At 35.3% G+C, this 72089-nt stretch overlaps 1 pseudogene; it reads right to left on the bottom strand.

The window, feature by feature from the left end:
• Positions 1-53168: 53168 nt before the first annotated feature.
• LOC115854717 (small ribosomal subunit protein uS19 pseudogene) lies at positions 53169-53606 on the bottom strand (annotated as a pseudogene).
• Between the last annotated feature and the right edge of the window lie 18483 nt (positions 53607-72089).

The following is a 72089-nucleotide window of genomic DNA, read 5'->3' as shown; positions in this document are numbered from 1 at the left end:
AGTCAGGAAGAGAAAAATGTTAGTCATTGAAGTCCAAAATAAATAATGTAAAAAACTTGGAAATCTATATGGCATATACAGTAGGATTTAGAAGGCCTTCCTTATTAAAATTAATTTCAAGGTATTATACTTTATTCATGATTTATTTTCTGTAAGCTTACTACAAATGTCTAAGAATCTTAGATAGGATCAGAAATGCAAACTTTGAGAAAGGCAAACTGAACATATATCTATGATTTACCACTAAACCTAAATCTAAGTGTGATTTAGACTTTTTAAAATCAGTACTTTTAATTACAAATAAGTTTACATGCCTCCTAAAGTGTGATTGAGAGAGCAGTTTAACAGATAATTGTTTTTTTAATAGAGTAAGAAAAAATTTATACTTGCTTGAAAACAATGTCTGGAACAAATCATGGATAGTGATACAAGCAAATAGTTTGGTAATTTTCCCTTTAGCTATGTGAAGGCTACTTTCCAAGGCAACTTCCAACCAAGGATCTCTAGTTCTTTCATTTTTCTGTAAGAACATTAGCTGACGTTCTTCTGGTTCTCTAGCTAAAGTAACATCTGTTCCAACTCTCTGATCAAAGGTTAGCCTATGAAGGTAAGTAGGGGAAAGGCTCAATTAGAGACCACATTTCCATCATTTCTTGAAATTTCCTTTTAAATTTTGTAACCCTAAGTTATCTGTATCATGAATACCTGAAGGGCTTGTTAAAAATCCAATTTCCCAGGCTGCAACCCAGAAACTACAAAATCAGAATCTCCATGGTTGGATGCAGGAAATCAGCATGATAGAAGAAGCACACTGGATATTCTCCTGTGCCCTTAATTTTGAAAACAACTGCCTTTAGGTAAAATTATTCCATAACATAGAACTTCAGATGTTTAAACTTTTACAAAATACGTCTTTCTCCAGAATTCATTTCTGAGTAGGAAATTTTTTCTTCAGGAAAATAATGAGGCAAGATTCATTTATAAGTCCACATCAACTAGTTTAGGTCATTCGAATTAATCACCCTGGGAAAGCCTCTCCCGTCAATTGAACAACTTATTTAAGGAGCTTTGTCCGATACAATCCTCTTTACTTCATTTTGTCCCCTGTTGATACTGTCTTGCAGGGAATTGCCAACATGCTGAGACCTTGAGGGATCTAAACTGAGATTACAAAAGCAAACCACGAATGCATGCTCTTTAGAAGGTAGACTCCTATAGGCTATAATACCAAATGTTTAGAAGTGAGTCAAATAAGAGCGACACCACCTTGCAACTATTTCCCTTTTTGAGATGTTCTTAATTCTGAGCCTCAGGAAAAGATTCTTATGAACAGATTGCAAGTGTTCAGAAACTTGCTAGAGATCATAGCACAAAGCCAGGCTACGTCCACATTCTGCAGCCAAAATTCCAAGTCTGATTATAACCTAGGGATGAAATGATAATCAAATAGTATCTTCTCCCACCCTGACCTCCATCAGATAATTGTTTCACTTTACTTTTGCTAAGGATCTTTTGAGCAGCATCTAGATTCTATTTCTATAACTGCAGGGCAAGATAAATGTCCTAGCTCTTTTGCTGTTATGTATGGAGTTTAAGAATTGAACTAGAAACATTCGTTTTCTTGCAGTTTGAAAACTAAAGCCAACTAATAGCTGATAAATAAAGACTTTGTAATACAGCAGGCTGAGGAGTGTATTCTGTAAACTATCAAAAATGAGATGTAACTGAATTTTAAAATTCACCATTGCTCATTGCCTGCTTGTGAAGGAAACATGGTAAGCTCCATTGGAAACTATGTCAGTAACCAGACCTTTCTTCTCATTCTGTTACTGAGCTCAAATCTTAGTTAGGCTCTTATCCCTGCAAAATTTACATAGTCCCATCAAAACCACTCAGCCCATAGTACCTGGAGTAGTTCAGGCAGTCTCATGTCTAATTAGGAAAAATGTGCAGCAACCAAAACAAAACAAACGTGGAGGCCTTGATTCCTGCCAGTTTATAAATGAGAGTCCTCTCACCACCATGTCGTATGCAAGGCTTTCAATGTTTCACTCTGTTGAGTAGCCTTCAGAGAGCTCACAGACTCCAACTACTGTTGTTAAGCAGATTCAATATTCAATTAAATTTGGTGCTCTTTAAGACACTATGAAAGGCATAGCAGGCATAAAAATAATAAAAATATGTCCTCAAGAAACTTACTCTTAAAATTGTGTGAAGGGAGACAAAGTAATTATGAAGATAATATAATACCATATGTTAAGTGTCTCAAAAGAAGGGGAAAAGTATCATTGAGGTTCAAAGGCAGGTTATGAATCCCAAGTCTTCCGAAGTGATCCTGGCCCCCTCAAGGTAACCAGGAAACTACTGACTTGTAAAATAGTAAATACATGGGTGTTTAAATTTAAAGTAAAGAGGACTTTAACATATTGATTTGAACATATTGATACCAAGCAATAGTACATCAATTTTGAGACTATTCCATCTGTTTGAACTTGGGGAAACACTTAGCCTCTTAAAATATGGGGGCAGCAGAATTTAAGAGGATGTGAATTGGCATGACCCACAGTACTATACCAAGTTACCTAAGGTAATAACTGCATGACCTTGAGCTAGTTACTTTTCTTTGGACCCTCATTTTCCAAATCATTTAAAGGGTAGCACAAGGTATTGAGAGAGATGACTGAGTAAAGGCATAGTGATTTCTTAAGGCTTGTTTCAAATTCTCAACACACAAGTGCGTGCACATACACAGTCTTTAGAAAGCTTAGTTTGCTATCCTAAGTATTTGGTGGGCATCACTGTTCTGAATTTGTCATTAGGGAAAGCTGTTAATCTCAGAGCAAAGAAATATTGGAAAATGTCTCAGCAAGAGATAAGAACAAGAATACATTTTTCACCCTAGACTGGGTTACAAATTCAAATGCCTATCATATACTTGTAAGTAATGTACAAGAGTAAGATAGGCCACAACAAATAGGTTTATTCACATTTTTGTTGAAATCTGCAGTCTATGGGTCTGTCTTTTGTTTTTCCTCTTTTGACAGAGACGTAGGTACAGATACTATTTCTAAACTATAAGAAAAGCATCAGAATGAGGACAGTAAATACCAAGTGACACTCCACTGCAATGTCATGAGGGTGAAAAACAATGATGGAAACTGTTGATTTGGACAGTTTATGTCCCTTCTAAACAATAGCAGCCGCTATTCAGATCTTGACAGCTCTTGTCACGTGGAAATTCAGATCTGGTGTTAGTAGATTTTTCAAGAGAAATTGGAGATCTGGAATTTTTTTTAAATAAAATCTATTAGTTTAAATGTTGAGTAGAAACAAAACAGAACAAAAAATACCCATTCACATTCATTCTGCTGAACAAACATGTCTGTGAAATTGCCCATATAACCTCTGCCCTAATGTTCTATTTGATGTAACCACAATGTGTGTGTTAATCTCTTGTCTATGTTAAAACCAAAGGCAAAGGACAGTGGGTACGCTCTGAGACTTTTCTTACAGCTTAACTCCTGCCATTGTTTGCTCTCAGCATCCCAGGTAAAAATCAGAGGAGCAGTGTTTTCATACATTTGGCATCATTTCTGAAAAATTGGACATCATCTATAATTCAGCCTGATAATTCTAAACCCTAGCTCACTTTAAACCTACCCAAACTTTTTTTTTATTTAATTAGCTGCAAGTAGGTCCAAGGCATCATTGTTATTTTAAAGCTTTCTAGAAAATTCTAATATATAGACAGAGCTACCAATAACTGCCCTAGTTTGGACTTATCTTTTTACACACAAGGAAATTGAAGACATGAGGAAATAATATAGCTACAATAGCTATTGTATAGTACTAATTCCACATGATCCCTGACGTATGCTATGTGCTAATTTTAGTGTATGGCTGCTGAAGGGGTTCCTGTTAGTCTAGATCTTAGTTTCCAGACATCATGGATTTGTTTTCTACTTTAGGCCTTCTAGCTTGGCGCAAATTATATAACAGACCAAAACAAAGCAACTCTTGGAGTCAAGGACTTTATCTTCTGTTATCTTAGCACCAAAGTTTCAGCTAGTAAGTTCCATTTGAAACTACAACCAATAGGCTTATTCTGTCAAATGAAACACTAACATGCTGTATTACCGCAAAATACGTTTTCTCCTGGGTGACACCTATAGTGGTCCCATTGAATCATGTTCTTTTGTACTTAAAGTGCTTCACCTTTTTTTTTAATGTGGCAGGTAGTTGAAACTGTTAGTTTTCTTTTAAGCAGACTCATAAGAGGGAAAGAAAAAACATGATCTGAACAAAACGAAATACATAATATCAGGATATAATCCTCAAGAAACACAGATTTGCATAGGGACTTAGACTAGGGCCTCACACTGAATAACCGTTGTAATTACACATATTATTATCTCTAGGATTGTTTTCTCATACATAGGGAGTGTTTTAGAATAAGTTAATAGATATATTTTATTATTTAATAATGTTTTTTATGAGTTTGGAGCAGAGGTCAGCAAACCTTTTTTGTAAAGGGCCAGATAGGTAAATATTTTAGGTTTTGCAGGTCAGATGGTTTCTGTTGTAATGATTCAACTCCGCCATTGTGGGAAAGCAATCATAGACAAAATGTAAATAAATGGGCATGGCTGTATCCCAGTGAAACTTTTATTATAAAATCAGATTTCAGTCTGCAGGCTGGATTGGGCCAATGGACCATAATTTGCCAACCTCCGTTGTAGAGGATAGTTAATAAATGATTCCTGATTTCTGAATATTGTTCTAATTATAAATAGCTATACATCTCTAACAGCTGCAGAGATCCTCATGTAATTCAAAATGAAAATAAAACTAAGCAATATACACAATTAGTGAAGTAAAATGATTAAATCTGTTTAAAATATTTTGATGAGTTGCTAGGCTAGTGATAGAGAAACTAAAATTCTATAAGTTGCCCAAAGTTTCTTCTTTTCCTTGATAACTTATGTACTCTCTGTTTTCAAAAAGAAGGTCTAACCTATCATTTTTATTCTGATGATTGAAATTAGCTAAACAACAACAAAAAAGTCACAGACATATTATACTACAGTGGGTGCTTACTAAAATCATCTTATTTCTCATGGTCCCTACTACAGATATTAATTTGATCAATTTCTAATAAGATTTCACCGAGACTGGGGTTTACACTTAATCAATTTCTCAATTTTATGATGAGACATTAATCCATATGTAAATTCTACCATTTCTACCTTTTCTGGATAATAAAATGCCATAGCATGTACACCTGTCTACATAGTCCAGATGCAACAGCTGCTGGTAAACATTGCTTAGGACTTTGTTACTCAAACTGTGATTCATTGTCCAACAATGTTTATGCCATCTGGGATCTTTTCAGAAAATCAGAATACCAAATCAGAATCAAATGTGTATTAAAGTTCAAAAATACTGATTAGGACACATACACTGAGCTACTCAATGGAAATCTGAGATGACTTTATGATCTTATAATGTTTATTTTAATTAGGAATTTACCCTAAGGGTGCCCTAGTAGGGACTCAGGCTTTGGCTAAGACTTTGAAATGAATCTAACCTAATAGAGACTATGTTCTTTAGCTAAATAAATCAAATATATAATTGAAATTTTAACTTTTTTACTGATAGCTATTATATCATATTAAGGGAATCATTATGCTCATGCAGTTATTCTTATTTTGTGGTACATTTACCCAAGAGTGGTGGTGGTTGTTTTTTAGGCTAACGATTAAAATGTGTGTTATACAGGTGTAAGCTTACCAATGAGAGGATTGTTGACCATAGAATGAGAGCACTGGAATCGGGGATGGTGGCTACGTTTATAGGACACTAGAGAACCCACTGTATCCACCTTAACAGTCAATTCAACAACGCTGCCCTTCTAGAGGGTGAAGGAGAGTTAACTCTCCTTTTCGGAACCCTGATATCACTTTAGGATATTACTCCTCAGAGTAGACTACTTTGGTCCTGACCCAGGTTCCCTTTGAGTTACACCTTGACATTAGGAAACACATGTTTTTACTTTACACCAGGGTCTCCAGAGTAGGTGGTCATGCACTTCCCAGTAGGTGTGCAGGGTGATCCATAGGGAGCAGGATGACAGTATTATAATTTTATTTCTAATTATTCTATTTCAATATGCTTACTTCATTTCTCTTTCTATACTATTAATACAGAATTATGCATTAATAACTAAATCAATATTAAATAAATATTCGTGTATTAGAGATGTAGATTCATTTTTTTTAACTTAGAGGAGTAAATTCAAAATGTTTGATATTTTATTATTTCATTTGTAAATCTATGTTTTAGGAGAGCATAATTTTCTTATTTAATGTATGGAGAACCATAGGCATTATATTGTACAAGAAACTGGATTCATAACTTCTACAATAAAATATCAAAAAGGCCATTATTTCTAAAAGCAAGTGATATTGGTTGCAGCCAAGACAACATATAGATCTTAAGTAAATAAAGTATAGTCATTTTTCCACACATAGAAGACATATTTCAACTCATTTTGGCTTCTGTTATTCTCACTAGATGATTATATTTTTTATTGTATAATAACTCAACATAGTAATCTTCAATTTATTTTTCCTATGTCTCTATCCTAGCTGTCAGTTTCAGATATAAATTGAGTAGCTTTTAAAAAAAGTTTCATCTGCTAAACTGAAGTCAGTCATTGCCTTAAATCTTTACCTTCTGAATATTTAGCAGGATTCCATATCGTTAATGTTCGAATATAATGGAAATAAACACAAATGCTTTTAAGTGAAACAAAAAAGTGGAACTTTGTGCTTTAAAGTATATGACACTCCTGAAACATAATTCTGATCAGTTTAAACTGACTGCATCCTCATTGGTCTGTGTATAAGCATTAAAGGTAATTTTTTTCACACTTATTTATTATATTGAGATTGCTATAAAAGGATGAGGTTTATCAGTGGTTCTGTTTGATATTTCTACATCAGTCCCAGAGACACGTGCTTAACTCCACTTTCAAAACAGCAAGAGTATATTCCTCCCCATAATCCTATTCATAAAGACATCTGTAGTTTAAGAGAACATTAATTAGAGTTTTGAAATTTAAAAAGTCTATTAGGAGATAGTTTGACTAGGGTTAAACTAAATATAAATGACCTTTGACTGACTAATGCTACTTAAAGTTTAGGCAAAGATCCCCCTGAAATCCTAAAGACCAGGTTCATACTGGCTGTTAGCATGATTTTGAAAATTTTCATTATATTACAACAGAGTCATGATAAGCATATTAGTTTGAATTATTTTGGCTTCAATTTTCATATTTTCTTTATATCCCTTGTTGCATTTTAGACTCTTTGTTACCAATTTATCCATTATTATGAATTATAATCATGTAATAGAAGTTAGCACTGTGTTTAGATACCTCTATATGTATATATATTCATAAATATAGTTTTATAAAAATAAAACACTATAGATTTTAATGGATTTTTATAAGATAATTCTTAATTATTTCTAAAGTAACAACCTGGGAATTCGAAAATCTGAGTTTGAATCCACCACTAATTGAATGGTATAACTTTTGGTATGAATGTCAGTTAACTTTCTGGACTGTTTCATCATGTATAAAATAGAGACCAAACCAACTTTATAGATTTGTAGTAATTTCTGAATTATAAAGTAAATCATTTGAAATCTATAAAACTCTAATAAAATGTGGCTTGTTACTTGTAATTTCACAAAATAGAGCAGCGTTCAGGAATTAAGTCATTTGGGCTCAATGCCAACTTAATTTCTTGTATATGTGTGTATGTATGTAATGTATATAATTAAATTTTATATTTTTAAATTTTGAACTAAATTTTATCAATATTTTAATTTTTTCCAATGTAGGCTACAAATTCTAACAAGGTTTTTGTCAATGTCTCACTGTATCAAAGTGACACTCTTATTATATGTCTCCTATGAGTTAACAAAATTATTGTTCAATATGTAAGCATTCAGAGACTTCAAAAAAGTCTACTAAAAGTATATTTTTCTTTAATTCTTTATAATTTCCATTCATCAGTGCTTAACATGAATAATCTCTGCCTGAAAAAAAGAAAACTAGCAAGTAAAAATTCAGAAAACCTTAAAAATAACAGTTTTATAACATTAATGAAAGAATTGTTCCTGAAAAATGTCATTTCAAATATATTTTCTTACAGTTATATAGACAATACCTTTGCTCTCAATTGAAGATTTAACGAGGAAGTAATTCTTAGTAAAGCAGAAAAAAAAAATTTCCGAAAGAAAAAAATCTCTTAACATACTAATGATGTTCCATATTTGCTACACCATTTGCCTCTTTTCGTAGCCTTTAAATTTTAGTAAATCAATGAATAAGATGAGAAAATAAAAAGTAATAAAAGTGAGATTACATGTTTATTTGTTTAATAATGTAATAAATAATGTGGAATTTTCTTATTAAACTGAACTTGAAAACATCTGTAATTTGCCACCAGCCATTTATCATTGACGCGTACAGCAGCAGTATCCCTTCTTCAAAATGCTGTGTGATATGCATGATTCTTCAATATTGTTAATTGTAGAAATAATAATTATGATAATAATGATGTTTACTAGTGATAAAACCAACAGAATCCCCAAACAGTAGACTTACTTGAGCAGCTGCTGGTTTAACATTAGGTTAGAGGAGTAAATCTGTTTTTTATTTTAAATAGTTTAAAAATGTCCCAGCTATACTCAATTGGTAATGATTGCTAGGAAATAAACAGGTAGATTTATTGAAACTTGAAAAGTTATGATTGTTTTTGACCAAAACAGTGCCATTTTTAAATAATTATAAAAGTATAAGGTAAAAAGATGTAAATTGATGGTGTTCCGGATAATAACTATAAAACTATATGAACAATTTCTCATTTTTAACTATTGTCAGAATAACCAGTTTAGTACATTCATTTAAATAACTTGCTAGGGCTTCCCTGGTGGCGCAGTGGTTGAGAGTCCGCCTGCCGATGCAGGGGACACGGGTTCGTGCTCCAGTCCGCGAAGATCCCACATGCCGCGGAGCGGCTGGACGCGTGAGCCATGGCCGCTGGGCTTGCGCGTCCGGAGCCTGTGCTTCTCAACAGGAGAGGCCACAACAGTGAGAGGGCCACGTACCGCAAAGATAAATAAATAAATAAAAATAACTTGATGATTTTCACCAAAATATAGTCTTGCTTGATGGTTTATTAGCTGTTTATCTGAAGTGTCTACAAATAGCCATTAAAATGGTAGATGTTAAATGTGTTGTCATAGGCCTTTTACACATGTAGAGAGACAGGAAATGTAACTTAAATAAAAAACAAAGCTACACTTTGTATGAATTCCATGACAAATTGTGAACATAGATCTGTTTGTAATATAGATTATTTATAATACATTTTAAATAGTATTAGATTTAGTGCATACTTTTGCTCTTGTAATATCGTGTGTGTGCGTGCATGCACGAGTGAATGCATGTGTAAACAAGTCTTGAACTTTCAGAACTTTCAGGTTCTGGCAGAAACGATGGAGAACATTCTGATTCAGGTTTTCTTAAATTTGGAAATTTCCAGCAAGTACTACTTTTTGGCTTTGCAGAGACACTAGTAAGATATTAAATGGAATTTGTGAGAAGTCCTGGAGATTCATCAGTTGAGCACTTTTTTTACCTACACTAAACAAAGTTGTTTGAAGTTGTTCATGCTGAATTTGATTCATTCATTTTCAATTTCAAATTATCTTTATATTTTCTAAAGCTTATTATCTCTGCACAGAAATCTATTTAATGATTCAGACAGCTAAATTAGAGTTAAAAATCTAAGAAAATAAGTTCTAATAAACTAAAACTTTAAACTATATTATGGGAAGCTCTTAGAGTTTGTGTTCCTAACATGTCTAACTTACCGCAGTGGATTGGGTTGTAGTTATATGAACACAATTACTGTACCATGGCATGGTTTGTTTGGTGAGCTCAACCATCTTATCTGATTTGAATTACTCCACAGTCAGTCTAATCAATTCAGCTGTGATCAGTGGTTAATTATGGCTGGAAAAAAATCAACTATGAAGCAGTCAATTTAGAGACTGCCTAAAAATACAGACATACTGTGGGGAAAATAGATTCTAATGATAACAGAAAAATGGAATAAAACAGCTGAAAATAAGTTGAGATAAAGTAGAAAGTATTTTAGCACTTGAAATCCTCTAAATATTTTTTGGGGGTAAGGAGCAGTTTCTCGAGATGATATGAACCTTTCTGTAATCCAACTGTCACCTTCTTTCTTTGTGAATTTTTTTGTAGAAATAGAGGAATAAATCATAATTTATACAGTCATTTTCTCTAGAAATATCCTCTTTTTACACCACTTGTTCATTCTTCATTCAGAGAGTAATGAAAAGCTTAATCCTCTGCTAAGTTTGCTGTGGAAAATCCCATTGCATCTCAAAGCAGTAATCTTTCTAGTCAGAAGATAACATTTTTAAAGGTTGAATTGGACTCCTGTGTTTTTCTTAACTAGACACCTGAGAATTAAAAACACAACTGTCAAGATATCTCCTAGCTGGCATTACAGGAAACTTAATCCATTTACTCACTAGTGTGATGTTCTGCTAGCAGGAAGCCAGAATATACTAATAAAATGTTTCAATTCTTTATTTAAATGCCTATATTCCTTCCCCCCCAAAATAATCTCCAGTACAGTTTTAGGGTTTTTGAAATTAATGAGAAAGCTATTTTCTTAGACACTATGTAAATAAACAAACATTGCAAGTTATTGTAGTTACAAACAAAACAAAATAAAAAACAAACACCTTAGAACATGGTAAATGTGTATAAATTATTTTTTAAAAAAGAATATTTCAAGTAGATCCCACATGATTAACTGAATTTACTTAGAATCTAGGGACATACCAAACAACCAAAAAACCCCTAAAACCAAACAACAGATAAGTGACCAAATTTCAAAGAACTGAAGTAAAAAAAAGTTTATAAAGCATCAGACTAAGATTGGTATTATCATTACAGAACCTCCCTCCACTTTAAAAGCAGATAATATATATAAAGACTAATTAAAGGATGGTCATTAATTTTATAGAGAAGACAGCCTATTCCAATAAAGTACATGGAACTCTGAAGACTTAGCCAAACTTTCAAGATAAGTGTTTTTTTCCTTCTCATCAAAGCTAGCATCAGTGACTTTAGAATGAAAATCTATTCCATATGTATATAGGTCTATGTATACACTTGTTTGAACACACATATTAATATACATATTCATATGCATATATCTGGGTTAAAACTCTTGTACTAGTGCAGCGACCTGTTGTCATCAGTCTTCTCAAGTACTATTCAGAAATCTGCTTTGGTTTCTCAGAAATCAATGAAGAAATGAGAAATGCCTCTTAAATAGCAGGAGCTGACATAATGTTCTTTATTAAGCAGCACCTGACATAACTAGATAAAAAAGAACGATGAACTGATCTTGCGGTAAGAGCTATATCAACGGAAAAATATTTACCGTTCCTATTAAAAATGAATTAACCCAAACAGACAGCCTTTTAATTGAAATCTTTATCACGTTTCCTTCCTATTTAAATGCAAATGTAAAATCCTTTTATAAACTAATAGAAATCAGAAACTAAAAAGTGAATTACAACTTACATGATTCAGTAATCTAAAATAAGTTCAGGTCCAATATAACACGAAATACTGAAAGTATTAAAGTGACTTTTATAGAATTCAATATAATTTGGCTATTATTTTAAAAAATTCTCAAATGCTAATTTCTAGCATTGAGTTTTAATTTTTATGCCAGTTGATATTTCAAATACATATTTTTTGTTACTAACTTTCTTGGAATAGTAGAAAATCATATTTTTGTCTTTGATGAATTACTATTTTACATCACTAATGTACTACATTATAACACCTTTTTTCCTACATGAAGTATTAATAAATGCTTATATTTGAACACAACATTGCTTATTTAAACTTAAGCAGAACAATGTGTATGTACATTATGTACTGTGACCACTAGATATAACTTAAGCCACAGTCTAAAGGAGAAAGAAAATTTGAAAATTCCTTCGTGGCTCCTATTGCAAGGAAAGAGCCCAGGGTTTGCATGGAATTGACAAATTGGGAGTTATATTCTGAAGTAGCTGTAGTACCTGGCAGTGCATGAAAACCTTCATGTAATTTATTTAATCTTTACGGACTTGAATCTCTTAGTTATTCTAATAGTTTTTAAAAATATAATATTTTAAGGACCTACAAGAGCTGAAACTCTCATATGTATATGTTTCTTATGAACTCTCATGAAAGTGTATGTTTCTTACCTAGGGTAACTTGGCTCTGTAGGGGGCAAGCTGTCAGCTTCCTAACCTCAGGTCAGCCTGCAGAATTTGATGCAGTATACAGTTCTCAGATAGTTGATTTAGTGTTTAGCTGAATACGCGTGGTATATTGTACATCTCTTTTAATCTTTTGTCCACTGTTTAGCCTACAAATATCTGAAGCAAATGCTCTTACCAGTGAGAGAGAGAATATTTACAGTGCTGGATAAGCATGGATATGTTATTTATTAGAAAAGTATCATCTTAGTTATTCTCCTGTCTTTACTCCTGACACTCACTTAACAGTACCTAATGTGAAATATACTTTGAGACACTAAGAAGACATCTTTTTTTTTTCAAAATTATCCTCCCTTTACTGAGAAAGTGGGCACTGATAGACCTAAATCATTACTGATTGTAAGATCTTGAGTCTTACAATTAAAAAAGATATGTGCTTTTTACGCATTAGTTGGAAAAAACTTAGCATACAAATGTGTATATGTTTTGGTTGCCCAATATTTAAAAACTTCTTGAATTCCTTTTATGTCTTTTTTATCAATCTTGGTGGAAGGCTTTATCAGACTTCTTTGCAGCCAGTGTATAGGTGTGTAACCCATGCTTGGCCCATCAGTCACTCTCATTTTGAATTGAGGCTAATGACACAAGAACCAGGGCCTGGGCTGCATTGTGATACCAAGCACATCTTAAAACAGCAGGGTTAGTGAGGACAGCTAGTATCAGCACCAGCTATGCTGGAGGAAGACCTGGAGATGCTAGTGTCCAGTGGCCATTATAGCAGTGTCCTCTCTGGGAAAGATCTGGGGTGTGATTGGACAGCAGTTCCAAACACATAACCTTCTTAGGTGCCTGCCCATTTACCTGAGTCTGAGATTCTGGGTTTCTAGCAATTTAATGATATCACCATTATTTCTTTAAATAAACTTGCTTTCTGATAGGAAAATTTAAAGCAAATTCCCCACATTACAATGTCAATTATAGATATTTCAGTATGTATCTATACCAGATAAGAGCTATTTTTAAAACTAAAACCACAATAACAACATAAAACCAGCAAATTAAACATTTCTTTAATATATATTTAATAACTAGGTCACGTTTAGTCTTCCCACTATATATATTTTTTTAAGTTGGCTGGTGAGAATAAACATCCAAGCAAAGAAGGTACACATGATCCATATTTTGTATTTTGTTGGTACTGTCTTCTAAATTTCTTTTGATAGCTAACAATGCTCCTGCTATCCCCACCCTTACAGCATTGATTTATTGAAGGAATTGGTCATGTGTCTAGTGAAATTTTGCTGATTTTCTCATTGGCGTTATCATGTTTTATTGCTCCACTGTCTCCAAGCTTCCAAGGTTGCTCTGAGAAATTCATTCTTTATATACTGTACTCCATCCCATTCCAAGGACATTATAGAATTTCCGCTTTTCTTCTTTATAATAACACACGTTGGCTTGGGTCTGTTTTCATCTACTTTGCTGGCACTCTGTTGGATCTTTTAATTTGGAACCTGAAAGTTTTTCTTGAATACTTTATTAATAATTTCCTCTTTTTTCTCACTTCCATTTTTTCGGAATTTCATGAATTTGTATGTTGGAATTTAATTTCTTAAAACTTCTATCTTATTTTCCATATCTTTGCCTTTCTGATGTATTTTCAGAAAAGTAGCCTCAGCTCTTCTTTAACTTTTCATGAGTTTTTCTTTCAGGCTAACATTTTTTTTTTAATTTCCAGAATCTCTTCCTTTATGTTTTCTTTTTTATAGCTTCCTGATCTTTATATATATATATATATTATATATATATATAATATATATATACACACACACACACATATACACATATATATATACATATATATATAATACCTTCTCTTTTCTTTCTGAGAATATTAATGATTTTATTTTCCTAATTCTTAGTTTCTGATTTCTCCAGTTTGATTTACTATATCTCCATCCTGGTATTTATCATGTTAGAAGGTTTCTATATACACTTGTTTATCTCTGATATTCTTCTAAATCTTTGAGAGAGCTAATTATAAGCTCTTTGCTGTCATGACACTCATCTTTGGGCTTTACTGTAAGGTGATCTGGTTGGGCAATCTAATATTAATATAGGCATATTTATTTCTTTCCTGTTAGGCTTTTCAGATTCTCCAGAGAAGGCTCTACCTGACTACCCTAAGGGTAATCTTGGAAGGAAGAAGGCTTGTATCTCTCCTGTCTTTGCGTATAAATATTCACTTATTTGACTTTTATTAAGTATAGAATTCTTTGCCCTCAACTCTCCCTATTATTCTTCCCCTTTCAAGAAAAGGCCCTTTGCTTTTACAAACTCTTAAGAATAAGTCGCTAGTATTCTTTGGAGATTAGGAAGAGTCATTGTTGTAGGTTTGATGTTGGGGAAGGAGACTCTAAGATCGGATTTGTGTGTATGATGTTTTTAAAGGCCGCTCCACAGGTTCAATACCTGAAAACAAAAAGTGAAGAAATTATATTCTTACAGGGGGAAACATCAAGCTGCGATGTAGTCCCCAAAACACTTGGCTGACCCTACCGAGAACTCTGGAATGAGAACAGCTCTTCAAAGTTGTCCCTACTTGAGCTTAAATACTTAGGCCTTTATCTGGTCTGAACCTCTCTCGTGTTGGTTAGTCTTTAGATGTTGGCCACCCCAAGTAGGGATGAGACCTTGGATTAGATGGCCTTCTGTAAACTGAGGTAATCCTCGAGGGAATTTACACTGAAATCTGTCTGAGGCAGCTGTCACAGCAGTGGGGTCACAGGTCATTCATAAGGGAGCATCTGGGCTGTGCCTTAGAGTGTCCAGCAGCACAGGCATTCACAGAGCTGGATGGGTGGACAGAGAGGGATTCTTACTGCTTCAACATTTTTTCATAAAATTCTCTTGTTTTTCTCTCTGCCTTTTTCCCCATTTTAGGAAGCATCCAGTGTGGCCAATCTCTGCATCTTTTTGTGGTTCTGTTGTGTAAATTGTATTACTCAACTTTCCCCACTGCCAGCATAGGATTCAGCTCTCTTTGACATGCTGTCAGTCACATGCATCTTTCATCATTCCAGATTCCAAAAACTTAGTTGCTATTTTATCTTTCACTGTTTTCTTTATCCTTGTAGGTTTATGACTCTTTGAAAATCCTTTTCTCTCCTTTTAGTCCAAAGCAAAAATTAATGGGTATGTTCAACCCATCATCTTTATCCATATATCCCTGGCCTCACTGTTAATATGTGAAATTTTATGCTTCCCTCTACCTCACTTTTTGCTTATTTTTTCCAAAAGTTTACTATGCATTTCTATTGCTTTATACAATTCTCTTTCCCTGTACATAGAATTAAAAGGGAATCATTTTTTCAAATGTTATCTCAAAGTTTTATCTGATTTTTCTAAGTATTTATCGAATAGTCTCTATATCTTCAATAAGTATTTTTCTACATGTTAAAAAGAAAAAAAAAAAAAGAAGATGCTTTTACCCTCTCCACACAGCACATTTGTTTTTAAGGTGTTTTAGGGCAGTCATTAGAGCTGAGATAGAGGGATACTCTTTTTTCCTAATTGAGGCCCTTCTATTAATATATTATTATTTTCCTATGATGATGGCATCTGAACAGAAACCAGTCTAGGTAGGTAGATAGGACTTCTTCATGAAAAATTCTGTGTATAGTGTAAAACTTTTAGTTTCACAAGTACATTTAAAGAAGGAAGTAGTGTGGACTTCCTCCAACCCCTGTCCCTGTGTAAAATCATAATATATATAAGAGGTATCAGTGTAAAATAAATGACATTGGCATTTTTGCTCAGAATTTTGCCTTCATGATACTTGAGGCTTGAGATAAATAGCTTTCAATTGCCCTTAGTCTTAAAATTTAGTTTGAAATTATATCTGAAGCCATTAATAAATAGGCATCTATAATATATATTCATGTAGTAAGTAGACACATGCCCTACACTAAGTTTTGCCCTTTAAATCATTTCTTATTGGGCTTGCCATTTCCTTCCTACATCTTGGTTTTGAAAAAAATAATATAGAAGAACAAACATTTGGAAAAGGAATAAAGATTAGTAATTCAGTTACCATAACACTAATGTTGTTGCTGAGTACTATGAAGAGGAACATTCATCACTTGTCCCAAAATAGCAATGTCAGGATCTAAGTAATCCAAGACCATAGAAACAACCTAGTGTGGTTCTTGGGTTCACAAGCTCAGGTCAGTCTTGCGAATGTATGCTCATAGCACAAGTGCTTATGTAAAAGGAGTGAACTGTACCCAGGGATGGGAAAGAGGCTTGCTCATTATAATACTAAACACACAGGGTGAGTCATACATCACACAGGGTGATATAAGCTGACATATAGAAGGATATACTGATATGTAAGTAAGCTAAAGCTGACAATTTTTTTCCTTCCTGGAAAATGCTGAGTAAGGCTTTTATTTGATCTTCCTTTAATGCAAGCATCAGCTGTTCAGTATAGAGGGAGCTGATAGAAGGAAAAAAAATCAAACTCCATCCCCCCCAATACTTGTCTTTAAAAGGTTCCTTTCTAGTAAATGGCAGTCTATTAAGGTTCTTCCTAGACTTAATCAAAGTGCTATACAGAAAGATCGGCCTCTGTGTGAACAGCTCTCTACTCTCTCCGTGAGAGCACAGGTCTCTAATTTTGTAGCTGGCCTAGTCCTGCGAAGCCCACACTCTGCACGGTGTGTGGCTTCTCACTCCCTGTGGTTCTTAGTGGCAACAGGAAGTTGAGGGAGAGGCTGCAGTGCCAGGCCTGCAGGCAGGGATGCTGTCAAAATTGCCTTACTCTCTTCTCTGCAAATAAGGGGCTAAATCCATTTGACACACACTGGGGTAAACAGGCAGTGACATATCTGTAGACAAATTGTCATAAAGGAGATTATTCACAAAACAAATTGTTTTTGATTTGAATTCATAGATTGGGGGAAAAAAGTCTGCCAGCACTAACAGCTGCTCCCTTTTCAAGGGAAACAAGCATTTAATGAAAAAGTTAATTTAAAAATAATGTTCTACTGTTGCTAAAATTCCTTAGGGGAAATGTTTAACACTGCTCAAAACTAAAAGAAAAGATACTTGTTTCAAGTTCATGTAGAAATATCTTAGTTTCCCTAGGGAATGTAGTAGGTCTCTGGTTAAGTTTTTTGAATCATTTGAACTTTCTTAGTGTTGACAGAATTTTTTTTTTTTTTTTTTTGCGGTACGTGGGCCTCTCACTGTTGTGGCCTCTCCCGTTGCGGAGCACAGACTCCGGACGCGCAGGCTCAGCGGCCATAGCTTACGGGCCCAGACGCTCCGCGACATGTGGGATCTTCCCGGGCCGGGGCACGAACCCGTGTCCCCTGCATCGGTAGGCAGACTCTCAACCACTGCTGCACCAGGGAAGCCCTTTTTTTTCTTAATTTATTTTATTTGTTTATTTTTGGCTGCATTGGGTCTTTGTTGCTGTGCGTGGGCTTTCTCTAGTTTCGGCGAGCAGGGGCTACTCTGTTGTTTCGGTGGCTTCTCTTGTTGTGGAGCACGGGCACTAGGCGCGCGGGATCCAGTAGTTGTGGCATGTGGGCTCAGTAGTTATGGCTCTTGGGCTCTAGAGCACAGGCTCAGTAGTTGTGGCTCACGGGCCTAGTTGCTCTGGGGCATGTGAGATCTTCCCGGGCCAGGGGTTGAACCTGTGTCTCCTGCATTGGCAGGCGGATTCTTAACCACTGCGCCACCAGGGAAACCCCTAGAATAAGATTTGAGCTTAAAAAAAATCCTGTCATCTTTGTGAGAATTTTATTTTGTTAATTGAGATACAAACTTGTATCCCTTGAGAGTGTTTTAAAATGACCTGGAAGGCACAACTAAAACTGCTCACAAGGAGAATTTACATGGATTCCACTACCATCTTTAGAGATGACCAGGTCAGCTTTTACCAAGACAATAACCCATTCTTCTTACTTCAGGTGGCAACATCACCTTTTACAGCCTCCACCAGTCTTTAGTAAATCAATTTTTATCAGTATCATTGATTACAGACAACCTTCAGTGCCCTGTTACCTAATTCCAGATCCTGCTTCCTAACTCTACTACTCTTATGCAGCTTCTTAATTCTCAAATGCCTCCCTGGATTTTCTCGAGGGAAATTATATTTCCTATGTTTTATTTCTTTTGCTTTGGCTGAAGTGGTCACCTAGCTTATCTGAGGAATCAGTTTGAACTTGTTACCTATTCATGAACCAGAGTTAGAGTAAATTGCAAGCATTATGTGTGTAGGCTGATTGTTTTACATTATAAACATTTTTTAGTAGAGAACAAACACATTTTTAATTAGTCTGACCTGGCAGCACTATTCTAATCAATGGGCTGTCACCCAGCCTAACCTGATCTACCAACTTGTTGAACTAATGTTGCCTCAGGGTGCTACTCTCCTTTTCTTTCTCATTATATTAATTTATTAAAAAATATTTCTGAGCTGTGAACATTCTTTAGGTCTGATCAGATAAACCAAATGTGGCAAATATAGTTTATATTTTGTGACTTAGGTCTCATCTTTTAGCATTGCTATTTAAAACTCATCTCTTAATTTCTCTCATCCCATTTCCCTCTATAATGGCATTATGACTGAATACTTTATCTATAATCATTGCTTTGTATAATTTATATAGTATTTGTTGTCTTGAATTATTTAATACTTTAAAACATTGAGGGTATATATCTCATATAATGTTTTCCCCCTAAAGAAAGAATCTTACATGCTATTTAAAAGCATTCCAAATGTTACTTTCCTTCTGCATTTCTTTTTATTATCTTCAATATTTGATCTCAAGTGCATTGCCTAATGTTTTATTCCCTGACAAATAATTAAGATCATAATGTTTGTCAAAATATGTCAGAACCAGAGGGAGGCTTGTAAAAATTTTGAAGTTCTTGTTCTTTATTGTAGACAGTGATTGCATTATTTCAAAAAAGAAGGCAAAAGTGGTCTCACTGTACTTCTGGTCTCTCCTATTTAAACTCGTATTTATTTCTCCACTACCAGACAGTAATCCTTTCCCTCAAATATTCCAGTATTTTAAAGTCATTTTTATCTTCTTCTCTATTAGAAATTTCTTTCAGGAGAAGAACTGGTACAGTCATTTACTACATGTATAATAACTTAGAGGTTAATTGATGAAAAAGCAGCCCAGTGATAGGAATTTCTTTCCTTTCACTGTACTGTTTCCAGACCAATGTCCCAACGTGCCCTAGAAGCTGCTTCCACCAGGGTATTTCATTTCCCACCCTATCTCTGCCCACTGGGTGGTCCTAACTGCCATTTCTCAGATTAATAGAAGGGGAGTAAAAAGGAATCGCAGAGCTTCTCAGCAAATAGCCCGTCTTTAGCTTCTGGTTCTCCAAATGGGATTCAGTGCCAGCATAATAACTGACCCTGTGTTTGAAGAGGACATGGAAATGAATAAAACAAGATTCTTGAAATGTGCATCGTTTAAGGAGAGAATCAGATGTGGAAGCACAAAAGATAATGAGGTCAACATGATAATGAAGTTCTGTACAAAGTGCTTCACTTGCAAAAATGTAGAATTAAACAATCTTTTGGAGGTGATAGTGTGGGGAAGTCTTCACCAAAGAGATGACATTTAAAGATAGTAGTATTGGATATGAAGACGTCCATGTGCTGCTTGAGCAAAGATGTGGGTATAGAAAGCATAGTTTGTTCAAGAATAGGGTGGAAAAATGCTTATAGGAAGCATTAATATGTCTCAGAGAGTGAGCTAAAGCTAAGCTAAGCTTTCTGCACAAGCCACACATGAAAGTTCTAGAATTAAATTTTGCAGAGTTTTAATTTTATCATAATGTAGACTACAGAGAGGTGATCTTGCGTTATCCAACTGGAATCAGGAAGAATTTGGAGAAGCCATTTAGGATAATGTTTAAACACTTGGGCTTTGAAATCAAACAGAGCTGGATTAGAGAAATAGCTCTATCATTCACCAGTTGTTTAGGGTAATGGATTTAAACTCTAAGCTTCAATAACTTATCTGCAAATAAGGATAATAATATTACGTACCTCATAGGGTCCTGTAGTAGTCAGTGAGATAACATGTTAGAATCTGATAATATTCTGTTTGAACATGGGAAGTGTTCAATAAATAACTATTATTCTTTATCTCCATAGATAAAATGCAGAACAAGGTCATTTCATTGTATAGCTCGATTCATTTTGTAGTAGGCTAAGTTTTTACTTAAGTTAGTTTTGTCTGCTGGTGTCAAAGGAACAGCGGGTTAGCCAGGGGTGTAGGTCAGAACAGAAGGTGCATACACCTGCCCAGCCACTAAATGAATCTGTCTTTGTGGACAAGTGTTGGCAAGCAGACTCAGTAGTAAGAAGTCAAGAAGTAAGGTGAAATCTGTATATCTCAAGCTCAGTTCTCTCTCTCTCTCCCTCCCTCCCTCCCTCCCTCCCTCCCTCCCCCTTCCTCTCCCTCCTCCACTTCCTATCTCATGTGCCCTTTCACACTTCACTTGCTTTCACTCCAAACCTGTTATATCAGATTAAATAGCTTCTAAATTAAACTCATTTTCTAACCCCTACCACACTTCTACTGTAACACCCAAATAACTCTGCTCAAATTAGAGAATTTAAATCAACAATATATATTGACCATTAAATCCTGTGGATTAAACTTTCAAGTTCTTACTCCCCTCCTCCTCCAGCTCCACTCTAGTTGTTGAGCCACCAATGCTCTTGTTTAAGTAATTTCAACGTGCTTCTAACTCTACTAGTTTATTTCTAGTGCTTTAATCTTTTTGTTTCTAGTGTTTTAAATCTTATTCTTATCACACTCTGGTATTTTTGTTTCCTGAACAGTTTCTACCACTAGTACACTCATGGAGGGCAAGGCATTTTTTATCTATATATTTGCAGTGTATTTCCTAAGCCAAATTGAAGAGAAGGGGATTGACTTGCGTCAAATGTATATAGTGAGGTGACAATACTGATAGTATAGCTATAGACATGTCAGGGAGTTCTAGAAAAGGTAATGGGTAGGTGCTCCAGTGGGACCAGGGACAGAAAGGCTGACATGGAAATGAGGTTAGAAGAAAGTTATGTGATGAACCAAGGAGACTAGGCAATTAACAGAGTGCTCTCCCAACATATACTGAAGACCTGGGCTGCCTAGATTCAAATTCCAGCTCTTCTGAGTGTTTAGTTCTGTGATCTTGGAAAATTATTTAATTACTCTGTGCTTCAGTTTCTTAAACTGTCCCAGCAATAGAGGATTATAATAATAGTTATAGAAGATGATATACAAAAATGGCTTAGAGCAGTATTACAGAAATGTTATTCTTATTATTGGGAAAGGTTGATAGCAAGGCATCATGTAGAGATCTAGTATTAAAGAATTGGAGTAATGTTATCAAAACTGTGGCTTAGCAAAAGGAACAAAGAAAAGACTCAATCATGAGAACTAAGTTTCTAAGGTCAGTGGTTTTGGAGAAGCACAAGAAAAAAAGCCCAGGTGCTAACACTGGATCTAATTTGGGACAGGACCAAAACTACAAACAGGGACCTGTAAAGGGAAAATTGTCAAATGGTCCCTGAAATGAGGAGTAGAATGGTGAAGTGACAGGATACTAGAAAGGCCCTTAAAGATGGTTTGGAAATATAGTCAGACTTTAAAAACATATATGGGGAAAAATGATTATCTGAGCTTCAGACAAACAACTGATAAGTGAATGTTTACAAAGAATTTCATTTAAAAATTGTCTATTTTTATCTCATTTAGAATGATAAAATTATCTACTTTCTGTTTTTAACATTCAGAAACAAAATGAATTCCAGTAGACTTGACATATACAGATGATAATTTAAATTGCTAAAGAGTGCTAAAAATTTAAATTATACATTCATGATAGTCAATGTTCCACACCACTCCACACCACTCACAGCATCTACGTGAGGTCAAACTGGCCATAGAAGCCTTCAGTTTTCTGTTTCTTTATGACACCAATCTGGATCTTCTTTTGCCCTTTCACCTTCTTTCTCAGTTAGAGGCTATCACACCATACCAGAATATTTTCTATTTCTTTCTAATTATGGCCATCAAAATAAAGTATTACAACATAAAGTTATGTGCAAGGAGCCAGCTGAGTGTTAAAACTGTTCATTTGCCCAAAACCCTGTCAGAGAGTTCTCAAAGGCAGTGTGACCTCCCTCCAAAGGGCACAAAGGATGAAGGGAGCATCTATTCATGCTTTATGCTATTGCCTCCCAAATTCACAGTGGCTTGGAGGAGCAGAGTAAAAGAGGGAAAATGAGAGCAGCCACACCTAGTTAGAGTGGCTATACCCTTTTTCTTACTGCTCAGAGCAGTACAGAGGTCACAATAATCCAAAAGAGAGCTTCATGGAAGGGGTGTCAGTTCCCTAAGTCAGAGCTAAGAAAACAGTTCTAGTTTACTACAAGAGGAAGTAATAGGGGGACAAGTAGTAGGAAAGTTACTATCCGATTAGCCCTTCACATTTGTCTCAGATCTGACCTTATTTAATATTGTCAGCAAAGTGGAATTTATAATTCATCTATAACTCAAAATAACTGATTCAATAAAATATATTGAATAATGCAAAAAAGCCTGTTTATATTGTTTTTCAAAATTAAAACTTATCTAAAACATTTTTTTTACATTTTTGTTTTATACTGTAGGAGGTTTTTATTCTATAAGTGAATAATGGTTTAAAATGTCAAATCTAAAATTAGCCTAACTTCTTCCTGAGTATTGAGAAGAGGTGAGTCAGTGGAGTAGTTTATGAGTTAATAGAGCCTACGCTTTAGAATTAATGAAAGAAAAGAAACTACTCACTGGTCCATATAAAGCAGAATTGTTCTAGTATCAGCAATAAAGCAGTGACATAAATATAAAAAGACCAAAATAAGCTTTTTAATGCACACTGCTCATTCTCTGTTGTATAATTTTTTTCATTGCTTCTGTATCTTTATAATTGGACTAATCTTTTTTGACATTAATAAGGATGCATTTAAATTCTAAGTCTGGCATCTTGACACTTTCAGAGGACACTTAGGATGAAAGCCACATAAGTAGCTAAATTAATTAATGTATATCAATTTTTCTTGATATCCTTCATTTCCCACCCCATCTCCTTGATGGTTGGTTATAGCATTTAAATGTTGATGTTTCTCCATAGTTCATATCCAAAGGCATTAATGAACTCAAATTGCTTTTCACATTCTCATTTTTAAGGATTTATGGTAGGATGAAGTAGTAACACATGGTAACTTCCACCAGCCTGTAGTACCAGCTGGTGGTGCTTGGTTGTTAAATAATCACCCAGCTTTGCTTTTTTCATCTGGAGAAAGGAGGATTAGTAATACATTTAACATAAGAATTTAAAAAATAATAATGATAAGCATAATGTCCTTGAAAATATCTATAGAGGAGTGAGGTTAATCATCACTGAAAATTTTTCATATTCTCTGCGGATTGGTTAAACTGATGAACAGCCAAGAACAAATTTGCACAACAGTTTAGCAGGTGGACTAAGAAAACATACTAGTGGGAGGAGATGAGGTCATTAGAATACAAGTTAAGAGTGACTATGGGCAGTGTACTAGAACACACCACTTGAATTATATGCCATGGGTATTTTTATAACCTCTGCTGTATTACTAACTTAAATAATACAAGTTTATTTTTTGTTGTTACTGAATATTGGCTTGCTTTTCTTGTTCGTATTTTTCCAGAAGTTATATTAATTCAAATAATAGTTACTTGAATAAAACTTTATAAAGCATTTCCAAAAGTACCCACACAAACTAATATGAACAATATCATCAATATTCAGTTTTACAGATATGGCAGCCAACGCATAGGAAAGTATTTCAGTAGCAATTACAAAGTCAATCAAAAAGCAGAGTCAGGATAGAATACAGTCTTCTGAAACAAACCCCTCATTCTGATGACACTCTGCTAAAAGGAATGGAGTTAGAGACACAGATCAGTCATTTATTAATTACAAAATATCTATGATTTTTGTAATTTCTCCTGAATGCAATGGTCCTTATTTATGCTTCTTATATATCTTTTGTATAAATGATTTCATTAATTAACATGTGTTTGTCAGTTCATAATTAACAGACTACTTTTTGTTTTTTCCCTAGTCATAACAGTATACATTGGGTATGGCCACCTGATGGGTAGAACTGTACTCTACACCACTCACTACAAGCCAGTGGTTCAGTTGGAACCAAGATAAAAACTTCACAATTTATTTAAAACAGGCAATGTAATTTCCGTTAAAAATCAGTCCTGTAAAGGTATTTCTACCCCAATTCTTAGCTCTTACCCTATAAACAAATTAAACAATAAAAGAATTCAACAACAAAAAGTCATTTTCAGTGAAAGGAGGAATAGTCAAAAACCAAAAAGTGTAAAGAGTAATTGTAAAATGCAGTAATATTAATCAAATCAAGGGAAGAACTTGAAAAGTAGAAACATGTCATAGTAGGAACATGACCCTGAAGGTTACTGAGCAAAACAGGAAAAAGAAAGAAGCACTGGAAGCAAATATATTACTATGTAAGATTTATCTAAACACAAAAATATTTGACATATCAATATTTGTAAATGAGATTCAGTTGTTTTGAAAGAGTGAATGCTCTCATATTTGATCAAAAATAAAAGCTCCATCCCCTGCCATATGCTATATAATTACTTGAAAATTAAAGAAAAAAAACTATTTGGTAAATGTAAATCAAAAGAAATCAATAGTGATATTAGTATTAAGAGGTCAAATTTAATACAAAAAGTATAGACTGAAGCAAAGAACTTTACAATGATAAACTGCAAAAATCTACAATGGAAACATATTAAGAAATTTTCTGTATGGATCAGAATTCAGAAATCAGACATTTCCGTGAATACAAAAAGGAATAAACAAAATAATTGTAGGAAACAAACTCAGTCTATTACTGTTTACATAGGCATAAACAAGTGAAAATATTGAGAATATTAATAACACTTAGAATACTGTAAACTAATAGAGAAGGAGACATAAAATTCTCTTTATTTTACTTTGGATCTTTTCACACACACATACACACATAAACACACACGCACACACCTTCAAATATATTTTATGCGTTGAATATAAACAATGTGCTTTCATTTCTCATGCCCATGAAACATGAAAACAGACCCTGATAAGGTCTGTTTATACTTCAAGAAACCCTATAAAAAACAGAAATAGTACATACTGTATTTTCTGGTCATAATGCAATGAAATCACAAGTGAGTATACATGAACCCTAATGTGAACTATGGTCTTTGGATGATAATGATTTGTCAGTGTAGGGTTCATCAATTATAACAAATCATACCAGCCTGGTGGGGAATATTGATAAGAAAGGAGACTGTGCATGTGGCGGGCGGGGAGAGGAGAGGGGCTATTTGGAAAATCTCTGTACCTTCCTCTCAATTTCACTGTGCTCCTAAAACTGCTCTAAAAAATAAAGGGTGTTAAAAATTAGTAATATCAATCACCTTGAATTTACAAAAAATCCAAACAAAAACATCCAAAGCTCTCTTTTTAAAAATTCCTGTTGGCAGAGTGAAAACCAATACCTAATTTGCATACTGTCTAGAAAGAAGTATAATAAAAACACAACGTATCAGTTCCTAGGCACACAGTTAAGGAAGTTCTCAGATGAAGATATATGCCCTAAACACTTTCATTTTCTAAATAATAAATATTTAAAATAACAGACTTAAGCATTCAACGAAAAATGATAGAAAAATATGGCTGAGATAAATATAAGGAAAGGTGGAAAAAGTATTAATAAAGATGGAAGAGGAAATAAATGAGTAATTTAAAAAATTAATAAATACAAAATAATAAAATAGTAAATCTATAACAATCTATAACCTTTTTTCTTAATCAAGAAAAAAGGTGAGTGTAGAAAGCACATAATTAAAAATAGAAATGCCTAAATAATCAGGATAAAGGGACATGTCAGAAATAATTATAAGATGATAATTTGTTAAATACTGTTCAAATAAATTTGGAAACCCTGGATGAAGTAAATAATATTTTGCAAAAATATACCCTGTCCTTAATGTCCAGTATAGCATCAAAAATTACTGGTTCTTCAAAAGTAAACCAGTATAACCATGAAAGAACTGAATGTGGGAGGAGATATTTGCAATGCAGACTAATATTAAGATTTTATAAAGAATTCACAAATCTACATGGAAAAGGCTGAAAATCTAATAGAAATATAGGCAAAAGATTTGACTATTACCTTTGTAAAGAGCATATCCTTCTGGATAGTGAACATATTGTTTAACATCATTAGTCATCAGGGAAATGCCTAGTTAAACCACAATAAATTACAAATACGTACCAGATGACTATTTGTTGGTGAGGAGGCAGTGTTGATGAGGAGGTAGGGCAACAAGAACTCTCATACACTCCTACTAGAAGTGTAAATGGGTACAACCACTTGCAAACACTGTCAATATCTATTAAAGCTGAAAATAAGCAAATCCTGTGAACCAGTAATTCCTCCCCTATGTATACACACAACAGAAATAGATAAGTATGCACTCCCAAAGATATATACAAGAATATTTATAGCCACTTTAATTTAAGACAAGCAAAAATTGGAAACAACTTAAATGTCAATAAACAGGAAAATATATAAATATATTGTGGCCAGTTCATAAAGTAAGTAAGAGTGGTGAACTCATGCTTCTACACATGGTGATAAAAAGAAAAAATAATTCGTGCTACTAGCAAAATCTTGGATCAATCCTAAAAAGTATGGATTTTAAAAAAAGCCAGACGCTGTAATTTCAATTACACAAAGTTCAAAAAAATACCAAAACCCTTTATGGTAGTAGAAATCAGAATAGTGGTTACCTTTGGGGGCATAAATGAATGGCAGAAGGCAAAGAGAGACTTCTGAAGTGTTGCTAACGTTCCATATGTTCATCTGTGTTATGGTCATATTAATGTGTTTAACTTATAAAAATACTTTGAGCTGTAACTGAGATTTTCTTTATTTCAATGTTTTTTCCAGAAAAAAAAAAATTTAAAGAACACTTTTAAAACTTTAAGAAAAAATGAATAACCCAACAGAAGGATAGTTACAATTTATGATTAGGTAATTTGCAAAAGCAGGTAAGCAAATGTTTCTTTCCGGAGAAATAATATATAATTAAAATTATAATAAGATAGCATTTGTCCAGTTTCTGAAGATGAAAAATAATATGTCAAGGTTTTATGAGGCTGTGGTGGAATGACATTCTAATATGTGCCTATTGACTATGTAAAAGAGCACAATATTTCTAAGGAAAAATGTGGCAATATATTTAAACCAAACAAAGTAAAACGTAAAATGTCTATATTCATGAGCTAATTATTTAATCCTTAGCTTTTTATGCAAAGATCAAATAATTCAAAGAAAGATGTTAGCACAAGAACTATGTAAGAGAAAAATCAAATGATAAACTATAAAAATAAGTTACGATATAAAATATCTGTGCTTTTCAAACATTAAAACATGTTGAAAATAATATTTAATAACACTGGAAATAATGAAAAATATTATTAATTGACAAAATAAGTTTATAAGATGGCATGTATGATATGAACCTTATTTCCGGGGGAAAAGTTATATGCATATCAGCACACCCCATATCAAGAAAGACATATCAAAATTATAATTATCTTTCGTTAATTTTCTATATTATGTATTAGTAGTGTATTAAGCAGAAAATAATTTTATCTAAAATACATATTTGTGCAACTAGATCTAAGTGTAAAAACACACAAAGTCCTGAAAACTTGGGTCCCTGGCACCCTGTGATTTTGTTTAGGGAATGGAGAGGATGTATTTGAGCATTCACTGATCTTACTTTTTATGGTATTGTTGTTCTGTGTTTCTAGTGCTTAACTGGAATGCTTGGCACATGGAATATTGTCTAAGTTTCGATCCCCACTCACCCGGTATACTGGGTGTTCTTCTGCTGGACACACCAGCGCAGCCATTTTCAGTAGTCTTATTATTTCTTTATGTCCATGCAGGTCTACTGCATGATTTTCTGTTGCGATTCTGAACAGACACCACTATCATTAACTGCTATCAGTCATAATTTATTACAACCTTGAACTCACTTCCAAATATAGGTTAAACATTTTTCAGCTTTCTGTGAATGATATCTCAGAGTAAAACCTATGAGACAACCTTGAGTGCATTCCTTTATTAGTGACAGTTTCTTATCTCAGTCAAAAGAGCATTCAGATTATTTAGGAAGTCAGTTCTATTTTAATAAACAACGTTTATTGGCCCCTCTAGACCTTGAAATCATGTATGATGACTGTGTCATAGAGTCTAACTTCTATAAATATTCCTTGTCATATTAAAAAGTAAGGAATGGAAATTAACATTTATTAATCACCAAGCTCATGTCAAGCACAATGCTGGACACTTCTTATTGTGTAAAAATATTTCATTCTTATAATGACTCTTGAGAGGCGGGAAAGATCATTTTTTACTGAAGACAGAAAAGTAAAGCTCAGAAAAACTAGAGGATTTCAAAATGATTAAAAAAAAATAGTATGTGGCAGAACTGGTATACGTTTGTGCCTAAGTCCAAAGATCAAATGGGCTATACTGGATAAACCTACATGTGCTGAGAACCTAAAACTTCCATCGGGAGGCAGCACAGCATAATAATCAGGACCTTCTGCTCAGGATTCAGACCACCTTAGTCTGAATGCTGGTTTCAACACAATGGCTATATGACTCAGGTAAGGAAAATTATTTAACATCTCTTAGCACTACTGTCTGGGTATAAAAGTAGTTTATACTCTGTCAGGTTATTATAAGGATTAAATTAATTTATCTAATTATCACAATTAATGAAAATAATTTAGTAGTGCATGATACATGGTAAACATTTAATCATTGTTAGCTATAACTCTGATTTTCTTTCTTATTATTACTATTAGCCAATTCATTTTTTACGATAAGCAGTACCCTGATTTATTTAAAAAAGAAGGTGGAATCACCTTATGACTTGCTCTAAACACAAGAAATTCAATAAATATACTAACTGAAATAATTTTCTGTCATTAAGTACAAATGTTATAAACTACTGCTGAAAGGTTTTCCTCAAGTTCGTTGCTGTACTTATTTATGCTTTTGAGAGGGATGAAGTAGTAGAGTTCTATTAATTTAATTTTTTAGAAATAAAAAAATATTTAGAACAAATTTACACATCAAATAAAACATCTGTTGATTAGTGACTTAGTGAAGATTTTCAACATCCTTCAGCACTGAAATTTTCACCATGGCTTTTTTAAGAATTTAGTATTTCAACCTAATAGGACTCAAATTTTTTTTTTAATTTCCCTCAAAAAGTTTATTTAATGTTTCACAATTTCTTACCATGTATTAAATGAAGGAAATTGGCTAAACACATGATGTTTCTTTGTGAAACATTTGTTGATAATTTAAAAGTTAATTATTTCAAACTTATTTCTTCCCAAATGCACATGGCTGCTATAAAAGAAGACTGACATAACTTCTCATATATAAGATTTCTTTTCCTTTCTTCTTTGTCACGGGGTTTACACTTTTTGAGGTACTTTCTAAAAAACCATTTGAGACTTTCTATCCGAATGAACACATCTGAGTGGAAAAACAGCAATAAAAACAATAGAAAATTATAGCGAGTTCAAAGTTGAGAGACCGGCTCACTTTTTGTCCTTACCTTTGCCTAACAGGAACTTAGTAAAAAATCATTTAGTGTTTCTGTGCCATTTACAAAAGGTAAATAAAGATTTCTAACATTATATTTCCTCAAAATTTAAATGAAGATTTATGGCATTATGCCCATTGTAGGGTTCAAAGTCCTTTGAGACACATAGAAACAAATATAAGAATTATTCATTTGTTCATCTAATAGATATGTATCAGAACCTACCATGAACCAGGACATTTCTCAGCTCTGGGACAGCAAAGAGCATATTCTCCATTCTTGCAGCATTGTGTACTGAGTGAAGAGGATGAATAGTCAATAAATTACAAATCAACAAAGTAATTTCAGACTGTGGTTAGTTTTATTAAGAAACTAATATTGAATGATACTGAAGAAGGGAAATAGCTTTATATTGCCTCATGGTCAGGGTTACTTGGATTGAAATCTGAGATCTAAGAAACAAGTCTGCTACTTGAAGATCCAGGTTAGAACAGGGGTCCCCAACTCCCAGACCATGGACCTGTAGCGGTCCATGGTCTGTTAGGAACCAGGCCGCACAGCAGGAGGTGAGTGACAGGCGAGTGAGCGAAGCTTCATCAATATTTACAGCTGCTCCCCATCCCATCGCTCCCATTACCTCCTGAGCTCCACCTCATGTCAGCATTATGGAGAGTTGTATAATTATTTCATTATATATTACAATGAAATAATAATAGAAATAAAGTGCACAATAAATATAATGCACTTGAATCATCCCCAAACCACCCCCACACCCTAGTCCATGGAAAAATTGTCTTCCACGAAACTGGTCCCTGGTGCCAAAAAGGTTGGGGACCGCTGGGTTAGAGTATTCAAGACATTAAGGAAGAGCCTCTGTGTAGAAAAGGAAGAAAAGATGTGTGTAGTGTCTGAGGGACAGAAAAAAGAGGGTATGGTCAAAACATAGATACCTGGACAAAATAACTGGAGATGAGGTCTTGCAAAGATCTGTAGAGTTTTCATTTTAGAATTTTCAGCAGTGTACACTAGGTATCATTTTCCTTTAAAAAAAAAATCACTCTAGCTTCACTTTGAGAATGGATTATATTGAAGAAAAAGGGAATAAGGGAATTCTGTTTTTGTGGTTGTGCAGGTAAGAAAGGATAGTGACTTAACCCATGGAGGTTACAAAGGTGATGGAGATAAGCAAGAATGAGCTATAGTTTGGATGTAACCCATGGTGAATTGAGTATCAAAGTGTGAGTGATATAGAGAATGCCTACCTTTTGGTTCTGAGTAACTGGGTAGTTGATGTTGTCAGCCACTGAGGTAGGGTGGAAGAGTTTGGTGGAACTAGTGTTCTCACTTTTCACATCGTCACTTTCACATCATCATCACTTTTTATCATCACTTTCCTCATTTCATATTAATTTTCAGCCTATGTAGAATAATGTTTTGAGCAGACTGATATATGTTCTTAGTTCCCAATACTAAGAATTATCTGGGTAGAGGAAGTTCCCTAAGGAAACTTCTGATAGGAAACTGTTGGAGGGTTCTCTTTAAGACACGACAATCAGTGAAAACAATTTAGAGAAATTTCAAGATTTACAGAAACTTGTGTTGGTGGACTATAAGAATATGCATTAATAACTGAACTCTAAGGAGAATAATAATAATAAAATCAATAACAATACATTGAATAAGTAAAAAAATTAATCTTTTACCCCTTATTATTTGCGTAACTTCACTTAAGCCATGGTCCTTGCTCTGGTTACTTATTACTGTATTACTAATTATCTTAAAATTTAGCAACTTAAAATGACAGCAATCATTAATTTTGCTTGCGAATCTGCAGTTTTTGCAGATCTAGACACGAATGGCTTTTCTGCTTGATGTAGCATCACTAGGATGGGTGGAGTGAAGTTGGAGGATTCACTTCCAAGGTGGCTCACTCAGATGGCTGGCAAATTGGTATTGGCTGTCAGCTGGTAGCTCAGTGAGGGTGTAATCTGGGTGCCTCAGATGAGCCTCTCCATGGGTCTGCATGTGCTTCCTCACAAACTGGCAAGTGATTTCAATCAGCAGGTGTTCGAAGAGGCCCAGATGGAAGCAGCGAGGCTTTCAACTTAGGCTTAGATATCTCAAAACATTCCTGCAATATTCTATTGGCCAAACAATTCACTGAGGCCAGCTCAGATTCAGGGTAAGGGAATTAAACACCACCTTTCAGAAGTAGTAGAAAAGAATGTGTAGTCATCTTTACCACAGACCATCTTAATAAATCCACAGTGGTACTAATAAGTAAATAAATGAATACATTAAAAAAATACATTATGCTGTTCTGACTTCCTTATGTTAATTGCTATTAAGGGCATTTCCAGTGAACTTTTTCTGGGTGCTAATGAGTATGCTTATGGTCCAATGAAGATTTGAAAAAAGGGAATCCATACCTGTGGATTAACCATAAACTCAATTGCAGGTGATTATGACAAACCAAGTTTTCAAGTAGAATTTCCATTATGGTCATTCAATGCTAGAAACAAATTGAAATGCCAAATAATGTTCAGTTGAGTTGTGTCCTCAGATAACACTTTTCTAATTGCAGTTCTTGCTTTAGAGAACAGCAATTAGAAAATTACATATGCCAAGAAAAGAGGCTCAGAAAAGTCCTGGAGATTCTGGCTCACCACGGTTAATGAAGTCATACAATCTGTCTTTACTTAGTAGGGTTTTTAAGCAGAGAACAGCTGAAAAGTAAGGCCCATTTAAAATGAAATTACAGAAAGGCAGAAAAGACTTTGATAAATATATTTGAAAGAGTAGTATTTTTTCACCTGTTCATGTGGCGAACATCTGTGGATTTTTGGGCAATTCGTGTTTCCACTCTAAAAGAATCTCCTAGTTCAAAGTCTCATCCTCCCTTGTATCTATTTCTTTGAAGTGTTCCCTTGGATCCCTTAAACTATGGGTAGCCAAATGATTTTGGCATGTGGGATATAGATTCAATACAAACTGAGTCTCAGGATTCAATGTTTTGTCTTGTAGTCTGTCACTACCTGCTTATACTTTTAACCAGGTTGTTTGACCACTTAGCCTTGCAGTTAAGCAGAAGTCCTACTTTCACAGGCAAAACAATAGTATAACATTGAGACTCTTTACTCATATATTTTCACATGAAAAGAAATAGAAAAAAAGATGGTGAGATTGTTAACTGATGGTGATAATAGATAATAGACAATAGAGAAGGTATACATGCTGATAGAGGAAGGTCCTCAGATATGCTTAAATGAAAGTGATTACACTACATAAATTTGGATATTGTCAGTAGTGAAATGCAGCTTGCTCTTTGAAATTTAATTCTGTGTTTCCCCCTCAAATTAATAAAGTTATTCCTCGGAATTTATGCTAAATGAATATTTAAAATTTTTCTCTTTTTTGGAAAGGCTACAATGTATTTAGAAATATAGAAATTTAAAATAAGAAAAGGATGATCAAAACTCAGATAATGAGGGCTTCCCTGGTGGCGCAGTGGTTGGGGGTCCTCCTGCCGATGCAGGGGACACGGGTTCATGCCCCGGTCCGGGAAGATCCCACATGCCGCGGAGCGGCTGGGCCCGTGAGCCATGGCCGCTGAGCCTGTGCGTCCGGAGACTGTGCTCAGCAATGGGAGAGGCCACAGCGGTGAGAGGCCCGCGTACCGCAAAAAACAAACAAACAAAAAAACTCAGATAATGAAGTAATCCTTCTAAACATTCAACCAAGTATTGAACTGATCTTACTTCTATGAATAAAAGCCATCGTATTGTTTCATCATTTATTGTGCAGAACATTTTAACCCAGGAATAGAAAGTGTAATTGTTAAGGTAATTTTATTATTTGTGTTTGATATATTAATGTATTTTGATCTATAGCACCAGAATGTTGATAGATGACCATCTTTTTAGTTTTTAAGAGAAAAGATAAAAGCTTTACATATTTCACCTTTAAGACAGGAAAATATGTCTGTTTAGCATAATTTAATATTTATTATATTGTATTCTCATAGGCAATTCATTTTTAAATACAGAAATATTTACCTACCTTGCTTCACCTTAGCAAGGATTTAAAAGAGATAATTTACACTGTATCATGACCATTTATTCTTTTTATTCTTTTAAACTGTCCAAAGAAACATATTTATTTATAAGCTGAAACTGTATGGTGATTAAATTGATTATATATATATTTTAGTTATGTTCCCCTTGAAAATTATAATGATAATTATCATAACAATGATTATTAACATGTATTGATCAATTAGTATGTGCAAGGTGATGTTCTAAGAATCTTTTATTAACTCATTCAAAACACACAAAATCCACAAAATATACATGCTACCATACCAAATTTAATTTGGGGAAGTAAAGTACAGAAAGCTTAAGATACTGCCCCAAGATGATACAGCTTGTAAATATTGGAGTCAGGATTTGAACCATGCATTCTTAACCCACTTTCTAAAATTTAAGTCTACTTGACGAGCTTAGTTCCTGGTTAAAATCTTCTGTGTCATTTTTTAGGCTTGCCAGTAGGTGATTACAAAGACATTACCTGCCAGGTCTCATGGGGTAAAGCTACCCCCCCACCTCATCCTTCCAACAGACACACACACACACACCCTAGCCTTGGTGTATAGCCAGAACACTGCAGTTGCTCTCAAGGGAGTTGCAACCAAAGACTCAAGCTCCCCTGGCCACTCATGCTCCTGAGGATATCTCATTCCTAGCCTAGACATCTCATTTCTATCTCTTTCTGTCTAGGCTTTGGGCAGTTGTCCTCTTCAGGCACTTCTACCGAAGCCTCGTTATAGAAGAAAGGAAAGGAAGGGGAAACCTTTAAGACACTTTTTCCCATCTGACTCAGTATCCAGTACTTTTCCACTCCTAGCCCTCTTCCTCATCCTCACACCAGGCTCAGGGTCTGTCAAACTGCTGGAGCCTTTTGTTCAGCATTCCATCAAAAGTGAGGTGATCCTCACGTCTGTGCTGATCTACCTAACCCTCACCTGGTGCATGCTTCCATGGGGGAAAATGGAACAGGGGAGTCAGCACTTTCTCCAGTTGAGACTATTGCTTATGTCATGGCAATGTAAGTGATTAAAGGCTTAACTCTTTCATTTTGCGCTTGTTTTTTTTAATGAGCTCCTCTGATACCTGGCAGCTCATCTGAGCTCCTGACACTACTTGCTGTACTTACTGTTGTGATATAATTAGATCTGGATTCAGAAAGTTCATTTTAACTGTGATATGGTGAAATGATTGGAACAGAATGAGACTAGGAGTCTTTGCAGAAATCTAAGTGAAACCTGATGCTGTTGTACATTAAATTAGTGCAGTGTGATGGAGAAAGGTAGACATATTAGAGACATATTTATTAGGTAGAATCAACAGGGCTTGGTGATTGATTGGAGATAGCAGAATGAGGATGAGGGAGAGATTAGGGATACATTATGCCAAAATTCATGTTGAAGTCCTAATCCCTAATACCTCAGAATGTAAGTGTATTTGGAGATACGGTCTTTAATTAGTTAATAAAGTTAAAACAAGGCCTTTAGTTTGGGCCCTGATCCAGTATGACTGGCATCATTAATAATAAGAAGAAATTTGAACACAGGTACAGAGGCAAGATCATATGAAGACTTAGGAAGAAGATAGTCATTTACAAACCCAGAAAAGAGACCTCAGACAAAACCACCCTTGCCAACACCTTGATCTTTGATTTATGTCTTCCAGAATTGTGAGAAAACAAATCTTCTGGTAAGCCACCCAATATGTAGTACTTTATTTTGGCAACCCTAACAAATAATACAGGGTGATGTCCAATTTTTTGACTTAGGAAACTTGATGTTCGGTAGTTGTGCTCCCTGATATATGAAGTTTGGGAGGAAGAGTGATCTGGGGAATGGGAAGCAGACTGATAGGTTCAGTTGAGTTGGAGGTCTCATTGTGCCTTCAAATTGAGAAGCCATGCATATAACTCAGTCAACGGATCTGGGACTCAGAGAGATGTCTGTACTAGAAGTAGCGGTCTATGAGTCATGAAGCAATATGTAAAATATCATTGAAACCTTATGCAAAAGGTGAAATCAGTCACAATATCTATATACTTGGATGTAGTTGTGTAGACTTGTCCTGTGTTTCTATTTCTGTACAGTGCTATTAAGAACCTACAAAGGAGTACAGATAAAGCTAATGTCAGTGCTAAAAGAAAGTGCTTCATGAATGCAGAAAATAGAAGAGAGAATAAAGATAAAATGCTTAGAACAGAAGGCGAGGGTCAGTGGAGGAGATCTACAAGGGCCATAATGAGTTAATCCTTATTTAAGCCTACAAAGGAATGCAGGGAGCCTTAAAGACCAAAGGAAACATTTAGGGAAGAGACCATTGAGAATCACTTAGAGTCCATTTGCTGACAGTTTACAGAACTTTTACAATTCCATTTTTGACGTATCATTTGTGATTAGCATGGCAGGAGAATAATATGGATAGAACAGTAGGAGAATATACTAGAGAAGCTGGTATGTCATCAAAATGTGCCTTCAGGGGCAAAAATGTGGGTAGTGCTCTGTGGCAGCAGCAATATGCAGGCTGGCCAAGGGGTTGTAGAAGCCAGGAAAAACAGGATTTACACTTACAAAAGAAGCCATCCTAAGGCACAGGGCTTGCAGTGACAGGGACTAAAAGAGAGAAAAGGGATTTTTAACCTTCCCTCCTCTTGGTTCAACATATGAAAAGACACATATGAAAAGACAAATTCAGATGCTTGATTCATCCTCCTTACAATTTCACAGTAGGTAAAATGACCTTTTGAGTTTAATCTAGGTGCTTGCTTTTCCTCTTTGGTTTGAGAAAACCAGGAGTTTTCCTTTAATAACTCTGTGCTCAAATTCATGAATTCTTTTCCAACATACTTGACCCAAATTCAATGTTGTCTAAAGTTTTGAATTATTTTTGCTAATTATGATGATGGCAGATGTTTAGGTGCAAATATACTTTTGCAGTTGACACAGCTAAAGATTCAACTTCAAGAATCAAAACATGAAAATCATCAAAATTTCTCTAAGTTCTTTCCTAAAGTCTGTGGAAAACATCTTGCATTTCTGTTTACTTTTTTGAACATATAAAATGACTATTGTGAACCGTGATGTAGAAAAACACACTCAGCAATGGTAAAGCCTATTCAAAACTAGCCTCTCCAAAAGTCTACAACTTTTCAAGTTGTTGGAGTGCTACTAAAAAATATCAAACTGCAAAGATGCACTTTTAGAAATTATAAGTAATTTGTGCATCAAACAATATGTACAATAGTACTGTACAGTAAATTGGACCAGCTGCCTATTCCTACCATTACAGCTGGTTGCAAAGTATATAATTTATATTTTTGCAGTAGAAAGTGGGAAGGCTTTTGTTTTTTTTTGCGGTACGCGGGCCTCTCACTGTTGTGGCCTCTCCTGTTGCGGAGCACAGGCTCCGGACACCCAGGCTCAGCGGCCATGGCTCACGGGCCTAGCCGCTCCGCGGCATGTGGGATCTTCCCTGACCGGGGCACGAACCCGTGTTCCCTGCATCGGCAGGCGGACTCTCAACCACTGCACCACCAGGGAAGCCCCGGGAAGGCTTTTTAAAACTATGTTCATGCATTTATAAAGAGCCTTTTCCTGTTTTATCTTTTTAACCATTGTAAGCTCAAAAGAGGTGGTATTTTGGCATTATGTTTAAGGTTAATCCCTATCTATTATAGTTAAAAGATCTATCAGAGCACTTTGCCTATGACCTCTTATTCCATCCATATGAGTAGATGATTTAGACACATATTTACCTTCATGATGTTCTTAAAATATGAGTTTTATTTTTAAAAAGGCATTGGCAATAACTAATAAAGGTATACTTGATAACAAATAATTGGCTCTTAAAATTTAGTAAATGGCATATATTGATCTAAAAAGTTAAAAAGAATGTTTCTATCAGTAAACTGAACAAGCTTCTGAATGGCACTGTTGCAATTTCTTTTGCTATTTCTTAGCTCTTTACATTTGTTATTTGATAACAAACATACAATGTAAGGTATGTTTATATATTAATCACTGGTTTCCAGTGTGTATAATGGAATGGCACGAAATCTGAGGAAAAGGTTAGATGTAGAACAACTGTTTAGAAAAAGAGACTTAATTTTGAGGTTTAGAATATCTGTCCCATTTCCGAACTTTTCTTTAAAAAGTTTGAAAATAATTCAATATTTGACTTGGGTTGTAGGATTCACTTTTTTAAATAAATAGTGTCATGGGAAAACACAAAATGTAGATTAATATCTAGTGATAATGTTAATGGCTTATGAAATTTTACTGATGATTTTAGATTTTTTTTTTTTTTTTTTGCGGCACACAGGCCTCTCACTGCTGTGGCCTCTCCCATCGCGGAGCACAGGCTCCGGACGCGCAGGCTCAGCGGCCATGGCTCACGGGCCCATCCGCTCCGCGGCATGTGGGATCCTCCTGGACTGGAGCACAAACCCGTGTCCCCCGCATCGGCAGGCGGACTCTCAACCACTGAGCCACCAGGAAAGCCCTAGATAATTTTAATGGTAAATTTACATGATCAAGTTACATAAATTTTAAGCTTTGGGGTGTAAATATTCATATTATCCAACTTTATTCAAATATTATTATGCATTTAGAATATGAACAGATTAATCTTAAATAATTTTTTTTGCATCCTTCAATTCATAAAGATTCAAGTGATGTGACTTATGAGTAAATTATATAAATGAAAAAATATTGTGACCTGACTGACTTTAGTGTACCTCCTAATATTTTTTTTTTGAAGTTTTAAATTTTATTTATTTATTTATTTTTAACATCTTTATTGGGGTATAATTGCTTTACAATGGTGTGTTAGTTTCTGCCTTATAACAAAGTGAATCAGTCATACATAAACATATGTTCCCATATGTCTTCCCTGTTGCGTCTCCCTCCCTCCCACCCTCCCCATCCCACCCCTCCAGGCTGTCACAAAGCACCGAGCCAATATCCCTGTGCCATGAGGCTGCTTCCCACTAGCTATCTACCTTACTACGTTTGTTAGTGTGTATATGCCCATGACTCTCTCTTGCCCTGTCACAGCTCACCCTTCCCCCTCCCCATAACCTCAAGTCCGTTCTCTAGGAGGTCTGTGTCTTTATTCTTGCTTTACCCCTAGGTTCTTCATGACATTTTTTTTCTTAAATTCCATATATATGTGTTAGCATACGGTATTTGTCTTTCTCTTTCTGACTTACTTCACTCTGTATGACAGGCTCTAGGTCTATCCACCTCATTACAAATAGCTCAATTTCGTTTCTTTTTATGGCTGAGTAATATTCCATTGTATATATGTGCCACATCTTCTTTATCCATTCATCCAATGATGGGCACTTAGGTTGTTTCCATCTCCAGGCTATTGTAAATAGAGCTGCAATGAACATTTTGGTACATGACTCTTTTTGAATTTTGGTTTTCTCAGGGTATATGCCCAGTAGTGGGATTGCTGGGTCATATGGTAGTTCTATTTGTAGTTTTTTAAGGAACCTCCATACTGTTCTCCATAGTGGCTGAACCAATTCACATTCCCACCAGCAGTGCAAGAGTGTTCCCTTTTCTCCACACCCTCTCCAGCATTTATTGTTTCTAGAGTTTTTGATGATGGCCATTCTGACTGGTGTGAGATGATATCTCATTGTAGTTTTGATTTGCATTTCTCTAATGATTAATGATGTTGAGCATTCTTTCATGTGTTTGTTGGCAGTCTGTATATCTTCTTTGGAGAAATGTCTATTTAGGTCTTCTGCCCATTTTTGGATTGGGTTGTTTGTTTTCTTGTTATTGAGCTGCATGAGCTGCTTGTAAATTTTGGAGATTAATCCTTTGTCATTTGCTTCATTTGCAAATATTTTCTCCCATTCTGAGGGTTGTCTTTTGGTCTTGTTTATGGTTTCCTTTGCTGTGCAAAAGCTTTGAAGTTTCATTAGGTCCCATTTGTTTATTTTTGTTTTTATTTCCATTACTCTAGGAGGTGGGTCAGAAAGGATCTTGCTGTGATTTATGTCATAGAGTGTTCTGCCTATGTTTTCCTCTAAGAGTTTGATAGTTTCTGGCCTTACATTTAGGTCTTTAATCCGTTTTGAGCTTATTTTTGTGTATGGTGTTAGGGAGTGATCTAATCTCATACTTTTAAATGTACCTGTCCAGTTTTCCCAGCACCACTTATTGAAGAGGCTGTCCTTTCTCCACTGTACATTACTGCCACCTTTATCAAAGATAAGGTGTCCATATGTGCATGGGTTTATCTCTGGGCTTTCTATCCTGTTCCATTGATCTATCTTTCTGTTTTTGTGCCAGTACCATACCGTCTTGATAACTGTAGCTTTGTAATATAGTCTGAAGTCAGGGAGCCTGATTCCTCCAGTTCCTTCTTTCGTTCTCAAGATTGCTTTGGCTATTCGGGGTCTTTTGTGTTTCCATACAAATTGCAAAATTTTTTGTTCTAGTTCTGTGAAAAATGCCAGTGGTAGTTTGATAGGGATTGCATTGAATCTATAGATTGCTTTGGGTAGTAGAGTCATTTTCACAATGTTGATTCTTCCAATCCAAGAACATGGTATATCTCTCCATCTATTTGTATCATCTTTAATTTCTCTCATCAGTGTCTTATAATTTTCTGCATACAGGTCTTTTGTCTCCTTAGGTAGGTTTATTCCTAGATATTTTATTCTTTTTGTTGCAATGGTAAATGGGAGTGTTTTCTTGATTTCACTTTCAGATTTTTCATCATTAGTGTATAGGAATGCCAGAGATTTCTGTGCATTAATTTTGTATCCTGCCACTTTACCAAATTCATTGATTAGCTCTAGTAGTTTTCTGGTAGCATCTTTAGGGTTCTCTATGTATAGGATCATGTCATCTGCAAACAGTGACAGCTTTACTTCTTCTTTTCCGATTTGGATTCCTTTTATTTCCTTTTCTTCTCTGATTGCTGTGGCTAAAACTTCCAAAACTATGTTGAATAAGAGTGGTGAGAGTGGGCAACCTTGTCTTGTTCCTGATCTTAGTGGAAATGCTTTCAGTTTTTCACCATTGAGGATGATGTTTGCTGTGGGCTTGTCATATATGGCCTTTATTATGTTGCGGAAAGTTCCCTCTATGCCTACTTTCTGCAGGGTTTTTATCATAAATGTGTGTTGAATTTTGTCAAAAGCTTTCTCTGCATCTATTGAGATGATCATATGGTTTTTCTCCTTCAATTTGTTAATATGGTTTATCACATTGATAGATTTGCGTATATTGAAGAATCCTTGCATTCCTGGAATAAACCCCACTTGATCATGGTGTATGATGCTTTTAATGTGCTGTTGGATTCTGTTTGCCAGTATTTTGTTGAGGATTTTTGCATCTATGTTCATCAGTGATATTGGCCTGTAGTTTTCTTTCTTTGTGACATCCTTGTCTGGTTTTGGTATCAAGGTGATGGTGGCCTCATAGAAGGAGTTTGGGAGTGTTCCTCCCTCTGCTATATTTTGGAAGAGTTTGAGAAGGATAATTGTTAGCTCTTCTCTAAATGTTTGATAGAATTCGCCTGTGAAGCCATCTCGTCCTGGGCTTTTCTTTGTTGGAAGATTTTTAATCACAGTTTCAATTTCAGTGCTTGTGATTGGTCTGTTCATATTTTCTATTTCTTCCTGATTCAGTCTTGGCAGGTTGTGCATTTCTAAGAAGTTGTCCATTTCTTCCAGATTGTCCATTTTATTGGCATAGAGTTGCTTGTAGTAATCTCTCATGATCTCTTTTATTTCTGCAGTGTCAGTTGTTACCTCTCCTTTTTCATTTCTAATTCTATTGATTTGAGTCTTCTCCCTTTTTTTCCTGATGAGTCTGGCTAGTGGTTTATCTATTTTGTTTATCTTCTCAAAGAACCAGCTTTTAGTTTTATTGATCTTTGCTATTGTTTCCTTCATTTTTTTTTCATTTATTTCTGATCTGATTTTTATGATTTCTTTCCTTCTGCTAGCTTTGGGGTTTTTTGTACCTCCTAATATTAATATTTATCTCCTGAAAGTAGAATGCAAATGTGTAACTGAACATCTAATAAAATTCTGTGAGGAGTATTTCCAAGTTGTTTTTTCTTTTTTTTTTTTTTGGTTATTTTACTCTCTGATCTGTCTTTATTATGGTTCTGTTTTGATTAATGAGTGGTGACAAGAAATATACTCTCAGCATTTTGCCCATATTTCCAGGGTAAAATGAACTGACGCCTAATGGAAGATCGTCTCCTGTGCACCCCAGCCCAAGTTGGGGGCTCTTGAGTGTACATGATGGAGGAGAGATTTCAGGCCTCCTGAAGAATGGAGGAAAATAATTTTCTTGTCTTTGGGCAAGATAAAAGGAAAGGGATTGCCTCTTCAGAAAAGCTACCTCTTCAAGAGCTTTCCTTAGTTCTTAACATGCCACCAGTTGACTGTAGTCTGGGAGGAGCAACTTGGGTTGCCAATAACCTAATTTAGCAGATTAAAAAAGAGGAAAAGACAAAGGCTAAGTTTCTTTGAAGTGAGCCCTTAGAAAATATTATTAACCCAGTTTTGAACAACTGTCTTTACATACTTATATATAATTATGAAACTTCCATATTTATATCATTTTATTCAACTAGGTTCTATGCATTATGGAGTAGAATATTCCACATTTGAAAAGAAAATAAATCTAATCATTAAATGGGATATCAGAAGTATAATTGTGGCTGCCTGAAATAAAGCTCATGGTCTCATTAAAACTTCTAGAAATGTAGTGATTTTAGTTACAAAAATAAAATGTTGATTTTTTTTCCATGTTTTATCCCTTTAACTTCCTATTCTTTTAGTCTGCCTTCGTTTCTCTAAAGATAGGGTACCCTCAAAGAGGTTATCCTTGTTGAGTCTTGTCTATAATGTGGGGTTAATATTAACTCTCCATCTTGATGATTGGGAATATTGGAGATGATAGCGCTAATGAGCCTAACACAGACCTGTTTATTATATTGTGCATGCTACTTTTAAAATCCCTCTGATGGTTTTTTCACACTCTGTTGCTCTGTGTAAGTAAATGAAAGATGATTGACTTTTTAAAGAATAAAGTGTAATATGATTCCTTTCACTAGAAAAGTAGGTAGGTAAAGGATGTTTTTTGTTGTTAGCTTGAATAAAGATAACCTATGTTGTGGGTTATAACCTAAAGATTATGAAATTAGAATCAAGCAGATTTGGTTCAAATCCCATCTCTGCTATCCTAGGTATTAGTGACCTGGGTTATAATTTATTTAACTTCCCTGAGAGTCACTATCGTCTCTATAAAAGTTGGAATTAAATCTTCACTTTAGGATTGCTGCGAGGATTATAAGTATCACAGGGCCTATCAGAGTAAACACATTCATCATATATGTAGTTGGCTTTGTGTGTGTGTGTGTTGGGGGGGGCGTTAATTATCCTCATTTAAATTATTTTTTTTTACTTTTGCCTTACTTCAGTAAAAGCTTTAACTTCCTTGCCATACTGGTTTCTGTTGACCTGAAATAAATAGACTGCCTGATATTTCCCCAGCAAAAATGGTTCGTTTGGGATCAACAGAGAATTGCAATTTGAGGTCTGCAGCCAAGGTGAGCTATATGTGCAAGTGTCTGAACAGCATGAGAAGGAAAAACAAAACAAAGCAGTTTTATAGAAGGGAAGAGGCAGTTGGGAGGGCTGTAGAAAACATAGACTCCATGGTTTTTCAATGGCTGAATCCTTGCTAAGAAAGAAGAGGGGTTTTTCTTTTTCCTTTTGGGTTTTGCTGTTGTCTCAGGGCATAAGAGGTCCCCAATCTGGTCTCCCACCTATATTTAATTGATGTTCTTGTTTATTAATTTTTTACATTTCAAATCCCTTTTAATCAAGATATTTATGATCAAGAGTCAGGCTTTCTCGTTTCAACAGTTTTTTGTCCCTCAATGCCAGAAAGGACCTTTCCTGGGTGTAGGGTCTCATGTTGAAAGGAAAGTGCACAGATAGGAAACCTGTTGAAGTCACATTTGAGTAACAAAGAGAGGTAGGGGGTAGAACTCTCAGGTACTTTTTATGTAGAGTCCATATGTTACCAAGATTGTAATCATTGGAGATCATCTGAAGTGTTACATCATCATCAAATGTTTGGTGACAGACTTCCAACAGGCCTGGTTCAGGTATCTTGGAAACATCTGTTTCATCAGATGTGGTCTGCTTCAATTCTGGGAAATCTGTACTTTCAGGTCACCAGATGATGTGCAGGTCCAGTCAGGGTTCAGTGCTTACTTTAGGTGTGTCATGTTTGAGGGCCTCTACAATTGTGCCAATTGAGTCTTAATAATGCCATTACTATGCTTGACTAAACCAAAAGACTAAGGGTGACAAGCATAGTGAAAGTGATATAAAACTGGCCAAACAGCATAGACTTGTCAAAGTATCTGGACAGTAAAATGGATTCCTCAATCACTGTGAAGTTTGAGAGGACTTCCCCAGGTAGGGATAATCTTTTCCAAAAAGACTTTAACCACAGAAGAGGCAGTAGCTTGTCCACAAGGGAAGTCTTCAGTCTAGTATGAAACATCCAAATCATGAATAAACTTATTTATATCCATTAGATGGAGGAAGTTGTATGAAATCAATTTCCCAGACCTCGAATGGTCAATTAAGAAGTTTAAAATGTCTGGGAGCAATACAAATAGGCTTCTCTGGGTTGTATTTTGGACAAGTGAGACAAGTCAGATAGGCATCTTTTATGGCCTTGTAAGTATTTCCCCATCAATATTGATTCATGAAAACTATCATTTTGTCTGTAGGCCAATGGTTTAACACATGTATAGTGATGAGGGGTGGGAATTTTAGAGTCTCCAGTAGGACTGGGTTGTTAGTTGATCCAAGCCAAAACTTTCTCTTTTTATCAAACCTGCAGTTGTTGAACTTACAATCTCTTTCTTCCTTTTCTGGGGCTTATTGATGGGTTTCTCTAGCCAACTTTTCTAAGTTATTATTTGGGGAAAGATTCCTTGGACCATGACAGAGGTTTGGCTGCTCTTGGTCCCTTTCAGGGCAGCACTCCTTGTGAAAATATCAGCAAGGTGATTTCCCTTAACTGCAGAGTATCAAGTTTAGAATGCCCCAGAATCTTACTTATAGCTAAAGTGACAGGTAAAAGTAATGCGTCTAATAATTCCTGAACATAGAAGCCATTTTAATTTTATTTCAGATGGAAGTAAGGAAGCCACACTGCTTCTAGAACATTCCAAAATCACAAGCTACTCCAAGAGCATATCTACTATCAATATTAATATTGGCAATTTTGTCCTTGGGTAAAATACAAACCAGTGTAAGAGCATATAATTCAGCCTGTTGAGCTGAAATAGCCATAGGTATAGATGCTGCCTCAACAACATCAAAAAGAGTAGCAATAGCATACCCAGTACAATATTTGCCATTGTCATCTTTTATATAAGAACCATCAGTGAACCATGAGAAGTCAGTGTTACCCGAAGGAGTATCCTGCAGATCATCACAGGGAGTCAGGAGGTAATCTATCGGCATTAAGCAGTTGTGAGGGGCTTTGTCAGTGATAGAGGGGAGAAAAGTGGGGTTAAGGTTATTACGGTGTAAGAGTTATGTGAGGAGCAGTTAACAAAAGGATTTCACTAGAGGTGAAGCAGCTGGCTGGGTAATGTTGAGTGTGATGAGAATTCAGGAGAGCTTTTATTGTATGAGGTACAAATGGTTAAAGGGGATCCCACAAAGATTTTCTCAGTGGTTTAACTAAAGGACAGTGACAGTAATGGCTCTAAAGCAAGGGGGGTATCTCCATCCCACAGGGTCCATTTGCTGATTACAATATCTCAAGGGCATTTCCTTCCTGTTCAGTACAAAAGGAAAAAGAGAAATCTGATTATTGGGTTGCTCAAGGGAGGTAGATTTATTAAACTCTACCTTAAAAGCCTTAAAGTTTATGTCATCTGGCTCTTCCTATACTATGGGTCAGGCTTGTTATTCTTTAGTAAAACGTACAGAGGCTGATCTGTAAGAGAGAAATATGGAATCCAATTTTAGCAATAACCAACTAGATGGAGAAAACCTCACAGTTGATGCTTACTTCAGGGTTTTGGGAAACTTAGGACATCATGAGGTCTACGTGGATCTAGTTCTAACGATTGTCCTCATATCAGATGCCCTAAATATCAAACCTGGGTTTGGGCAAACTGCAAATTTTCTTTGATGACCTTATGTCCCTTTGAGGCTAAAAGTTTAAGCAATGGATGTGGTCTTCCTGTGAGGAGCCTGAGAAGGAGAACAAAGAAGCAAATAACCTACATATTGCAACAAAGTAGAACCTCTAGGGAACTTTATATCACCCATATCAGCCTTCAGGATTTGTGAGAAATAAGGACTTTCAGTAAAACTTCGAGGCATTACTATCTAGGTGAATTGTTTTTCTTCCCAAGTGAAGCCCAAAAGGTATTAGGTAGCTTCATCAACTGGAATACTAAGGAATGCACTGCTTAAATCAGTCATAATAAAGAATTGACATCTGGTGGGAATAGATGTTGGTAGTGAATGAAGGTTAGCAACAACAGGGTGTTGAGGGATAACAATGTTGTTTATTGACCCTGAACTAACCTCCACCCTTGGCTCTTAGGTTTTCATACTGGTAAAATGGAATTGTTATGTGGGCTAGCAGTACAAGGCATAATGAAGCCTAGAAGTTTGTAATCTTCTATTATGGGCTTTATACACTGAAGGGCTTCTTTACTTATAGGGTGTTGACTGATTCTGGAGAGAGGTTTTGAGGCCTCTATTTGAATCCTGATGGGAGGTGTGCTGTGAATTTTGCCAATATCAGTTGGATATTTTGCCTATAAAGAGGGTGGTAGCAATTCAAAAGGGACAAGTGATCAGTGTTTCCAAGAGTCAGTTCTAGTATCATTAGAGACAGAACAAATAAGAAGGTCAAAAGGTCATTTAGTTCAGTTTGATGATTGCTGTTAAATTCCAGAGTTTTTCTCTCCTGTTGGGGAAAAAAAATCTGGCATCATGCTTCTCTAAGAAGTATTAGCCTAATAAATGAGTAGGGGCAGAGGAACTAAGAAGGAAATGGTGTGTTTCTCTCAAAGGGCCTAAGTAAAATAGAATGGGTTCAGACACAGGGACCTGTTGAGGTTCATTAGAGATCCCCGCTATTTGAACTGCTTTAGTACTCTGAAGTAGGGGCTTCTTTATAGTATTGGTGTTGAGCACCAAAAATGTGGCTCCAGTGTCAATTAGGACTGGAAGAGATTCATCCCCAATCTGGAAAAATGTTTGTCCAAACCAATCTAGAGGTAGGAGAGGGAAAAGTCTCTGTAGTTCTTCAGAGTCCTGTCGTTGAAAATTGGGAGGACATTAGAAAGGCTGGTTAGAGGGCTGAAGGTGCCTAAAGCACTTAAATTTATAACAATCTCTTTCCCAATATCCTGGCTCTTTGTAATAATAGCAGAAGCTAGGAGTGTTTTGGTTTTGTTTAGCAGCCTTCATTTGTTGGTGTTGAAGATTAAGAATTTTGGCAGTCTTCTTGTGAAGTGACTCATCTAGAGTGTGAGAGAGCTGGTTTGTTGGATTAAGTAAATCTGGAGTAGACATAGTTTCCCATTCCATCCTGGCCCTTTTTGCTAGAATGGATAGGTCCAAGTTCAACCCATTAATAAACATAGAGTTAAAAGCTACCCAGGTGGAATCAACATCAAAGGAAGACCAGAATTTTCTTTAAAAATAATCTAAAGTCAGTTGTAATAGTCATGATTGGATTCCTCAGATTTTTATGTGCAAGTCTAAATTTTGTTCCAATCGACAGCCCTAGGAATTGCCTAGTGAAGTCACCTAGCAAATGCCCAAGTCTGATCATATAATAAGTTAGTGGACTGGTCTACCAGTTTTAATCCTAGAGACCTTTCAAGATTTTCCCAATTAATGGTTTTCACCCAGTGCTGGGCCTGACTTTAACTGGCAAGCATATGAACTAGCTGATGAAATTCAGAGAAGCCAGGTTGATAAGTTTAAATTTCTCAGGAAATATGTAAGGATCTTCAGTTACTCTGGGAAAATCTTGGACCAATGGTTCACAATTCAGCTTTAGTCCAGGGAATATTAAAAAAAAAAAAAAATAGGGGTTTAGCCTCTGGATCCTCAAAATGTTTAATTTTAAAGGGATGGGTTTTATTAAGTTCATAGGAAAAGGGAGTGGGAAGAGTTTCAGAGAAAAAGAAAAGTTTGGAGAGAGAATCAGTATGGGGGAATCAAGGGTCTGGAGGAGGCATAGGTGGTATAGAAGGGTCAGAAGTAGAGGGTACCAGAGGCAGAGTCTGGTGAGGGGACAAGGGAAAGAGACAAGATGGAGCTGGAGGGGGAGCATGTGTCCAAGAAGCAAAGGAAGGAGAGTTTGAGGTTTCAAGAGCATTTTTATCTTCTAAGTGTTTGTTTGCCTCAGTTAATCTTAAAGTCTTACTTTGCAGAGAGGCAATTTTAGACTTCTGATACCATTGGGAAGCCTCAAAATAACAATTGAAAAAAGCATTCTACTCAGTTCTGGAAATTTTTGAGCCATTGTAGTCCAATTCAGTTATAAGGAAATTAACTATGGGATTTCAAAAGTTCCCCATAATGGTCACTGATATTCTGAATTGCCTTTGGTCGGGTTGGTCCATTTTATTAAAAATGTGTTTGAGGAAAGATCGCGGTTTTTAAATATTAAATTGGCTAGAGTCCCTATAGTGGGTACACCCTCAAAATATTTAGTTACCTGGGATCTCGTTTCTCAGAAGTTTCTCTCTAGAGTAAAAGAATAATTTTTAACAGGTCAAACATCTTACAGCTTAAACAGCTCAATTCAAACAGCTTTCAAGCTAGTACCAGCCAATTCTAAGGTTAACAGTTTGGTCTTGGAGGAGCCAAACCAAAGGCTTTTTTTCAGTCAGTGTCCAGAGAATAGCCTATTCCTTTGGAATAGGCTGATGGCTTAACGGTCACTATTTCAGTAAAGCAGCTTCTGTTCCCTAAGGAATGTGCTGAGGGTTTCTCAGCCAGTTTTAGCTGAAATAGTCTTATCTCAAAATCAGACCCATATGCAGAACAAGGCCTTAACCAGAAAAATTAAACTTTAAAATAAATCCCAAATAAAGTCAGGAGAGCTTCAACTGCAAAGAGGGTGTGAGCTTGGATCCTGGAAAAAGACACATCTTCAAATTCTAGGGTCAGTAAGGAAAGCAGTGAGTGACAGTTATGGGTTTGATACCCATTTGCTTACCTGCTCTTGAGCCTTCAGGGGTCTTCTGTGGTCCCCCATATGGGTCACCAAAATTTTGACCTGAAATAAGTAGACTGCCTTTTATTTCTCCAGTAAGATGGGTTTATTTGGAATCAGCAGAGAATTGCAGTTCACGGTTTGTATCCATGGTGAGTCATGTGCAAGTCCCTGCACATCAAGGAAAAGAGAACACTTTTATAGAGGAAAAAGAGGAAGTTGGGAGGGATATAGTAAACAGAGTCCATGGCTTTTCATTGGCTGAGTCTGTAATGGGAAAGAAGAGGAGTCTTTCTTCTTACTTTGGGCAGTTCTATCTTCTCAGTCATGAGAGCTCCCCCTTTTTGTCTCCCAACCCTATTTAATTGAGGTTTCACTTTATTAATTTTTTATATTTCTGCAAACCATCTCTTTGAAATTTGTCAATTTGTTCTAATTGCTACAACATACTCTTTTTCCTCTTGTTTAGACATAGACTTTTTTTTTTTTTTTTTTTGCTGTACGCGGGCCTCTCACTTTTGTGGCCTCTCCCGTTGCGGAGCACAGGCTCCGGACACGCAGGCTCAGTGGCTATGGCTCATGGGCCCAGCCGCTTCGCGGCATGTGGGATCTTCCCGCACCGGGGCACGAACCCGTGTCCCCTGCATCGGCAGGCGGACTCTCAACCACTGCGCCACCAGGGAAGCCCTAGATATAGACTTTTTAAGTATTTCTATCCTGAACTCTTCCCCACCCAACCTGGTTCCACGTGTTCTTCTTTGTTGATCACATAGCCAGTTGGTGGGGCACAGTCAGGTAAAGGAATCTAAACTAAGGGTAAAATAAGGGAAGCAGAGCTCTCTGTGTGCCCCTATACAGGCAAAGTTGTCTCCTCTTATTGTTCCTTTTCAATATCATGCTGGAAATTCTAGCTAATGTAATTAGACATAAATAAATAATTAGATTGATTGATCGGTAAATAAATAAATAAATAAATGGTATACAGAATGGGAAGAAAGAACTGAAGTTGTCTTTGTTCACAGATGACGTGACTGTTAATGTAGAAAATATAAAAGAATCAACCAAAAAATCTAATATGTGATCAATAGCAAGGTTTTAGGATACAGAGTTAATATACAAAAGTTAATAGCTTTCTTATATACAAGCAATGAACAAATGGAATTTGAAATTAAAAATGCAATACCATTTATAAAAGCAACCAAAAAAAATGAAATACTTAGGTATAAAACTAACAAAATATGTACAAGATCTACATGAGGAAAATGACAAAACTCTGCTGAATAATATGAAAGAAGAACTGAATAAATGAGATATTCCATGTTCATGGTTAAAAAGACTCAATGTTGTCAAGATGTCAGTTATTTCCAAATTACCCCGTGGATTCAGTGCAATTCCAAAATCCCAGAAACTTATTTTGTGGATAAAGGCACATTGATTCTAAAGTTTATATAGAGAGAAATAACCCAGCATAGCAAGCACAATATTGAAAGAGAAGAACAAAGTTGGAGGACTGACACTACCTGACTTAAGGACTTACCATAAAGCTGTAGTAATAAAGACAATATTATATTAGCAAAAGAATTAAATAGATCAACTAGATCAATGGATCAGAATAGAGAGCCCAGAAATAGTACCCCATAAATGTAAGCAGTTGATCTTTGACAAAGGAGCAAAGGCAACACAATGAAGCAAAGATAGTCTTCTCAAAAAATGGTGTTGGAACAACTGTATATTCACATGCAAAAGAATGAATCTAGACATAGACCTCATACCCGTCAGAAAAACTAACTAAAAATGAATCACACACCTAAAGGTAAAACAGAAAACTGTAAAGTTAGAAGATATCACAGAACAAAGTCTGGTGTTGGGTGTGGTAATGACTTTTTAGATACAACACTGAAGGTACAGTACATGTGAGAAATAATTGATAAGCTGGACCTCATGAAAATTTAAAACTTCTCTGTGAATGTCATTTTCAAGAGAATAAGAAGACAAACCACACACTGAAAAAAAATGTGAAAATGACACATCTTTAAAGGACTGCTCTGCAAAATAGACAAAGAACTTTTAAAACAGCCATGAGAAAACAATCTGATTTTAAAATGAGCCAAAGACCTGGGCAGATACCTCAACAAAGAAGATATACACATGGCAAGTAACCATATGAAAAGATTCTTCACATCATATGTCATCAGGAAAAAACAAATTAAAACAACAATGAGATTACGCTACGTATTTTTTCAGAATGGTCAAAATCCAGAAAACTTACAACACCAAATGCTGATGAGGTTGTAGATCAACAGGAACTCTCATTCCTTGCTGGTGGGAATGCAAAATGGTTAAGCCACTTTGGAAGACAGTTTGGCAGTTTCTTACAAAACTAAATACGGTTTTACCATACAATCCATCATTCATGCTTTTTGGTATTTACCCAAATGGGTTGAAAACATATGCATGCATAAAAACCTAAAACACATAAAAACACATGTGTGCTTTTAGCAGCTTTGTTCAAAATTGCCAAAACTTGGAAGTAACCAAAATGTTCTTCAGCAGGTGAATGGGTAAATAAACTGTGGAATCCCCAGAAAATGGAATATTATGCAGTGCTAAAAAGAAATGAGCTGTTAAGTCATGAAAAGACATGGGGAAAACAAATTAATATCAATAATTGAAAGAAGCCGATCCGAAAAGTCTACATAATATATGTTTCCAACTATATGACATGATGGAAAAGGCAAAACTATGGAGATAGTATAAAGGTCAGTGGGTAGGCAGGGTTTTGGGGTGGGGGAAGTGATAAATAGGTGGAGCACAGAGGATTCTTAATGCAGTGAAAATACTCTGTATGATAAATACATGTCATTGTATATTTGTCTAACCTCATAAAATATCCAACACCAAGAGTAAACCATTATGTAAATTATGGACTTTTGGTGAGTATGATGTGTTGATGTAGATACATCAGTTGTAACAAATGTGCCGCTCTTTTGGGGATATTGATAATGGGTCACTCTATGCACATGTGGGACAGGATATATTGGAAATTCCTGTATCTTCCTCTCAGTATTGCAGTGAACCTTACACTGCTTTTTTTTAAAAATATGGTTTTAATTAAAAAGTAACAGTTGGGTACACTTGTGTAGATTTATTTCTGGACTCTTTATTCTGTTCCACTGATCTGTGTATCTGTCCCTTCACCAGTACCACACAGTCTTCATTACTGTAGCTATAAATTGACTTGAAATCAGGTAGACTGATTCCTCCTACTTTACTTTTCTTTTTTAAAATTGTTTCAGCTCTTCGAGTTCCTTTGCCTTTCCATATAAAATTTAGGATAATATTGTCTATATCTATAAAAACTATTTCTGGAATGTTGTTAGGAATTGCATTACACCTGTATATCCCACTGTATATATGTACTGAATCTTCTTTATCCATTCATCTATCGGTGGACATTTAGGTTGCTTCCATGTTCTGGCTATGTGAGAGTGCTGCAGTGAACATTGGAGTGCATGTGCCTTTTTGAATTATGGTTTTCTTAGGGTATATGCCCAGTAGTGGGATTGCTGGGTCATATGATAGTTCTATTTTTAATTTTTTTTTTCCTACCTTTATTGGCCAGCAGGCTACTTGAGGGGGATGAAGCAGGAGGAGAGGGTGGCCCCAGTGCCGGGCCGGCTGTGCTTCATGGGCTTGTAAGTGATGGAGAACTCACCTAGGTAGTGGCTGGTCATCTCAGGCTTGATTTCCACCTGGCTGAAGGTCTTGCCATGGTAGCCGCTCACCATGCTGCCCACCATCTCAGTCAGGATGATCATGTCGCGCAGGTGCGTCTTCACCAACTCAGGTTTCTCCATGGGTGGCACCTCCTTCCTGGCCTTGTGCAGCCACTTCAGCAGCGAGTGCTGCTTCCTCTGGAGGCCGCGGTTTAGCCGCTGCCGCTGCCTCACACTGTACGGCTGCATCAGCTGCTCACGGGACATGTCCGGCAGCTGGTTGAGGTTCATGCAGTGGTAGGTGAGCTTGAGGAAGGTCCACTTCTTCTTCTGCTCCACTTCCGCCATCTTGTTGGCTCTTCAGAAAGCTAGTTTTAGTTTTTTGAGGAGCCTCCATACTGTTCTCCATAGTGGCTGTATCAATTTACATATTACTCAGCCATAAAAAGTAACAAAATAGGGTCATTTATAGAGACGTGGATGGACCTAGAGTCTGTCATACAGAGTGAAGTAAGTCAGAAAGAGAAAAACAAATATCAAATATTAATGCATATATGTGGAATCTAGAAAAACAGTACAGATGAACCTACTTGCAGGGCAAGAATAGACACAGATGTAGAGAATGGATGTGTGGACACGCAAGAGGGAAGCGGGGATGAATTGGGAGACTGGGATTGACATATATAGGCTACCATGTGTAAAACAGAGAGCTAGTGGGAACCTGCTGTATAGCAGAGGGAGCTCAGCTCGGTGTTCTGCGATGACCTAGATGGATGGGATGGGGGGCGGATGGGAGGGAGGTCCAAGAGGGAGGGGTTATAGGTATACATATAGCTGATTCACTTCATTGTACATCAGAAACTAACACAACATTGTAAAGCAATTATACCCCAATTAAAAAAAAAAATGAACGACACCTCTGGAAAAATAAAAAACAACGCTGTGTATCAATTTTAGATGAACTTCAAAAATTAGTCTCCAAATCAATCAGTATCTATTATTATGACCTTTAGAACAGTGTTAAAATCTTACTTGACTTTTTATTAAGGTAATGTGTGTCTGTTTCATTAAATTATAAACTAATTCAGGAGAGGTGATCTTTCAATATCCATGCATATGTTTCTAAGGTCTAGCTTGTTGGTGTGCAAGAGAAGATATTCAGTAAATCTTTACTTTAAAAATTGCATTAGAATTATTAACTTTAGCAAGTTACATTACACTCTCAACATTTATTTTCCAATGCATTACTCAGTATTCAAAATAAAGCCATCCTTTTAAGTCTTGATTCATTCCTCTTTCCTCCATGATGATACCCTTTCATGTATTACTTTTGGTAGTTTAGAAAATACTTCCATTTGTCTGATAGTTAATTTCATGAGCACATCAAAACTTATTTTAAATTTTGTCTTTTTATATGTAGGCTTTGAGAGAAATTGTTGGTTAATATCTAGGAATTTATGTCTACAAATTTATGTTAACAGATCAGTTATTTACAAGGGACAACTGGAGATTAAATCAATTGGATTTTTTTCTCTCTGTTGTCTGTGTAAAGCCTAAGATTACAATGCACTCTTCAACATTCATTTTTCTCCTTACCTTTTTCAAGTCAATTCTACTTTTGTAAAGCTATGTTAGCCATTTATGTTTTTTTGTTGTTTTCCACCAGTTCTAAAACAACCCATGGACCATACAAAAATAATGGTGCTCTATTATATTTTTTATTGTGGGTTACATATTACCATAGGCAACTTTTCTTGCTACTAATAATATTCCTCTCCTCTATTTTCATATATTGTGCATTCTTCTAGATCTTATGTAAATTCTTTACTGATCAAACATACCTGATAAAGTCTCTTCTGTTTATGCATAATATTCAATCCAGTGAATCATTTAAAGGGGAATTAAGTCTGCAATTTCTCGACAGTGCTTTTATTGCCATTTAACTGTTACTTAAATATTGCCTTTTTTTTTTTTTACTTCTATTCGTATACTTTGCTTTTCCTCCCAGCTGTAGATTCCTGGAAATCTACAGTATGTAGTATATTATAAATACATACTTATTATTTGATTTGAATAATACGTATACTCCAAGAGCACAATAAATGGTCACTTGCAACCCCAAGGCTGTGCCTTAAAAGCCTTTAGCAGTATCTTTCTTTTATTCTTATCTTGAGAATATTGACCAAATATTTGTTCAGGGTATTTTTATTGCAGTGAATATTCACATGGTCAGATAATATGATGGTTAAGGGTTTAACTCTCTGGTCAGATGGTTTCCATTCAAATTTTTGCTACATTTTTCTTATTACTCCTGTGACTGTCAGTTAATTGTTTAACCTTTCTAATATATATTCATAATAAAGATAGTAAAATTATTTTATTGTAATAAAATTGTATAGTACATGTTGTGATTAAAATAAGTATCAAATTTTTCTTTGATCAAATTTCAGTAAATATCATGCATTTTTGAGAAATGTATGTTTACTTCATTGCTATGAGGATGAAATGAAGACACTGTTATGAGAATGAAGTGAGGCTATGTATGCAAAGCACTTGGTATGTGCTTGTAGTATAGTAAGTATATGATAAATGTTACTTTTTTAATAATTTTATTTTATTTATTTATTTTTGGCTGCATTGGGTCTTTGTTTCTGTGCACAGACTTTCTCTAGTTGCGGTGAGCTGGGGCTACTCTTTGTTGTGGTGCATAGGCTTCTCATTGCGGTGGCTTCTTTTGTTGCAGAGAACAGGCTCTAAGCACGCAGACTCAGTAGTTATGGCACATGGGCTTAGTTGCTCCGCGGCATATGGGATCTTCCCAGACCAGGGCTCGAACCCATGTCCCCTGCATTGGCAGGCAGATTCTTAACCACTGTGCCACTAGGGACGTCCTAGATGCTACTTTTTATTAGTAGTATATCTTTAAAGTGAATGCTTTTTTTGTATTCACAAGTTACATTGTACAAAAGACTGCAATTATTTGGGAGAATGTTACCATTTACTTCAGATTATTATGTTTACTATGTGACTATTTTAGAAGAACAGGGTTATAGCACCTGAAACTTTTGAAGGCAGATGATGAAAACCTCAATTTTGAGGTTTTTTCCCTCTAAAAATGCATGTTTTGTATTCTTATAAAGAATATTTAATATACTTTCAATAATGTGTGATATTAATATTTCAACTGTTGAATTTGTCCATTTTTTCCCCAACAACATTCTGCCTACATTTCTAGAGCACATGTTCAATTTTAATAAATCCTGATTCTTTGGAAGATTGTTACATTCATTATAACCCTTCTATACTAATTTTTATCACTAATGCTGCCTCTATGCTCTGGTAAAAAATAATCTGATTCTCTTTGATGAAATTTCAGTAAAGATTTTGTGCTTCTGTACAGTGAATCTCACTGGTTTCCATTTATCTCCTGGGCATAATTTTAGTTAGAGGGCGAGCCTTAGGGAAAGAGCTTTGAAAGATCCGTTAAAGAAAAATTGTCTTTCTGCCTTGGCTACTGTCAGATCATCTTTGGTCTAATTCTAATGAAATTGATACTCATTTATTTCTGAAGGTTGTGTGAGAATTTACATCATGGCTGTTCTAGCTTAATCTTCTTGTTTGCCATCCCTCCAGGTTTGTAGGAGTCCCAAGTGATTTCAGAAAATTGAAATAGTGAAATAATACCAATTGAAAAAATGATTGCTACTTATAGAGTAGTAATCTGTGGAGTTCAAACTCATTAATCTAAATCACCTCCCTTTGAGAGAACAGAAAGCATGTATGACAAACCACCTGAGAGGTCAGATTGAAAAAAAAAGAATGAAAGAATGAAAAAGAAAAACAGTAAGGTAGTATTAAAGAACTCCAAGGTTACATAATAAATCAATGGGGAGTTAGAAAATTTATTAAACTTCTAGTTTGCTTCACAGGGGATAGTGATACTTCTCAAAGCCACATACAGTTATTTTGGTTTACAATGCCCTAACTAATCCAGAGTTTAAAATCTCAGAAATTAGACACAGTAATACTTATATACAGAAAAAAATTCTAGTAAGAACAAATTTTAAAGCCTTTTCCCCATTGCACTATAAACTCTTCAGTTACGGCTGAAATAATTCATTCCAAGAATATAATCGGGCTCTGTGTGATTTTAGCCCTTTTATTCTTTGTTCATATGTTATTTGAAGTTTTAGAGAGATAGGTATTGAGAATGGATGTCATTTGTTACTGTAGCAGCTGTGACCATTTGGATGGAAGGAAAGGCATTTGTCAAAACTTATGTATTTCTAACTTGGCAGGTGATTCCTTAATGATAGCAATGGAGCCTCATAGCATACTGGGAAAATGACGATAATATCATTGTCTACAATGTTTTATATAAACATCCCATAAAAATACAGGAACATATATGTGGAGATGCTTGTGGAATCTAAAAAAAAAATTTACTGTCAGATTTCTTGGCCATAGAACTAAGAGCATAAAGAAGGTTCTTGGGAATTAAGTAACCTGATTAAGGAAACGTAACTACTTTGCTGGGGAAATTCATCGTCTGATACAAATGTAATGTAAGGTTAATATCCGGTGCACAGATTTCCATGAAAGAACAAACTACTCTAAATAAAAGAGGGATGAGGAATTTTAAGTGTCTTAAAGGGTGAGATAACATTTACTAGGAAATGGCTCAGAAATGTCCTTATTACTGGCAAGTTCAAGACAAGACTTAAAAAAACCAACAATGTCCAAAGTGAGTTTTTTGTTTCTTACGTTTTTGTTTGTTTTTTTTAGGATTGTTTACTGTATTGTATGTCTAATGTAAAACTTCTCCAAAGATAATAGAAAAAATTTAGTTAAATCCTCTTAACCATTTATGGTTTCTTTAAAAATTAGAAAAGGCTTTGAATTTTGTGTCCAGTGGGGCACACTGTAATGTAAGACCCAAAGAATGAAGGAGATATAGAGGAGATACATTTTTATATTAGAATGTTTCAAGAAATATAAAGGCACTTTAAAGGAGACACTTTATGCTGTAATATCCTTTTACTAGTAAAGCTATTATGTTTCTGATTTAATTTTAATTATAGAATGACTACATTTGAAATATTCTCAATTTTGCTGCCTGAACCCCAGCTGCCTTTTTAAATTTCCACTTATAAATCAAATGTAACAATGGTAGAGTTGAAAATATTCTAAGAAATAAAATATTTTAACTTTTTTAAACCATTCTGATGCCAGGTTATAATTACAGAAGTTAAAAAAAAAGTTTTATGTGGCAGGGCTAAAGTGCATTAATATCTTCATGAGGTTAATTAAAGGAGATTGCTAAAAAATGGAAGGTTTTTTTTTTGTTTGTTTGTTTTGCGGTACGCGGAGCACAGGCCCCGGACGCGCAGGCTCAGCGGCCATGGTTCACGGGCTCAGCCGCTCCGCGGCATGTGGGATCCTCCCGGACTGGGGCACGAACCCGTGTCGCCTGCATCGGCAGGTGAACTCTCAACCACTGCTACACCAGGGGAGCCCAAAACTTGAAGTATTTAGTGAATGAAAATGACTGTTCTTGTGTGGGGGGAAAAGGGGTGTATATAAAATCTATGTATGTATCATAGCATTGGTCCCCAACCTTTTTGGCACCAGGGACTGGTTTCGTGGAAGACAATTTTTCCACAGATGGGGGGTGGGGGCGGGGGATGGCTCAGGTGGTAATGTGAGCGATGGGGAGCAGCAGATGAAGCTTCGCTCGCTTGCCTGCCGCTTACGTCCTGCTGTGCCGCCCAGTCCCCAACAGGCCCCAGACCGATACTGGTCCGTGCCCCAGGAGTTGGGGACCCCTGTATTATAGGTATTATTTATTTTTGTATTTATTTATTTAAATTAATTGTCACATCCCACATTCTGTCTAATTAACTTAAGTGGAAGTTAATATGACAAATATTTATATTGTTGGTGATTGGAAACTAAAGTTGTTTGTTTTTCAAGTATTTATTTACTTAAAGTAATACGTAGCAATGACTACTGAAGTTAAATGTTGTCCTCTGAAAAGCAATATTGTAAATATTGGCTTTGTGTTTCTTAGATCTAGACAATTTTAGAGAAAACTATGAAGGATGGAGAAGTTAAAATATATGTATGTATAATCTTAGTATTTTCCTTATTTCATTGTTAAGGAAGAGAGAGAAATGGGAAGCACATTTAAGATTGGAAGAGCAAATCCTTCTGACAGGTGCATGGATTTCATGGAGTGTACAGGGTGTTCAAACTCTTTTGCTCTGTTGGTGGCTGCCAGATAGCTGTGCTTTTTTGGTTTCTTTATAGAATTAAACAGTATCACTCAGCTGGATAATACTTAACTGGTAGGATAGTGCTTTTTATGGCACATTGTTTTTTTCTTCCCTTTACAGCTTTCTTAATTCTAAATTTGTTTGCATACAAGTAGTTGAGAAAGATTTTTTAAAATATTGAACTCTAGAAATCAAAAACTCAGTATTTCCAATTTCAACTTGACCATAGACTCCTGACTTTTTGTCTCAGGACACTCTGTTTTTCTGCTCTTTTTTTTGTTTTTTTTGATGTCACAATAACACCTGTTATAGATAATGTAGCTAAGGTATGAAGACGTGAAGGGTCATATTAGTCATAATTTTAGCAAATAAAGTAGTCTCAAATATTTTTTGTGTTAATGCCAGCCTTCTTGATCTGTAGCTGGAAGATAATACATGCTGACCCAAAAAAGAAGGATTCTAGCCCCTTCTTCCACTTTAACCATAGATGCTCCACTTGGATTGGTTTTTATATCAAGTTTCTCAGTAAGCTTTTAGATGATAAAATGTCTTGTAAATTAAAAACAAATGTTGAAAATCAAAGTACTAAGGCAAAAGGCTATTATGTCCTATAATGTTTAAAGGTCCAGCCTCAAGAACCAGACTCCTTAGGTCCTAATCTTGGTTCAGTCACTAAAATGAGATAATAACAGTACTAACTAGTTCATAGAGTTGCTTTGAGAATTAAATGCATTAATACCATGTAGAACACTTAGAATAATGCCCAGTACATTAATAAATTGATAAAACTTGATAACATTAATATTTTATTGTCATTATTGCTATATTTTTATCATTATGCTCTTCAGCCATTAACATATCTCTTCTTATATTACTTTGGAGTAGATGTCTAATTCCTTTCATTAAATTGTGGGCTGCATGAAGAGTGAAGGTAGTATTTAGAGCTGTTCACAGTTATTCTGGTTGTCCTTTGAGGTAGCTGGAAAGACTGAACATCGCTGCGCATATAAATAGTTAGGAACTACCATGTAACTTCTTTGGTCAAGGAAACATGAATGGAACTATGTATATCACTTTCGGGTAGAAGCTTTAATAACCAATTCACAATGTCCTGAGTCCCCTCTCTGTGTCTTGATGATTATGGAACCAAGTGTTAAAATGAAGTCTTCATTAGCCTTAGTAGCTGTAATGAACAGAAACCTTATCACTGTCCTGTATTTAACTTGCAGCCAAAGCAATAAGTACCTTTGTATTGCTTTAAACTCCTGAGAACTTGGAGTTAGTTTATTATCATAGCATAAATTAACCTATTGTGACTTATACAGGAGCAAAGTACTGGTATTCCTTCCCTTTTTCCCTCATCTCACTCAACAGAACAGTATCTTGTCAAATAAATGAAAGAAAATAACTTTATCGAAATAGATTTTCATCCTTGTGAAAACATGTGAATTCCACACTCTACTAACTTCAATCAAAGGATTATTTGCACTTTGTGTTTGACATTTTAATATCAGTTGACTGTTGCCTAATCCTGCTTCTTTCATTTCATCTCATCATGAATCTACCTCATAGAGCTACTTTCAATGGGAAATTTATAGAGAATTTCAGTGTTTCTCTATAAAACCACATTTTGACATTTATTTTCCTGGAAATGACAATGAAAGAAAACAATTATTTAACTGATATTATGAAAATATTCTGTTTTCTTGGTATAAGTTACAGAAAGTTGGAAACATTTTGTCCAAAAAAGATGTAGTTTCACCTTTTAAAAGTACTAAATTGGGCTTCTCTGGTGGCGCAGTGGTTGGGAGTCAGCCTGCTGATGCAGGGGACACGAGTTCGTGCCCCGGTCCGGGAAGATCCCACATGCCGCAGAGCGGCTGCGCCCGTGAGCCATGGCCGCTGAGCCTGCGCATCCGGAGCCTGTGCTCCGCAACGGGAGAAGCCACAACAGTGAGAGGCCCGCGTACCGCAAAAAAAAAAAAAAAAAAAAAAAAGTACTAAATTAAGATTTCAGAAAATATTAGGGGTTAGGGAATTCAATAGAAATGATGGGGGAGGGGGTATTGAAAGCTCTGAGAAAGAAGAAAGACTTTGAGAAAAGACATTGGTTTCCAGAAAATTTATTGATACAGCTTTCTAAAACCTTACAGGTTTTCTGCCTGTCTGCACACACAGGAGATGAATACATGCCGCTTGCTTGAAAGTATGTTGGAGAGAAGGTTGCAGAGGAAACAGAACACCTATTATGAAGTGCATATTTTTTTCTGAAGGTATTTGAAGGGTAGGTAATATATCTTCTGTGCTATCAGCTAATATTTTAATGGACTTTGTATTTTCAAGTTCTCCCTTAGATTATGATCTCCCTGAATACAAAGTATGCATTTTGTCACTGGATAGCCAGTGACTGGTTGTATTAGTCTGCTCTTGCATTCTGATTTGGGCAAGCATATTCCTAGCAGTTGGTCTGCACAAGAACAAAAGAGAACAAAAGAGACCTGGCTAGAGAGTAGACTGAAGAGGCTCTAAGCTACTTATGTACTCCTGGTGTATATTGAACTTGTGTACATAGACCTAGGAGACTCAAAAGGGTCCAATAAAAAGTAAAAACCAAGACAGAGCTGTAAATAACCTGAACATTGAATGTTCTTCCCCACCCACATGCACAATATGTAAGTCTTGCTGGCTCCAGGCATTTAAACACAATCCCTGTCCAATCACTGAGTGACTACTAATATGGACATAAAGGTCAATTCCTGAGAAGCTATGCTTACAAATTAGAGCAAGAATAACAGCAAAAAAGCCAAAATGAAGTAAAACAAAACAAAAATAAACTAAAACCAAACAAACAAAAAATAACTGAGCACAGTTTTCAATGGTCTCATACTGTAGTAGAAAAAGATATTATAGATTTAGATCAGGCAAGTTATAAAACACAGAAACAAACAGTTTTTTGAAGATTAGAAGTAAAAACAACAACCTTTAAAAAAACCTCAAAATCCAGAGTTGCTACAAAAATTACCTGAAATTTCCAGTTTTCATTTTAAAAATTATAAGACTTATAAAGAAAATGGAATTTGTGACCTATATTCAGGTTAAAAACAGTCAATAACAACTATTTTTTAATATCCCCAGATGTAGGATTTAGCATACTCCAAAGGACCTATGATAAATATGAATAAAGAAGTAAATGAAATTGTATTTAACAAATTTAAAGAAAGTATGACAATAATGAATCAACTAAGAGAGGTTCTCAATAAAGATATGTAAATTATTAAAAAGAACTAAATGATAATTCTGGAATTGAAGAGTTGCAATAATTTAAATAAATATTTCACTGAAGAATCTCAATAGCAGATTGAAAATGGCAGAAAAAGAAGTAGAAATGACATCATCTAATAAACAGAGAGAACAAAGGTTGAAGAAAAAAGAAAAGAGCCTCAGAGACATACAGGAAAAGATCAGGTACACCAATATAAGTATAATTGGAGTTCTCAAAGACGATGAGAAGGAGAAAGGGACTGAAATAGTATTTGAAAAAATAATGACTGAAAACTTATAAATTCGATGAAAAATATTAATCTACAGATCCAAGAATCTAAACCAATTCCAAACAGAATGACCACAAAGAGATCAACACCAAGAGACATCATAGACTTGAAAACCAAAGACAAAGAAAATATCTTGAGAGGAGTAATAGAAAAACAAATCATCATGTATAAGGAGTATCTATGTGGTTAATGACTACCGTCTCATCAGAAACATTGTCAGAATGTAATGAAATAATGTACAGTATTCAAGGGGCTGAGAAAAAATTCATCCAAGAATTCTGTATCTAGCAAAATTATACTTCAAAAATGAAGCTGAAATAAAAATATCTGAGGTAAACAAAGAATGAAAGAACTTGGTGCTAGAAAATTTTTTCCAAAAAAATTCTAAAAGAAGTCCTTTAGGCTAAAAGGAAATGCCACTAGATGCTAACTCAAATTCACAGGAAGAATTCTGTTTACCTTCTGTTTCTTCTGAAGAACGATTCACTGACCTACTCTAAAAATGGTTGATGTGGGCTTTTCTATCCTCTTCTCACTGATTAACTTACATCCATCAGTCTATCCTGTATCACTGTCTCAGTGACTAGCTCAGGGATATACAGAAAACTTAATCAGGGCCAATGAGTTCAGAGAGAACACTGTTTCTAAGAAAGAAACACTTTCTCTTTGTTCTATAAAAGCTAGAAAAGACTATCTCTCTGACCGTCTCTCTTTTTATGAGAATGTGAGACTTACAGCTGCCACTACAATTTATAAACCTGAACGATTCTAGGGGAGGGCACCATATGGAAAATTAGGGATAAAACACCATGAAAGCAAAGAGGAGTTATGGGGCAAAATCAAGTCCTTGGTAATATAATTTCAACCACTATGTCAAGCCTCACTTACTTTTGCATTTTTTTTTAATACACTTTATCTCCAGAGTAGTTTTATGTTCACAACAAAACTGATCAGAAAGTACAGAGAGTTCCTGTATATCTCCTACGCACACACAACCTCTTCCACTAACATCCCACACACCAGAGTGGTACATTTGTCACAACTGATAATGAATCTACATTGACTCATCATTATTACTCAAAATTTATATTAAAGTTCACTTGGTATTGTACGTTTTGTGAGTTTGGACAAATGTGTAATGGCATATATCCACCATTATAGTATCATGTAGAATAGTACGGCTGTCCTAAAAATCCTCTGTGTGTTGCCTATTCATTCCTCCCTCTCTGGCAATCACTGATCTTTTTTACTGTCTCTGTAGTTTTGCCTTTTCCAGAATGTCATATAATTGAAATCATACCGTATGCAGCCTTTTCATATTGGCTTCTTAAACCTAGTAATATGCATTTAAGTTTCCCTCATGTCTTTTCATGGCTTGACAGCTCATTTCATTTTAGCAATGAATGGCATTTTATTGTCTGCATATTCTACTGTGTATCTATCCATTCACCTACCGAAGGACATCATGGTTGCTTCCAAGTTTGGGGAATTATGAGTAAAGCTGCTGCAAACATCCGTGTGCAGGGTTTTGTGTAGCCATTCATTTTCAATTTACTTAAGTAAATACCAAGGAGCACAATTGCTGGATCATATGCTTTAAGAGTATGTTTTGTTTTATAAGAAACTGCCTAACTGTCTTCCAAAGTGGCTGTACCATTTTGCAGTCCCACCAACAATGAATTACAGTACCTGTTACTCCACAACCTCACCAGCATTTGGTGTTATGAGTGTTTTTGGATTTTGGCCATTCTAATAGGCCTGTAGTGGTATCTTACTGTTTTTTTAATTCTCTGATGGCACATGATATGGAACATCTTTTTATATGGTTACTCGGCATGTGTATATCTTCTTTGTTAAAGTGTCTGTTTACTTCCTTTGTCCATTTTGAAATTGGGTTTTTATTTTCTTATTGTTGAGTTTTAAGACTCCTTTGTTTATTTTGGGTAACAGTTCTTTATTAAATACATATTTGCAGGTAGTTTCTCCCAGTCTGTGCCTTGTCTTCTCATTCTCTTGACCTCTGCACTTTTTAATTATGTGATCAAATATATCCCCCTCAATTTATGATTATGATATTTAAAAAGTCCAACTAATAGAATATTTTTCAAAAAAATAATTGCATGGTGGCATAACCATACAGAAAAGAATTATTTCAAATTACTGTGAAACAATGCATTTTGACTATATATCTCTAGTGAGATATAGGCTAAGTATATAAACGAGAGAGATGACTCTAAAGCCACATTCAGTAGGATTGTTAGTTGCAGTAATATAAGTATTTTTATTTTGAATCTAATTTTTGTATATGTAAAGAAATTAGTCAACATGTTAATATCATTAGGACTAAAATTTTAATGTAGGAAAAAAGAGACACAAACATAAAATCAGCCAGGTCAAGTAAAACTCTGTAATCTTGAATTTGAATTATAAGTATGTACTTATAGTTCATATTTTTTTTCAGAAAAATAAGTATTCCCTAGTTCTAAACACTAAAAAGAGCAAGAATCATTAGCAGCCCAGTGACAATGAACATCCATTTGTGGTTGCTAAATACAATTTACCACTAGAGGAACCAGGACTCCATGGAGAAATGACTTATTCTAGGTCTAGAGTAAGATATGGATGTACAAGATGATTCTACAACATCTTTTCCAAGGAATTTGTCAAAGACTAATGTGGTCATGTGAAAAGGGCACATGAGTCAATCTGAAGAAGCTCTCATTGCCATATGAGAAGACAATCTGAGTATCAAAAAGAGACTATAATTTCTTACAACAAAAACTAATTCATGAACTCATAGTAATGTTCTAAAAATTTTTTAAATTGATTAGTCACCATTGAAGGTTGTTGGGACAACAGTCATTTTCTTTGAAAATTAAAAGTAAATGGAAATAATAATCTTTATATGAATTAAAAAGGCAAGGCATTTTTTTCAGAAGCCAGTCCACATATAGTTAAGAATAGTTCAGAAAGATTAAGGGTCTTCAAGCTTTACTGAAGATTGCCCAGTCAGCATAAGGTGGATATTTAAGCCTTGAAAAAAAATTTCAAAATGTGGTCTACATTAAAATTCAGTGGTGAAAGGAGATGGGTCTCTAATGTATTTAATAGAAAATAGATTTTACTGAATCTAAGAACATTAATGCTTATTTATTTTTCATTCCTGATATTGGTTATTATACCTTCTCTTGATTTCTTTTCAGTCTTGCCAAGGATTTGATGTCATTTTATTAGTCTTTTCAAAGAACCAGTGTTTCCTTTGTTCCACTCAATTTGTCTGTTATTTCATTAATGTCTGTGCTCATTTTTTATTAGTTTTTCATTCTTCTTTTTTAAATTTAATGTTCCTTTTGTAACTTTTGATATGAGTGCATGGATAATTTATTTTTATTTTTTCAATATTTTTCTAATGTGTACTTTGAAGTCTATGTATCCCCTTCAAAGCATGGCTTTAGCTGCATCCCACAAATTTTGATATGTAGTTTTTCAATTATAATTAAGTTCAGAACATTGACAAATATTATCTAATCTTGTTAAATAGTTCTCTGACTTACTGATTATTTAAAGAGATACAATTTTTAAAAACTAAGTATTTTTAATTACCTTTTTTGATTTATAGTTTAATTCTATTGTGGTCAAAAATTCTATTCTTTATGATTTTCATCCTTAAAAATTGTTAAAATTCACATCATAGACCAACATATTGTCTGTTTTGGTAAGTGTTCCATGTGTACTTGAAAAGAATAAATGTTAGTTTTTAGGTGTCATATTTCACATATGTCAGTTAGCTAAATTTGTTTGTCATATTTGCTCTGTTCTAGACACTTTTTGTTGCTGTTGGTTTGTTACTGTCATTCACTGAGAGAGGGGTGTGAGACTTTCTCACTGCATGATTGTGAATGTTTTATTTCTCCTTTTACTTCAGTCAAGCTTTTATCTCTTTTGAGGGATTACTATTAAATGCACTTGAACTGAGTATGTATTCTGATGTTCCTGGTTGGAGTGTTCTACAAATGTCAATCAGTTCAAACTCGTTTAAGTCTTCTATATCCTTACTGATTTTCTGTCTCCTTGTTTTATCATATAATGAGTAATGAGTAGTGAAATCTCTGATTACAAAAGGTGCATTTTCTCTTTTCCCTCAATTTAGCATTTTTTGCTTCATGCATTTTTTTAAAAAATATATTTATTTATTTTATTTTTGGTTGCATTGGGTCTTCATTGCTACGCGCGGGCCTTCTCTAGTTGCGTTGAGCAGGGGCTACTCTTCGTTGTGGTGCACGGGCCTCCCATTGCGGTGCACGGGCCTCCCATTGCAGTGGTGGCTTCTTTGTTGCAGAGCATGGGCACTAGGCCCGTGGGCTTCAGTAATTGTGGCACGCGGGCTCAGTGGCTTGTGGGCTCTAGAGCATAGGCTCAGTAGCTGGGCTCTAGAGCACAGGCTCAGTAGCTGTGGTGCACGGGCTTAGCTGCTCCGCGGCATGTGGCATCTTCCCGGACCAGGGTTTGAACCTGTGTCCCCTGCATCGGCAGGTGGACTCTCAACCACTGTGCTACCAGGGAAGTCCATACTTCATGCATTTTGAAATTTAGGATCATTATGGCCTCCAGATGAACTAGCCCCTTTTATCATATGAAAGGATCGTTTTTATTCTTGGTAAAATTCTTTTGTCTGAAATCTACTTTGTCTGAAATTAATACAGCTAATCAGCTTTCTTTTAGCTAGTGTTGTCTTGGTATATCTTCTTTTATCCTTTTACTTAGAGCCTATTTGTGTTTTTATATTTAAAGTGTGATTTCTGTAGGTAGTAAATAGTTGGGTCTTGCACTTTTCTCCATTCTCTCTCTGACTTTTAATTGGGTGTGTTTAAAGAAGATGTGGTACATATATACAATGGAATATTACTCAGCCATAAAAAGGAACGAAATGGGGTCATTTGTAGAGACGTGGCTGGATCTAGAGACTGTCATACAGAGTGAAGTAAGTCAGAAAGAGAAAAATATCATATATTAACGCATATATGTGGAATCTAGAAAAATGGTACAGATGAACCAGTTTGCAAGGCAGAAATAGACACAGATGTAATTGGAAGTGTTTAAGTCATTTCTTTTCCATGTGATTACTGATATGGTCAGATTTAAGTCTATTATCTTGCTATTAGTTTTCTGTCTCATATATTCTTTGCTCTCTTTTACCACTTTTTGTGCTTTCTTTTGAATTAAGTATTTTCTACAATTTTTACTACCCCCTCCTTTATGACTTATTAGTTACAAATTTTGTTTTGTTATTTTAGTGGTCTTAGAGTTTAGAGTAGTTATGTTTAAATTATCACAGTCTACTTTCAATTGATATTATAACATTTCACATATAGAATAAGAATCGCCCGGCCTTTATGTTATTATTTCCATACACTGTGCATTTAATATTATAAACCCACACTACATTGATGTTATTTTTAAAGAGACAATTATATTTTCAAAGAGATTTATATAATAATAAAGCATTTCTTACATATTTGTCCATGTCATTACCATTTCTAATACTCTTTGTTCCTTTTTGTAGATTCATACCTTCATTTAGTATCACTTTTTTCTACCTGAAGGATTTACTTTAATATCTTTTGTACTGTGGGCTGCAGGAGATTAAATATTTTACATTTCATATGTCTAAAAAAGTCCTAATTTGCCTTCATTTTTTAAAAATATTTCACACTTTGTATAGAATTCTGGGTTGACATTTTTTCAATAGTTTAAGTGTTGTTCCACTATATCCTTCTTTTGCATTTTGTTTCCCAATGGAAAAGCTGCTGTCAATCTTATCTGTATTCTTCTTCCTATAAATATCTTTTTCACTGGTGTCTTTAGGATATTTTCCTGCATTCCTGGTTTTGAGCAATTTGATTACGATGTTCCTTGGCACTGTTTCCTTTATGCTTCTTTTGCTTGAGGTTTCTTTTATTCTTGGACCTTTGCTTCATAGTTTTTATGAAATTTGAATAATTTTCCAGTTTTGTTTTTTAAAAGTAGGCCACTTAAAGTCGTACTACAGGTCAATGATGCTCTTTACATTTTTTAAGTTCTTTTCTCCTCTCTGTGTTTTGTTTTGGATTGTGCATTGCTATGACAAATTCAATTCAAATTTAATAATATCTTCTTCTGTAATGTCTAATCTGCCATTAATTCTATCTACTGTAGTTTTTTTTATCACAGCCAGTTTAGATTTCATACTGGAATTTTGATTTGAGTATACCTTCCATTTCTGTAATTATCTTTTTGAACATAGCCCGCATATAGTTACAGCTCTTTCAGTATCTTTGACTGCTAATTCTAAAACCTGTGTCACTTATGAATCACTTTCTATTAACTTGCTTTTCTTTTCTTCATTTTCTTGCTTCTTTTCATGCCTGATAATTTTTCACTGGAAGCCAGATATTGTGAATCTTACCTTGTTATATGCCTGATATTTTGTATTCCTGTGAATCCTCTTGAGCCTTATTCTAGAATGCAGTTAAGTAAACTTGGATATGGTTTGATGCTTTGAGTTCTTGCTTTTAATATCAGTTGGACAGCACCATAGCAGTGCTTATTTTAGGGCTAATTTTTCTCTAAATTTTTTTCTATGTCTGAATTCTCCACTTAATGCCACATGAATTATGAGGTCTCCAGTCAGACTGGTGGAAACCAGCTCTATTCCTGACCCTGTGTGAGTGCCAGCTAGGCACTTTTACTTATAAATCCTTGTGAGTGTGTCCTTTTGTTTGTCTTTGGGTAGTTCAACCAGCATGTCCTAATCAGTAATAATACTCTAAATGATCCTCTGTAGATCTCCATTTTTTTTTTTTTCTCTGAATATCTTCCTCCTTTCCAGTAGTCTGCTCTACAAATTCTATCTGCCTTGGTTTTTCCAAGTTCTCTGCTCTATTTTCTTGGCACAAGGAGTTGCCAGAGAACCCACTCCTTGTAGTCTGGAAACCCTTTCAAGTCTGTAACCTGGAGAGTTATAGGGTTCACCTAAATATTTTCTTGCCTTTAGAGGCAATTTTCCTTCATTGCCTGAAGTCTAGTTTCTTGAAAACTATTGATTTAGGTGTATTTTCCAGAGTTTGGCTGGAACAGGAAAAATTACAAGGAGGGAAAAATTTGGTTCTTGCTATTCCATCTTGGTCAGAAGTGAAAGACCTTACTTGTTTAATTCTTAATTTTCTTAATGTATTTTTTAGTTCTGGCAGTTTTACTTAATTCTCTTTTACACTCTTCTGAAATTCTCAACTCATCCCTAATTTATTCAACAAATTAATCATAATTATGTATACATTTGTATCCCGTAACTTCAGTATAGATCTCCCATGGGTCTGTTTACATTTTTTTTCCTCTTAGTTTCCAGTGACCCCTTGTATTGTTCATAGCTGGGCTATGTTTTAGTGAATGGTATATATTATACATGAAAAATTGAAGATATAATTGTAATGATATTATCTTCCTCCAGAGGCAGTTTAGCTTTGCTTCTAACAGACCATAGACTAGATCTCTTTAATACAACCAAAAGTTGGACTTGTATTAAGGTGGGTGTCAATCCTTTATTCCTAGGTGTAGCCCTTTGGGGCCTCAACTAGGCATCTTTTTAAACCAGGGTCCCTCCTCTAAGACATATGTTAAATTTTTTTTCACATCAACAGGGTAAATCTTCATAAACTTTGTGCAGCTTTTCAGCTATGTTTGAATGAGTACATGCTTTGAAAGAAAGAGCAACACCAATATTGAGCTCTCCTTTCCCGATTTCCCTTCTGCCTGGGATTAAGTTCTCACTGCCTTGGTAGCTTTTGGATGACTTCAAACAGATTCTTTTCTGTCAAGTTTTCAAGTGGTTTTCAGCTCAAAGGCTGATCTGAAACAAACTAGTCTACCGAAAGTGGAAGCAGAAACTCCACAATAATGTATTTTAAAATAACTGTAAAGGAGAAAATATAGATACTGACTTAATGCCTTCTTGGTTAAGATATTTTAAATCTAATAGGTATCTGTTAGCAAAGAGTTAAAATATATAAGGAAATCATAAACAATTTTTCTCCATTTATTTATTAAAATATTCATTGAGTTCTTACTACTAACCAGAATAATTACATGACATTAAGCATTTAAAAAATATAAAGGCAAGTTTATACTTTTAAAAATGGCTTTTTATCCTCAGAAGGGAGTTTGAAATAGGTAAAGCAAGAATTTTGTAGATTTGAAATTTGTGACAATTGTTTTACAGAGTTACAGGATTCTTAATTATAAATAGAAGCAGTAAAGGAAATGTTCAACAAAATACAACTGATTTATTTACTCAAATAATATGCGATACAATTTTTAAAAATTTATTGAATGCTTACTTTTGCAAGTTACTCTGCTAAGCACTTGTGAGGGGGAACATTAATAGAGTCTCCACCAATATATATATATTTTTTAAATACTATTTTTAAGATATTAGCCTATGTTTCTGTTTTGTATGTTGTTTTTTTTTTAAGAAGATGTTGGGGGTAGGAGTTAATTAATTAATTTATTTTTGCTATGCTGGGTCTTTGTTTCTGTGCGAGGGCTTTCTCTAGTTGTGGCAAGTGGGGTCCACTCTTCATTGCGGTGCACGGGCCTCTCACTATCGCGGCCTCTCTTGTTGCGGAGCACAGGCTCCAGACGCGCAGGCTCAGTAGTTGTGGCTCACAGGCCTAGTTGCTCCGCGGCATGTGGGATCCTCCCAGACCAGGGCTCGAACCCGTGTCCCCTGCATTAGCAGGCAGATTCTCAACCACTGCGCCACCAGGGACGCCCCACCACCAATATTTATTTATTTATTTATTTATTTTAAAAGACACCAATTGTACTTGAACATTTGTTAACTTTTTTTTTAATTAATTTATGTATTTTTGGCTGTGTTGGGTCTTCGTTTCTGTGCGAGGGCTTTCTCTAGTTGTGACAAATGGGGGCCACTCTTCATCGCAGTGCATGGGCCTCTCACTATCGCGGCT

Source organism: Globicephala melas, chromosome 14, assembly GCF_963455315.2.
Source record: "Globicephala melas chromosome 14, mGloMel1.2, whole genome shotgun sequence".
NCBI lineage: Eukaryota > Metazoa > Chordata > Mammalia > Artiodactyla > Delphinidae > Globicephala > Globicephala melas.
The sequence above is the reverse complement of the archived record's forward strand: the minus strand, read 5'-3'. Positions and strand labels throughout refer to the sequence as shown.